This window comes from Callithrix jacchus, chromosome 22, assembly GCF_049354715.1.
Source record: "Callithrix jacchus isolate 240 chromosome 22, calJac240_pri, whole genome shotgun sequence".
NCBI classification, from domain to species: domain Eukaryota; kingdom Metazoa; phylum Chordata; class Mammalia; order Primates; family Cebidae; genus Callithrix; species Callithrix jacchus.
The window spans coordinates 22,574,211-22,635,158 of NC_133523.1; the positions used below are offsets into that span (position 1 = coordinate 22,574,211).

Here is a 60,948-nt window from a genome sequence, read left to right on the forward strand (position 1 = left end):
TTCTTAGGCTTTTCTATGCTTAAAATTATGTCACCTGCAAACAGCAATAATTTCACCTTTTCATTTTAATCTGGATGCTTTTTTGTTTTATTTGGCTGTGTCTCCACTCAAATCTCATTTTGAATTGTAGCTCCTATAATCTCCACACTTATAGAAAAGAACCCAGTGGAAGGTAATTGAATCATGGGATGGGATTTCCCATGCCGTTCTCAGGGTAAAGAATAAGCCTCAGGAGACATGATGGTCTTATAAAGGGCAGTTTACTTGCACATGCTCTCTCCATGTAAGCCAGGACTTTTCTCCTCCACCTTCCACAATGATTGTGAGGCCTTCCCAGCCATGAGCTCATTAAGCCTGTTTCCTTTATAAATTTTCCAGTTTTGGGGTTACACTTATTAGCAGCAAGAGAACAGAGTAATACACTTTGATTTATTCTCTAATTTCTTTGCCTTGGACATTTAGTACTGTCTTTAGTAAGACTGCAAAAAGTCACATTTTTGTATTATTTTAGCTCTTAGAATAAAAGCTTACAACATTACCTCATATAGTACGTTGTTAGCTGTGCATTTTTTAAGTTATATGTGGCATTTATTGGTTTAAGGTGCATTTTCAGAGATTTATCATGAAGGAATCTGACTTTTTTTTTTTTTTTTTGAGACGGAGTTTTGCTTCCAGGTTGAAGTGCAGTGGCACAATCTTGGATCACCGCAACCTCTGCTTCCTGGGTTCAAGCAATTCTCCTGCCTCAGCCTCCTGAGTAGCTGGGACTACAGGATGCACGCCACCATGCCCAACTAATTTTTGTATTTTTAGTAGAGACGGGGTTTCACCATGTTGACCAGCATGGTCTCGATCTCTTGACCTCATGATGTACTCGCCTCGGCCTCCCAAAGTGCTGGGATTATAGATGTGAGCTAATGCGCCTGGCCTATTTTTGTAATACTTTTATTTTATTTATTTTTCTGAGACAGAGTCTCGCTCTGTTGCCAGGCTGGAGTGCAGTGGCGCGATCTCAGCTCACTGCAGCCTACGCCTACCGAATTCAAGTGATTCTCCTGCCTTAGCCTCCCAAATAGCTGGGACTACAGATGCACACCACCACACCCAGCTAATATTTTTGTATTTTTAGTAAAGACGGGGTTTCACCCTGTTGGCCAGGATGGTCTCAATTTCTTAACCTCATGAAACCCTGTCTTTACTAAAAATACAAACATTAGCCTAGTGTAGTCTTGGGCACCTGTAATCCCAGCTACTTGGGAGGTTGAGACAAGAGAATCACTTGAAACTTGGGAGGTGGAGGTTGTAGTGAGCCAAGATTGCACCACTGCATCCAGCCGGGACCACCGAGTAAGACTTCTTCCCTTCACCAAAAAAAGAGTGCATTAAGCCTGTTTTTAGTAATCACTCTGAGCATGGTGATTTTTCGGTTCTTAGTAGCCACCCTGAGTCACTCAGGGGAAATTGGTGTCTGTGTAAGGAGACAGAAGCAGGTGCTGAGTGGAGGTGCACCACACTGCACATAAATGCCTTCCATGTACACCTATCGGACCTTAACTTAATCGGGTAGTTATTTTCACGGCTGGATACGCACTAAATCTAGTCATACTATTTTTTGGCAGATAATAACATCTGCTACCCATTGATTTTATACAATTATTTGCTTGGCTGAAAAATAAGTCTTTTGTTAATTTACTCTAAATTAAAAGACTAAATTTGCAATTTTTTGTCTTTCAGCATTAAAGCAAATCGGGAGTACTGTACGTAGATAGTATGCATTTTCCTACCTGTGAAAATTTTCCTTGTATTGCCTTGAATACTTTAGTAAGCTAATTACTAAAATTAAATCCTTTAGCCACAAATTTAGATTTCAAAATGTCAAAAGCATACTGATTGAGAAAAACAGAAATCTTGTTTTTGCTTCTGGTTAGTAATCTAATCATTTCAAAAAGCATGGCAAGTATTACAAGACTGAAAAAATGTGTTTTGGTTATTTATTTCACTTCAAATGTTTTCTGTTACTTCTGTCATGTTAATTTAAAAGAAACTCTCTACATAACTTCATGCATTCAGGAAATAGTTATATTCAGGTGCTTAAAGTTCAGTATTATATTATAGTAGAATGCTCTATAATTAGCAGAAATACATTTTTAATAAATTCATCATGTTTTCAAGGTTTTGAAATTGTGAAAACAAATAATTAGGTATGCTTTTTCATAATAATGTCAATTCTAGGAGAGTATACCCAATCATCTCCATGGTATATATATTTTTTAATTTATTTTTTTAAGATGGCGTTTTGGCCGGGCGCGGTGGCTCACGCCTATAATCCCAGCACTTTGGGAGGCCAAGGCGAGTGGATCACGAGGTCAAGAGATCGAGACCATCCTGGTCAACAAGGTGAAACCCCGTCTCTACTAAAAATATAAAAATTAGCTGGGCATGGTGGTGCACGCCTGTAGTCCCAGCTACTCGGGAGGCTGAGGCAGGAGAACTGCTTGAACCCAGGAGGCGGAGGTTGCGGTGAGCTGAGATCACGCCATTGCACTCCAGTCTGGGTAACAACATAGAAACTCCGTCTCTTAAAAAAAATAAAAAATAAAAGATGTGTTTTCTCTATGCTGGTAAGGCTGGTCTTGAACTCCTGACCTTAGGTGATCCACCCGCCTTGGCCTCCAACGTGCCTGGATTACAGGCATGAGCCACCACACCCGGCCGATGGTATTTTTGTAATAAATAGTGTGAAACTGGGCCACCAGAATCCTGACTTAGCCAGAATGAATTCAGGTTTGTTGGTAGACTATTGATATTCCAGAAGCTGATCATTCTCTAAAGCTTACTAAATGTTGCCTAAAAATGCCATTGATCACTTTTGCCGGGCGCGGTGGTGCGTGCCTGTAGTACCAGCTACTCGGGAGGCTGAGGTGAAAAAATAGCTTGAGTCCAGGAGTTCTTGGCTGTAGTACGCTATGCCAATTGAGTGTCTGCACAAAGTTCGTCATCAATATGGTGACCTCCCAGGAGCGTGGGACCACCAGATTTCCTAAGGAGGGGTGAACCGGCCCAGGTCGGAAACGGAGCAGGTCAAAACTCCCGTGCTGATCAGTAGTGGGATCGCGCCTGTGAATAGCCACGGCACTCCAGCCTGGGCAATGTAATGAGACCCCGTCTCTGGAAAAAAAAGCAAAAGAAAAATGCCAGTGAGCGCTTTTAACCAGGTTACCTCTTTCCTCCCATTGATGTGGTCATGTTGTGGTCTCTTCTGTTTATCAAGCTATTGTGGGTTAGAGGTGATTATTTCCTGCACAAATGAGAACTCCTTTCGTTTCTCTTCCATGGGATCCGTCTGTTCTCCCTACTTGAAGCAACATATGGACGCAGATATAATGACAATATACAAATATATTTCCTTCTATGTGGCCAGTATGAGCAGATTACAACATGGCCCAGCTGGAACTCACTTACTTCCAATGATCGTTTTTCTATGATGTGTCTATTTCTATTAAAAGCACCTCTGATGTCCCAGCTCTTTGGGAGGCCAAGGCAGGTGAATCACGAGGTCAAGAGATCGAGACATACTGGTCAACATGGTGAAACCCCGTCTCTACTAAAAATATAAACAATTAGCTGGGCATGGTGGCGGGTGCCTGTAATCCCAGCTACTCAGGAAGCTGAGACAGGAGAATTGCCTGAACCCAGAAGGTGGAGGTTGTGGTGGGCCAAGGTTGCACCATTGCACTCCAGCCTGAGTAAAGAGCGAAACTCCGTCTCAAAAATAATTAAAAAATAAATAAAAATAAAAGCACCTTTGATTTAGTTTAGCCCAATAGTGACCGAATTTCATGAATGATTTTCCCCCACAGTCACACATTTTTTTGCAAGAAAAAACGATTACACAGCAGGTGTACAAACTGAGAATCCTGAGGATAACCTTATAATTTGTTTCTTCCCACCTGACTTTTAAAATAATCTTTCAGTTGCTTTTGTTATCTCAGTAAACAAAGATATCATCTGCAAATAATAATTACCTTCCAGTTATATTTATTGCAAATATTAACTCTATAAATGAGTATTTAAAATTATTATGTCTTGGTTAAAGAAAAAAGGATTTTGTCTTTTCTTCTTGAAGAGGGTTTTTGTTGTTGTACTGAAGGGAGTTGTCTCTGAATACAAAGCTGCCTGTGTGTTTTTGTTTTGATTTTAGCTTTTTTTCTTTTTCTTCATGTGGTCTTGCTCTGTCGCCAGGCTGGAGTGCAGTGGCACAATCTTGGCTCACTGCAACCTCCACCTCTTGGGTTCAAGTGATAATTCTGCCTCAGCCTTCCCAGCAGCTGGGACTGCAGGCATCCACCACCACGCCCAGCTAATTTTTGTATTTTTAGTTAAGTCAGGATTTCACTATATTGGCCTCGAGGATGGTCTCGATCTCTGGGCCTTATGATCTGCTCACCTCAGCCTGCCAAAGTGTTGGGATTACAAACTTGAGCCACTGCACCCGGCCACTGCCTGTGTTTTAATACTGGCTCCTCTATTGTGACCAAGTCTTTTCTCTCAATGACTCTGTTTCTTTCTCTGTAAAATGAGGATAATAATTAGACCTACGTTATTAAGTTACTGTAAAAATTAAATTTGGGCCAGGCGTGGTGGCTCATGCCTGTAATCCCAGCACTTTGGAAGGCCGAGGCAGGCAAATCATGAAATCAAGAGATCAAGACAATCCTGGCCAACATGGTGAAACTCTGTCTCTACTAAAAATACAAAAATTAGCTGGGCGTTGTGGCATGTGCCTGTAGTCCCAGCTACTTGGGCAGTTGAGATAGAAGAATTGCTGCTGGAACCCCAGAGGCAGAGGTTGCAGTGAGCTGAGAACGTGCCACTACACTCCAGCCTGGTGACAGAGAAAGACTCTGTCTCAAAAAAAAAAAAAAATGAATTTAGTAACAAATATATAGTGTTATGATTTTGCTCAGTATAAATTAGCTGCTTTTAATGAGACATTTATATGCTGAAAATTACACTAACATATGCTTTAACATAAAAATATTATTTTATAACATAAGTTTTTTGAATGACAGATAAATATATATTAAAATTAATTCTTTTAAAAATGTAGTATAGACCAGGCACGGTGGATCACGCCTATAATCCCAGCACTTTGGGAAGCCGAGGCAGGTGGATCACGAGGTCAAGAGACCGAGACCATCCTGGTCAACAAGGTGAAACCCCGTCTCTACTAAAAATACAAAAATTAGCTGGGCATGGTGGTGCGTGCCTGTAGTCCCAGCTACTCGGGAGGCTGAGGCAGGAGAATTGCTTAAACCCAGAAGGCGGAGGTTGCGGTGAGCCGAGATCATACCATCGCACTCCAGTCTGGGTAACAACAGTGAAACTCCAAAAAAGTAGTATAAATAAACAATGGAACACTATTCAGCTGTAAAAAGTAGTAAATTTCAACATTTGAATTAACATAGATAAATTGAGAAGGCATTATGCTACATAAAATTAGGCAAACCTAAATAGACAAGTACTTCATGGTTTATTTATATGTAGAACCTAATAAAATTTAACTCAAAAAGGCAGAAAATGGAATAATAGTTATCAGAAGCTGAGCGTGGTAGGAAAGAAATAGAGAGTTGTTTATCAAAGGTTACAATATTTCAAATAGATAGGGTAAAAATGTTTTGAGATCTATTAAACAGCAGAGTGACTGTAGAAAATAATCATGTATTGTATATTTCAAAATAACTAAGAGTAAATTTCAAATGTCCCACCACAAAAAATGGTAGGTAAGCAAGTTGTTAGAGGTTTTATTTAACTTGACTTAATTATTTAATATTGTATACAGTGCTCACTTCAGCAGCACATAGACTAAAATTGGAATGATACAGAGAAGATTAGCAATTTGAAATAAATTTTTAAAAATATTGTATACATATATTAAAACATCACATTTTACAATATCAATACATACAACTATAATTTGCCAATCAAAAATGCTATTAACACATTATTTTTAAAAAAAGAGAAGTAAACTTTAAGAAATCAGGCCAGAGAAAACAGTGTTTTTTATCTTAACATTTCATAAAACATATAAGTATTTTTTTTTTTAAAAACGGGGTTTCACCATGTTGGTCAGGCTGGTCTTGAACTTCTGACCTCAGGTGATCCACCTGCCTTGGCCTCCAAAGTGCTTGGATTACAGGCATGAGCCACCATGCCTGACCCATAAGTATTTTTTTAAATTTTAAATGGCTTTCTGACTGAGTAATGTAGATAAGAAAACTTTTAATATTATGAATAGTATGAACCCAGAACTCAGGAATAAATTATTTTTTTTAATGTTCAAAATAATATAATAATTTAAAAGACAGACTCTTGATAGGCTTGGTGGCTCATGTTTGTAATTCCAGCACTTTGGGAGGCTGAGACGAGCAGATCACCTGAGGTTGGGAGTTCAACCTCAGTCTGACTAACACGGAGAAACCCCTTCTCTACTAAAAATAAAAACTTAGCTGGGTGTGGTGGTGCACGCCTGAAATCCTAGCTGCTTGAAAGCCCAAGGCAGAAGAATCACTTAAACCCAGGAGGTGGAGGTTGCAGTAAGCTGAGAGCACCATGGCACTCCAGCCTGGGCAACAAGAGTGAAACTATGATCGATCTATCTATCTATCTATCATCTATCTATATAAAATAAAATGAAATTAATCTACCTACCATTATAGCTCACACCTGGCTGATGAGAATAAACATGGGTGGCTGGATGTGGTGGCTCAAGCCTGTATTCCCAAGCATTTTGGGAGGCAGAGGAGGGCAGATCATGAGATCAGGAGTTCACAACCAGCCTGGCCAAGATGGTGAAACCCCTTTTCTACTAAAACTACAAAAATTAGCCAGGCACGGCAGCAGGCACTTGTAATCCCAGTTACTCAGGAAGTTGAGGCAGGAAAATCACTTGAACCTTGGAAGCGGAGGTTGCAGTGAGCCCAGATCACACCACTGTACTCCACTGGGTGACAGAGTGAGAGAGTCCTTCTTGAATAAAAAAAAAAAAAGAAGAAGAAGAAACATGGGTTACAAATCACTGATGTGGTCACTTTTTTTTTTCAGGCTTAACATTTATTATTAGGATGTAACAGAATTAACAAAAATTAACAAGTTTTCTGTACACTTGCTGTGTGCCTGGTGCACCTATGGCATCATTATCTGCCTAATGTTATTCGCATCCAATAGTACCAAATATTAAATGCCTTTAATAAAGAGATTCTTGAAACAGGCTTTGTGTGGGCAACAAGGCTGTTTTATTTCATGCATGGGTGCAAGCAGGCCGAATACAAGAAGACAGGCAAAACGAGTAGGGGTGGGAATAAGTTTTATAGTTTGGGGCGATTTTTTGGGGGTGCAGGGGTGTTACAGAGTAAGATCAGTTACAGTGGTAGGGGAGGGGCAAGGAGGATACATTACCATCAGTTTAGTTACAATGGCGGGTGGGGTAAGGCGTAAGAATAGAAAACATGGGGCTGGGTGCAGTGGCTCACACCTGTAATCTCAGCAATTGGGGAGGCTGAGGCAGGTGAATCATGAGGTCAAGAAATCAAGACCACCCTGGCCAACGTGGTGAAACCCCATCTCTAAAAAATAAAAATAAAGAAGAGATGGCAGGGTGAAGTGGAGGGATGCTCACAGAGAAAGAACAGTTAAAATGGCTGGGTGGGGTGAGGAGTATTCACATTATCTTTTTTTTTTTTCCTTTGGGCTCCATGCTTCTAGGATAGATTATCATAAAAATAGTTAAGATGGCAGGGTGGGGAGAGAAGCTCAATATCTGGAGGAGGGAGAAGCTCAGCTGGGCGATAAGGGATAATGGCAAAAGCACACAGTGTGAGGGGTGATTAGCTGAGGCGGGCAGGACTTAGGACTTTCTTTTTGTTGTTGTTGTTGTTGTTGTTTTAAAGATGGGGTTTCACCATATCTGTCAGGCTGGTCTCAAGCTTCTGACCTTAGGTGACCCGCCCGCCTAAGCCTCGCAAAATGTTGGGATTACAGGCAGGAGCCACCATGCCCAGCTTAAGACTTTCTGGGTCCAGGCTTGCACATGAAGGCCTGACACCTAACAAATGAAAACTCAAATAAACTTAAGGTAAAGTAGTGGAAACAGATATTCTATGCACATGGAAACCAAAATTAAGGAGGAGTAGCTATTCTGATGGCAGAAAAAACAGACTTTCCTTGTTTGAGAAAGAGTCTTGCTCTGTCACCAGGCACCAGGCTGGAGTACAGTGGCACAATCTCGGTTCACTGCAACCTCCACCTCTCAGGTTCAAGTAATTCTCCTGCCTCAGCCAGGACTACAGGTGCACGCCAAAATGTCCAGCTAATTTTTGTATATTTAGTAGAGATAGGGTTTCACCATGTTGGCCAGGATGGTCTCGATCTTTTGACCTGGTGATCCACCTGCTTCGGCCTCCCAAAGTGCTGGGATTACAGGCTTGAGCCACTGCACCCAACCACAAAACAGATTTTAAATTAACAATGGCAAAAAAAACAAGGAATAGCATTATATAATAATAAAAGAACTAGTCCAACAGGAAAACATCACAATTCTACATACATATGCACCTAACATGGGAGCTCCCAAATTTATAAAATAATTTATTCTAGACCTAAGAAATGACATAGAAAGCAAGGCAATAAGCAGCTGGACGTGGTGGCTCACACCTGTAATTCCAGCACTTTGGGAGGCCGAGGTGGGTGGATCACAAGGTCAGACGGTTGAGACCATCCTGGTTAACACAATGAAACCCCATCTCTACTAAAAATACAAAAAATTAGCCTGGCATGGTGGCACCTACCTGTAGTTTCAGTTATTTGGGAGGCTGAGGCAGGATAATTGTTTGAAGGTTGCAGTAAACTGAGATTGCAGCACTGCACTCCAACCTGGATAACAGAGTGAGACTCCATGGAAGGAAGGAAGGAAGGAAGGAAGGAAGGAAGGAAGGAAGGAAGGAAGGAAGGAAGGAAGGAAGGAAGGAAGCAGGGAGGGAGGAAGGGAGGGAAGGAGGAAGAAAGGAAGGAAGGATGGAAGGAAGAAAGGAAGGAAAGAAGGACAAGGAAGGAAGGACAATAATTGTGGGGTACTTGTATACCCTGCTGACAATACTAGAATGGTAATCTAGACAGAAAGTCAACAAATATACAAGGAATTTAAATTATAGCCTAGAACAAATAAACTTAACAAATATTTACAGAACATTTTACCCAACAACTGAAGAATATACATTCTATTTATCAGCTCATAAAATGTTTTCCAAAATAAACCGTATATATGCCACAAAATAAGTCTCACCAAATTTGAGAAAATGAAAATTATATCAAACACTCTTTCTGACCACATTGGAATAAAATTAGAAATCAATTCAAAAATGAATCCTCAAAACCGTGCAAATGTATGGAAATTAAATAACCTGGTCTTGAATGATTGCTGCATCAACAATGAAATTAAGATAAAAATTTAACTTTTTAAAAACTAAACAATAGTAGTTTAAAGGGTCGACAAGAGAAAGTAGAATAGACCTAAAGTCAGGCAAGAAAGTTTTATTAACCTGCCGGGCTGCTCCCCAACAGTCAGAGGAGGCAGCCCTGAGCTTACAAAACCGGGGTTTATATAGAATGAGAGCAGCATAATCTATTCACGGGCACAGAGAGAGTTTGTTAACTTGTAACAGACCTGCAATACATTATCCTGTGACTTTTGCGGCAGCAGTCTCTAAAAAAAAGTTGGAAACCAGGATTGTTTACAGATATGTGTCAAACAGGAATTTACAAGTATGGATAACAAACATATGCTTTTCCTGTCCTCCCTCGAGCTGCCTGGATGGCTATAATCAGGCTTTGCTTAATTGTCACATATCTGGCAGCCTTGGTGTGGTGCCTAGATAGGGGTTCAGGAATGCAGCTGTGGAGCAATTAGAGGGGGGGAAGGGGTCAGCCTGCAAGGAGGGGGTTTTCTGAGGCAGCACAGCTCGTCCCTAACAGTAGTGACACAACCTATCAAAACCTCTGGAATACAGCATTAAATACCTACAGCAAAAAGTCTGAAAAGGCACAAATAGAAAATCTAGGCCAGGTGCAGTGTCTCATGCCTGTCATTCCAGCACTTTGGGAAGCCAAGGCCGGTGAATCACAAGGTCGGGAGTTCAATACCAGTTTGGCCAAGATGGTGAAACCCTGTCTCCACTGAAAATACAAAAATTAGCTGGGTGTGGTGGCGAGCACCTGTAATCCCAGCTACTCGGGAGGCTGAGGCAGAGAATTGCTTGAAACTGGGAGGAAATAAATAAATTAATTAATTAAAGAAACTGGAAGGTGGAGTTTATGGTGAGCTGAGATCATATCACTCACTCTAGCCTGGACAACAGAGCGAGACAGTCTCAAAAAAAAAAAAATCAAATTTAACCTCATACCTCAGAGAACTAGAGAAACAAGAACAAACCAAACCCCAACCAAAAAAAAGGAAGAAAATATGACAATAATCATTTTGCATAAAGCAATAGGAAGAAACAAAAAGACGATAATCAGAGAATAAGGAATATTATTGAAATTTTAAATAACACAAAAGACAAATGAAACAGAAAGCTGGTTTTTTAAAAAGAAAACCAAAATTTATAGACCATTAGTGAGATTAACCAAGAAGAGAGAAGACCTAAATATGCTTGATTAGAAACAAAACAGTACTACAGAAATACAAAAGATCATTCACTGCTACTTGTGGGGGTCCGGCACATCTGCCAGGGGGCTTCCGACCAGCGGAGAGCCTCAGTTCCACTCAAGTGTTCTCAACCTGGAAGAGGGAGTGCGGGGAAGAAAAGATAGATAGAGAGTGGGGTCTGGAGGACTGCCAGGCAATACCGGAGCAGCAAGTGCCAAAGCAGCAAGTTTATTTGTGCAAACTAAAGGTTATATACCTTTCAGTGCTTGAGGAGTAACGTACATTCCATTGTATCTTGAAATAAAATCAAGAACATAAATCACAAGAAAAGGGGTACAGAAAGTATGACTCTTAATCATAGGGTGTACAGCAAAGGAACAATAAAGTTTGCAAAAAAGGGTAATAAATCTAAACATGTGTTTATCTAAATTCAGTCAAGCAAGCAGGTAAGATTATTAACAAGGTACAGCTGGAACTTTCCAAATGTCATTCTAACCTTGCCTATTCATATAGGATCATATGCAAACAATATGATTGAGTTAGCAGAGGTAAACAGAGTCATACAGTTATTGTGCAGAGAAGGAACTAGGGAGCACACAATGTCTAACCACACAATGTCTCGTTAGACCACAAAGCCTGAGCTCAGCCATCCTATTGCAAATGTCAGAGGCAAAGATAGATGTTTATAAAATCAGTGCAACCAGACTTCCTCTTTTCCCTTAGCTCAACAGCCTCCAGGAGAGGAGAAACATGTATGGGCTCAAGCTCAAGATGGAGAGGGTTTTGTCAACGGCCCTTCACAGGAGCGATCCCCACAGCTACTATAAACACTTCTTTTTTTTTTTAAACGGAGTTTCGCTCTTGTTACCCAGGCTGGAGTGCAATGGCGCGATCTCGGCTCACTGCAACCTCCGCCTCCTAGGTTCAGGCAATTCTCCTGCCTCAGCCTTCAGAGTAGCTGGGATTACAGGCACGCACCACCATGCCCAACTAATTTTTTGTATTTTTTTTTTTTTTTTAGTACAGATGGGGTTTCACCATGTTGACCAGGATGGTCTCAATCTCTTGACCTCATGATCCACCAGCCTAGGCCTCCCAATGTGTTGGGATTACAGGCTTGAGCCACCACACCCGGCCAACTATGAACACTTTTACATGCACCAACCAGAAAACCTAGAGGAGATGGAAAAATTCTTAAAAATGTACAACCCTCTTTGATTAAACCAGAAAGAAATAGAAATTCTGCATAGACCAATAAAAAGTTGTGAGACTGAAACAGTAATAAAAACATTGCAAAAAAAAAAAAAGTCCAGGACCAGATGGATTCACAGCTGAATTCTATGAGGCATTCAAGGAAAAATTAGTACCAACCCAAGTGAAACTATTTCAAAAATAGAAAAACAGGAAATCTTTCCTAAATCGTTCTTCGAAGCCAATTATCACTCTAATATGAAAACCAGCAAAGAACATAGCACAGAACAAAACTACACACTATTTCTGATGAACATAGGGCAAAAATTCATTTTTTTTTTTTGAGACGGAGTTTTGCTCTTGTTGCCCAGGCTGGAGTGCAATGGCCTGAACTCGTTTTTCCTCAACCTCCACCTTCCAGGCTCAAGCGATTCTCCTGCCTCAACTTGTAGAGTAGCTGTGATTACAGGCATGAGCCAACACGCCCAGTTATTTTATTTATTTATTTTTATTTTTTGAGACGGACTCTTGCTGTGTCTCTAGGCTGGAGTGCAGTGGTGCCATCTCGGCTCACTGCAACCTCCACTTCCTGGGTTCTTGCAATTCTCCTGACTCAACCTCCCGCATAGCTGGGACTACAGGTGCAAGCTGCCATGCCCGACTAATTTTTTGTTTTTTAATAAAGACGGGGTTTCACCGTATTGTCCAGGCTGGTCTAGAATTCCTGAGCTAAGGCAATCCGCCTGCTTTGGCGTCCCAAAATGCTGGGATTACAGGCATGAGCCACCTCACCTGGCCAATTTTTTTGTATTTTTATTAGAGGCAAAGTTTCTCCCTGTTGGTCAGCCTGGCCTCAAACTTTCAACCTCAGGTGATCCGCCCCCCTCGGCCTCCCAAAGTGCTAGAATTACAGGCATGGGCCATGGAGGCCCGCCAAAAATATTTTTCTTTCCTTTTTTTTTTTTTTTTTGTGACAGAGGTTCGCTCTTGTTGCCTAACCTGGAGTGCGCTAGCATAATCTCAGCTCACCACAGCCTCTGCTTCCCAGGTTCAAGCAATTCCCCTGCCTCAGCCTCCCTAGTATCTGGGATTACAGGTATGCACCACAATGCCCAGCTAATTTATTTGTTTATTTATTTATATTTGTGTTTTTAGTAGAGATAGGGTTTCTCCATGTTGGTCAGGCTGGTCTCCCGACCTCAAGTGATCCACTTGCCTTGGCCTCCCAAAGTGCTGGGAATACAGGCATGAGCCACTGTGCCCAACCAAATTCTTAACAAAATACTAGCTTACCAAATACAACAGCATATCAAATAATAATACACCATGATCAAGTGCATTTTATATCAGGGATGAATGGATGGTTTAACATAATATGTAAGTCAATAAATGTGATACGTCACATAAGCAGAATTAAAAAAAAAACACGCCACATGATCATATCAATAGATTCAGAATAACATTTGTTTTTTTTTTCAGATGAAATCTTTGTCACCTGGGCTACAATGCAGTGGCATGATCTTGGCTCACTACAACTTCTGCCTCCCAGGTTCAAGCAATCCTCATGCCTCAGCCCACCAAGTAGCTAAAATTACAGGTGTGCATCACTACACCAGCTAATTTTTTGTACTTTTGTAAAGAAGGTGTTTCACCATGTTGCCCAAGCCAGTATTGAACTCCTGAACTCAGGCAACCCACCAGCGTTGGCCTCCCAAACTGCTAGAATTACAGGCATGAGCCACCACATCCAGCCCAAAAAAACATTTGAAAAAATCCAGCATCTTTTAATGATTGAAACCCTTAGCAAAATCTGCACAGAAGGTACATACCTTAAGGTAATAAGAGCCATGTATGACATACCCACAGCCAACACTATACTAAATGAGGAAAAATTAAAACTTTCTTCCTGACAACTGGAACAAAATGAGAATGCTCACTTACACCACTTATATTCAACATAGTGCTGGAAGTCCTAGCCAGAGCAATTAGACCAGAAATAAAAAATAAATGGCATCCAAATCCATATAGAGGAAGTCAAGCTGTCATTGTTTACTGATTATATAATTTCATACCTAGAAAACCCTAAAGATACATTTAAAAGATTCTAGATCTAATAAATAAATTTAGTAAACTTTTATAATACAAAATCAATGTACAGAAATCATCAGCACTGCTATACACCAATAGGTACCAAGCTGAAAATTGAATTAAAAACTCAACCCTCGTTGCAAAAACCTACAAAAAAATAAAATATTTAGCAATATACCTAACCAAGGAGGTGAAATACATCTACAAAGAACATTACAAAACACTGCTTAAAGAATCTATAAATGTCACAAATGGAAACATATCCCATGCTCATAAATAGGTAGTGTCAATATTGTAAAAATGACCATACTTTCAAAAGCAATCTACAAATTTCATGCAGTTTTTAATCAAAATATCACCATCATTCTTCACAGAACTAGAAAAAAAACCCTAAACTTCATATAGAACCTAAGAAAAGCCCACACATCCAAAAAAGACTAAGCAAAATGTAGAAAACTGAAGGCATCACATTACATAACTTCAAACGATACTACAAAGCTATAGTTACCAAAACAACAAGCTAGTGGTGTAGACATAGGCACACAGAAAAACAGAACAGACTACTGAACTCAGAAATAAAGCCAAATAGTTGCAGCCAATGGATCTTTGAGAAAGTAAATCAATGTAGAAAAAGGACACACTATTCAACAAATGCTGCTGGGACAATTGGGAAACCACATGTGAAAGAATACAACTAATCTATATATATCTCTTATATAAAAATTAACTCAAAGTGGATCAAAGATTTAAATCTTTTTTTTTTTTTGAGATGGAGTTTTGCTCTTGTTACCCAGTCTAAAGTGCAATGGCGTGATCTCAACTCACCGCAACCTCCGCCTCCTGGGTTCAGGCAATTCTCCTGCTTCAGCCTCCTGAGTAGCTGAAATTACAGGCACACGCCACCATACCCAGCTAATTTTTTGTATTTTTAGTAGAGACGGGGTTTCACCATGTTGAACAGGATGGTTTCGATCTCTTGGCCTGGTGATCCACCCGCCTCGGCCTCCCAAAGTGCTGGGATTACAGGCTTGAGCCACCGCACCCAGTGATTTAAATCTAAGAACAATTTTTTTTGAGATGGAGTCTCAACTTTGTCATCCAGGCTGGAGTGCAGTGGCGCGATCTTAGCTCACTGAAAGCTCCGCCTCCCAGGTTCGAGTTATTCTCCTGCCTCAGCCTCCCAAGAAGCTGGGATTACAGGTGCCCACCACTACCCCCAGTTAAGTTTTTGTATTTTTAATAGAGACGGGGTTTCACCATGATGGCCAGGCTGGTCTCAAACTCCTGATCTGGTAACTTACCTGCCTTGGCCTCCCAAAGTGCTGAGATTACAGGCCTGAGCCACCGTGCTGGCCTTTAAATCTAAAATTTGAAACTGTAAACATTGTAGAAAATAACAACGGAAAAACTCTTATAGATGTTGACTTAGGCAAACAGTGCATGACCTAGAACCCAAAAGTAAATGAAGCAAAAACAAAGAAATATAAATAGGACTTAATTAAACTGGAAAACTTTTTCACCACAACAGACATCATCAGCAGAGTAAACTTACAACCCACTAAGTGGGAGAAAATCTTCACAATCTATATATATACAACAAAAGACAAATATTCTGAATTTACAAGGAACTCAAAAAAATCAGAAAAAAAATTCTATAAAACAGTCAGCTAAAAGTATAAATAGAGAATTCTCATAAGAAGATATACAAATGGCCAAGAAACATGTGAAAACATACTAGCTGGGTGGGGTGGCTCAAGCCTGTAATCCCAGCACTTTGGGAGGGCGAGGCGGGTGGATCACGAGGTCAAGAGATCGAGACCATCCTGGTCAATATGGTGAAACCCAGTCTCTACTAAATATACAAAAAATTAGCTAAGCATGGTGGCACGTGCCTGTAATCCCAGATATTCAGAAGGCTGAGGCAGGAGAATTTCCTAAACCCAGGAGGCGGAGGTTGAGGTGAGCTGACATCGTGCCATTGCACTCCAGCCTGGGTAACAAGAGCAAAACTCTGTCTCTAAATAAATAAATAAATAAATAAATAAATAAGAAAACATACTAAGCACCACTAATTATCAGGGAAATGCAAATCAAAACCACAATGTGATACTACCTTACTCCTGCAAGAATGGTCATAATTAAAAAATTTTTAAATGCTAGATGTTGATATAAAAGCACTGTTACACTACTAGTGGGACTGTAAACTAGTACGACCACTCCAAAATTAGACAGTATGGGCCGGCACGGTGGCTCAAGCCTGTAATTCCGCCACTTTAGGAGTCTGAGGCGGGTGAATCACGAGGTCAAGAGATCGAGACCGTCCTGGTCAACAAGGTGAAACCCCGTCTCTACTAACAGTACAAAAATTAGCTGGGCATGGTGGTGTGTGCCTCAGCTACTCGGGAGGCTGAGGCAGGAGAATTGCTTGAACCCAGGAGGCGGAGGTTGCGGTGAGCTGTGCCATTGCACTCCAGTCTGGGTAAAAACAGCAAAACTCCGTGTCAAAAATACAAAAAAATATTAGCTGGGCATGGTGGTGCGCACCTGTAGTCCTGGCTACTTGGGAGGTTGAGGCAAGAGAATCATTTGAACCTGGGAGGCTGAGGTCGCAGTGAGCTAATATTGCACCATTGCACTCCAACCTGCGTGACAGCAACACTCAGTCACCAAAAGAAAAAAAAAGAATTAATGTAATCTATATGTAATTAAATCAACTCAATGTATGAAAATCAATTCTACATAGAGCGTTGAAATGAAAGCAAAATACACTTTTGGTGAAGGAAGTTAGAAACATTAGTCTAGTTTGAAATTACTTAATGGTTGCTTCAAATTGAAAAACTGAAATAGTAAATCAAATATGAAAAGTTTAAATGATTAATTATGAGATTATAAAATATTTATGAAAATCTAGAGTGGCAAGAAATGACTAATATGAGGAATTTATTTGTAAGGTTTTATTAAAATTAGCTTTACCATAAATAATATACTAATAAAAAAGTATAGCAAATTTCTCTTGGAACACAAATTTTATGTATTGTTAGACCCCTAACTTTTTTTTTGTAATTGAGACAGAACCTCACTCTGTCACCGAGGCTGGAGTGCAATGGCATGATCTCAGCTTACTGCAACCTCTGCCTCCCAGGTTCAAGCAGTTCTCCTGCTTCAGCCTCCCAAGTTGCTGGGATTACAGGCGCCTGCCATCATGCTCAGCTAATTTTTAAAATTTTTAGTAAAGATGGGTTTTTGCCATGTTGGCCAAGCTGGTTTCAAACTTCTTACCTCAGGTGATCTACCCGCCTCAGCCTCTAAAATTGCTGAAATTACTAGGCCACACCCAACCTAGTCCCCTAAATTTGAATGCTACAGAGGGCCAATGCAACATCCAAAGGAGTAAAAAACATATATATATATATTTTTTTTTTTTTTTTTTTTTTTTTGAGACGGAGCCTTGTTCTGTCTCCCAGGCTGGAGTGCAGCAGCTTGATCTCAACTGACTGCAACCTCCACCTCCCAGGTTCAAATGATTCTCCTGCCTCAGCCTCCTGAGTAGCTGGAATTACAGGAGTGTGCCATCATGCCCAGCAGCTAATTTTTGTATTTTTAGTAGAGATGGAGGTTTCACCATGTTGGTCAGGCTGGTCTCGAACCCCTGACCTCGGGATCCACCAGCTTCAGCCTCTCAAAGTGCAGGATTACAGACATGAGGCACTGTGCCCAGACAAAAAAACATAATTATTTGATATGTTAAGTTACATGAAAAACGGCCGGGCGTGGTGGCTCACGCTTGTAATCCAAGCACTTTGGAGGGCAAGGCGGGCAGATCGCCTGAGGTCAGGAGTTCAAGACAAGCCTGAACAATATGGTGAAACCCGGTCTTGAAAAGAAAAGAAAATTACATGAAAAACATTGTTGAATTAGAGATAATGTTTGATCTTCAACTTATATTTTAATAAATATATTATTAATATTTATTCCACAATTGTATGAAATTTCTAAAAATCATATATTTCAGTATAAGTCATTAGTCATTATTATGGTTATTATAAGTTATTGTAGGCCACAGATATAATCAGTTTGTTTCACTTGTTTCTTCATAATTATTTAATGTCATTTGCTGCCGGGCACGGTGTTTCAAGCCTGTAATCCCAGCACTTTGGGAGGCCAAGGTGGGTGGATCACGAGGTCAAAAGATCGAGACCATCCTGGTCAACATGGTGAAACCCCATCTCTACTAAAAATACAGTTTTCTTAACACCATTTATTAAGCTGTATTTTTAGTAGAGACGGGGTTGGGAAAACTGGCTAGTCATGTGCAGAAAACAGAAACTGGACCCCTTCCTGACACCTTACACTAAAATTAACTCCAGATTGATTAAGGACTTAAACATAAGACCTGGCACCGTAAAAACCCTAGAAGAAAATCTAGGCAAAACCATTCAGGACATAGGAGTAGGCAAGGACTTCATGACCAAAACACCAAAAGCATTGGCAACAAAAGCCAAAATAGACAAATGGGTCCTAATCAAACTCCACAGCTTCTGCAGGGCAAAAGAAACAGTCACTAGAGTGAATCGGCAACTGTGAAGGGCTGATATCCAGAATTTACAAAGAACTCAAACAGATTTACAGGAAAAAAACAAGCCCATTCAAAAATGGTCAAAGGATATGAACAGACACTTTACAAAAGAAGACATACATGAGGCCAACAAACATGAAAGAATGCTCATCATCACTGGTCATTAGAGAGATGCAAATCAAAACCACATTGAGATACCATCTCACACCAGTTAGAATGGTGATCATTAAAAAATCTGGAGACAGCAGATGCTGGAGAGGATGTGGAGAAATAGGAACACTTTTACACTGTTGGTGGGAGTGTAAATTAGTTCAACCATTGTGGAAGACAGTGTGGCGATTCCTCAAGGCCTTAGAAATAGAAATTCCATCTGACCCAGCAATCCCATTACTTTATATATATCCAAAGGATTATTAATTGTTCTACTATAAGGACACATGCACATGAATGTTCACTGAAGCACTGTTTACAATAGCAAAGACCTGGAACCAGCCCAAATGCCCATCGATGATACACTGGACTGGGAAAATGTGACACATATGCACCATGGAATATTATGCTGCAATCAAAAGTGATGAGTTCATGTTCTTTGTAGGGACTTGGATGAATCTGGAGAACATCATTCTCAGCAAACCGACACAAGAACAGAATATGAAATACCACATATTCTCACTCATAGGCAGGTGATAAAAAATGAGAACACATGGACACAGGTAAGGGAGTAGTACATACTGGGGTCTATTGGGGGTAATAGGGGAGGGACACCTGGGGGGTGGCTGAGCTGGGGAGGAATAGCCTGGGGAGAAATGCCAAATGTGGGTGAAGGGAATGAAGGCAGCAAAACACACTGCCATGTGTGTACCTATGCAACTATCTTACATGTTCTGCACATGTACCTCAAAACCTAAAATGCTATAAAAAAAAAAAAACTTAAGAATAAAAAAGAAAAGAGCTTACTCATGTAACCAAAAAAAAAAAAAAAAAAAACAGAAAATTAGCTGGGCATGGTGGCGCCTGCCTGTAATCCCAGCTACTTTGGAGGTTGAGGCAGGAGAATTGCCTGAACCCAGGAGGCAGAGGTGCGGTGAGCGAAGATCGCGCCATTGTACTCCAGCCTGGGTAACAAGAGTGAAACTTCATCTCCAAATAAATAAATAAATAAAGTCATTTGTATAGTTAGTGGTTTAATTCTGATGTAATTTATTTTTATTTATTTATATAAGATAAAGTTTCTGCCGGGCGCAGTGGCTCAAGCCTGTAATCCCAGCACTTTGGGAGGCCGAGGCAGGTGAATCACAAGGTCAAGAGATCGAGACCATCCTGGTCAACATGGTGAAACCCTGTCTCTACTAAAAATACAGAAAATTAGATGGGCGTGGTGGCTCGTGCCTGTAATCCCAGCTACTCAGGAGGCTGAGGCAGGAGAATTGCCTGAACCCAGGAGGCGGAGGTTGCAGTGAGCCGAGATTGTGCCATTGCACTCCAGCCTTGGTAACAAGAGCGAAACTCTGTCTCAAAAAAAAAAAAAAAAAGATGGGGTTTCACCATTATGCTCAAGCTGGTCTTAAACTCCTGACCTCAGGTGATCCACCCACCTCGGCCTCCCAAAGTGCTAGGATTACAGGTGTTAACCACCGTGCCCGGCCCTTATTTTATTTATTTTTACTTTTTGAGATGGAGTCCCGCTCTGTCACTCAGGCTGAAGTGCAATGGCGTGATCTCGACCCACTGCAACCTCTGTCTCCTGGGTTTAAGCAGTTCTCTGCTTTGGATTTCCGAGTAGCTGGGATTACAGGCAAGTGCCACCATGCCTGGCTAATTTTTGTATTTATAGTAGAGACAGGGTTTCACCGTGTTGGCCAGGCTGGTCTTGAATTCCTAACCTCATGATCCACCCGTCTCGGCCTCCCAGAGTGCTGGAATTACAGGCGTGAGCCACCTCGCCCAACAATTCTGATGTACTTTCTAAACTTCAAAAGCATGCAAAATCCTAGAGTACTGTGTCTGTAAGGAGGTTCAAGAAAAAATGGAAATAGCCCGGACAACTTGAGTACAGGTTTAATATTTAAATTATATTGTTTGGACTGGATAAGGATTGTGAGAATTCTAATGATGAGACTAACTAATAAAACTGCTAATTCATGCTAAGCAAAAATTAGTTGAACATCAGAAAAATACTCTGCCACATTTATTTTTTTGAGAAAGAGTCATGCTCAGCCACCAGACTGGAGTCTCAGTCGTGTAATCTTGGCTCACTGCAACCTCCACCTCTGGAGTTCAAGCGATTCTCCTGCCTCAGCCTCTTGAGTAGCGCATGCCACCATGCCCAGCTAATTCTTGTTTGTTTGTTTTTTTGAGACAGAGATTCGCTCTTTACCCAGGCTGGAGTGCAATGGTGCGATCTAGGCTCACCACAACCTCCGCCTGCTGGGTTCAGGCAATTCTCCTGCCTCAGCCTTCTGAGTAGCTGGGATTACAGGCATGCGCCACCATGCCCAGCTAATTTTTGTATTTTTAGTAGAGACAAGGTTTCACCTTGTTGACCAGGATATTCTCGATCTCTTGACATCGTGATCCACCCGCCTCAGCTTCCGAAAGTGTGAGCCACCGCGCCCAACCTCACATTTTTTTTGAGGGCAGAGACTAGACAGACGTGTCACATCACCTGAATTCTTAGCCACAAATACGTTACAACTTACTCCTGAAAGCAGAACACAGGGAGCAAAGTCACATCACCTGGGTGCTGAGCCCAGCAATGAGTAACAGCGCTCTCTGTGGTCAAGGCCCAGGCAGGAGAGACACATCATCTGGTACCTAGGCTTAGCGATAAGTCACAATTTTTCTTGTGGGCAGAGTGCAGGCAAAAACGAAGCATCACATCTCTTAGATAATTGATGCAGAGATATGTCACAAGTCCCTCTGTAGAAGAAACCTAGGGGAGAGCCCCACATTTTATATATGTTGGGGCCAGTAATATGTCTTCTTGTGCAAAATATTCTGGGCCAAGGTAAAAGAAAAGAGTCACATAACCTGAATGCCGAACTTAGCAATATGTCACAGTACAAGACAAGAAAAAAAAAAAAAACCTCACAGCACCTTTATTCCTGATTTAAAGTCAATGTCTTGGAAGAGAATATTAAATATGAAAAAATACATGTAGACATGTCTGTGCGTGATTGGTGCTTATACTCACACCGTCCCCCACACCACAGAAGAGAACAGATAACCACAGGCTGACCATTAGGACCAAGGCCAAATCACAAAATAAGTTTCCTTTAGTCTATTTCCTCCTTATCTAAACATTGCAGGTTAAGACTGTGGACAGATCTAGAGTTTTCTTGTTCTGTGGCCCTATCATACTTTTTTTTTAGAGACAGGGTCTTTCTATGTTTCTCAGGCTGAAGTGCAGTGGCTATTCACAGGCGTGATCCCACTACTGATCAGCACGGGAGTTTTGACGCTCAGTTTCCGACCTGGGCCAATTCACCCTTCCTTAGGTAACCTGGTGGTCCCACGCTCCTGGTAGGTCACTTAGTGAGGACACCCGATTGGCATAGTGAACTACAGCCCAGAACTCCTGGGCTCATGGGATCCTCCCACCTCAGCCTCCCGAGGAGCTGAGACTACAGGCATGTGCCACCGCGCCCAGCTGTGGCCTCAGCATTCTTTCTTCACTCTCTGATGTTTGGAATTAAGGTAAGCAACAGGTTGTCAGCAGTGGTTAATAAAATAACCACAGGTAACCACAGGTTCACTTGTGGTTATTTTATTCTTTCTGTTCGCTGTTAGTTCTGTGGTCACTGTTTCTTTTTCAGAACTGAAGAGATGTTGGTAGAGAGAGGCTGTCCCCTCCCCTCTGGCAAAAAAGGAATGCTCAGGCTCTTCACCCACCAGACATCAGAGCTGCACTTTAATGTGGCAGCTATTGGCGACATGTGGCTACTGGGAGCCTGGAATATGGCTGTTCTGAATTGCAATGTGCTAGAGAGGTAAAATTCAGAGTTATTTTCAAAAATTTAGTTCCATATACGTGTGTGTATTTCATTAATAATTACATTTTGCGTCCATATTACTTTGGATATATTAGGTTAATTAGATTGTAACAATCAATTCCACTGTTTTTTCTTTTTAAAGTTTGACTACTAGAAAATTTATTTTTATTTATTTGTTTTTTTTGAGACGGAGTTTTTTTTTGCTCTTGTTACCCAGGCTGGAGTGCAATGGCGGGATCTCAGCTCACCACAACCTCCCCCACCTGGGTTCAGGCAATTCTCCTGCCTCAGCCTCCTGAGTAGCTGGGATTACAGGCACGCGCCATCATGCCCAGCTAATTTTTTGTATTATTAGTAGAGACAGGGTTTCACCGTGTTGACCAGGATGGTCTCGATCTCTTGATCTCGTGATCCACTTGCCTCGGCCTCCCAAATTGCTGGGATTACAGGCCTGAGCCATCGCTCCCAGCCTGACTACTAGAAAATTTAAAATTCACGTATGGCTCACATTTGATTTCAGATTGTCTCTTTTTTTTTTTTTTTCTTTTCACTCCTTTGGAAAAAGCCTCTTTTTTAAAATTCTCAAGCTCCCTACTCAATGGACCAGAAGCCACAAAGGTCATAAAATCTGAAATTCTAAAATAATACTTACATTATTTTTATTTGTGAGTAGCCGAATATCATTTGTAATGTATATGATCTTATACACAAGGTTAAATGCAAATACCCTCTGGGATGGGCTTGGCTCAGTTAAAAAAAGAAGCCCTGGCTGAAAAGGCTGCAGCTTAGGCTGTCACTCTTCATTCAGCCCAGAGTCTGAGAGCATCTTCTGTCACTCAGGCCCTGAAGGGTCGGGACCTTAAACGTTATCCAATCAGAAACCCTGGGCTGCGAACCGTCCAATCAGGCATGCAGCTGGAGCAGACAAGACGGCTTCCGGGATTTGGCGGCACTTTTGTGTCTCCCTGCAGCCGGAGCTCTAGGTCTCACTTTCCCTGCTGTGTCCTCTCCTCCTAGAGGCCCAGCCTCTGTGGCTTTGCGACCTGCATAAACTGGGAGATTCGCAGCTAAGACGCCGGGACTCTCTGGAAGCCTAGAGATGGTGAGAGCGCTGGGTGCGACATCCCGAGAGAGGGAGGGGCTGGTTGAAATCGGGGGGAAGGGGCTGTGACGGGACTCAGGCCTCCCGGCAGTCAGCTCCACAGTCTGCGCCCGGAGTTCTCCGGAGTTCTGCTTGCCGAGCTCGGCCTCAGCCCCGTTCAGCCGTAAGATGGCGGCTTCGCTGACTGCGGGCCTCAGGCGTCCTGTCTCTTCCCTGGGCAGTGCCTGTGCCCTGGCCTGGAGCCATCTCTGGGCGGCTCGGCATCCACAGGGCGGTGTCTCTCCCAGATTGTTCAGGGACCACGGGAGGGTCATCGGGGGAGAAACCTGATTAAGGGTGCGGGTTCATGAATGCGAAGAGCTTTGGTCCGGGGGTTCCCAGTTCCTCTTTTCACCTATTACAAATTTATGAGAGTGTCGGGCGCAGTGGCTCACGCCAGTGATGTTGCACTTTGGGAGGCCGAGGAGGGCGGATCACCTGAGATTAGGACTTCGCGATCAGCCTGATCAACATGGTGAAACCCCGTCTCTATTAAAAATACAAAATTATGAGGGCGTGGAGGCGCATGCGTGTAATCCCAGCTACTCGGCACGCTGAGGCAGGAGAATCGCTTGAACCCGGAAGGTGGAGATTGCGGTGAGGCAGGATCGCACCATTGCACTCAAGCCTGGGCAACAAGAGCGAAACTCCGTTTCAAAAAAAAAAAAAAAATTATGAGCATCACCGCAAAAATTTAGAAGAAATTTAATCAAAATGTGATTCAAAAATTGTGGACCACCCAGCTGTGGTTTGTAGTTTGTGGTTTATGGGAGCAGCTTGAAGGAAAGACTTTTAAAGGCGCACAATGAAGAAAACAAAATTAAATAATTGGTTAGGTACAGTTACATTGTTGCTTGATTTGTACGATTAAGGTATACTTTTTCTGCTTATGTGATCAGAGGTTAATTGGCAGCTTATGGTTGGTTAATCCTGAATTTTGTTTCTCTCAATCCAGTGAGTTACCAAAAGAATGCATCTGAATTAGAGTTTTTATTTATTTGTTTATTTTTTTGAGACAGAGTTTCGCTCTTACCCAGGCTGGAGTGCAATGGCGCGATCTCGGCTCACCGCAACCTCTGCCTCCTGGGTTCAGGCAATTCTTCTGCCTCAGCCTCCTGAGTAGCTGGGATTACAAGCACACGCCACCATGCCCAGCTAATTTTTTGTATTGTTAGTAGAGACGGGGTTTCACCATGTTGATCAGGATTGCCTTGATCTCTTGACCTCATAATCCACCCACCTCGGCCTCCCAAAGTGCTGGGATTACTGGCGTGAGCCACGGCGCTTGGCTATTATTGCTTTTTGAGATGGAGTCTCACTCTGTTGCCAGGCTGGAGTGCAGTGCAGTGATGCGATTTCAACTCACTGCAACCTCCAATTCCCAGGTTCAAGCGATTCTCCTGCCTCAGCCTCCTGAGGAGCTGGGACTACAGGTGCGTGCCACCACAGCCAGCTAATTTTTTTTTTTTTTTGGTATTTCTAGTAAAGACGGGGTTTCGCCATGTTGGTCAGGCTGGTGTCTAACTCCTGACCTTAGGTGATTCACCTACCTCTGCCTTCCAAAGTGCTGGGATTACAGGTGTAATCCTAGCGACCGCACCCGGCCTGAGTTGTATCTTTTATAATAAACTGGTAAAAGTAACTCCAGTGTTTCACTGAGTTCTGAGAGTTAGTCTATTACATTACTGAAATGAGGAATGTTCTGGGAGTCCTCAGTTATTAAACGGTGGCTCAGAAGCATAGATCAGCCTATGAAGTTTGTGACTGGCATCTGTAGTAGAGACAGTGTTGTGGGACTGTGCTCTGAATCAGGGTCTGTGCTGACTCTGTGTGGTGTCAGAATTCAAATGTTGGACAGTGAGTGTTGGAGAATTGCCTGGTGTTCAGTAAATGACACATTTTGTGCCAGAAAAAAGAGATCACAGAGGCCTTCCCTGGAATGGAACTCTGCGTGCCTGGGATGGGAGGCTGTGCTCTCCTGTACACAAGCTGTCACACTGCTCATTGTCCTGTGATTTCAGGTCTCCTCTAAGAGGACAGAGCTCTGATAAGAAACCCCACTTTCCCACAGCTGCCTTCACAAGATTTTCACCCACTTACAAACACACCCACAAGACATTGACGTGCCCACAGCCTTCCCTGGACTAGGCACCACTTTCAGAAAATTTACATAATTTTTGATCCCAGTGCTTCTGGCCAAAACCCTAAAAAAAAAAAAAAAAAAAATGGTTAGAAGTCTCCTGGCACATCCCCACCAGCAGACACTGAATCTGCAGCAGTAATATGATTTCTCCACCATCCTAGGGTTCTGGACCAACTGTTCATAATCCCATATTCCTGCATGGACACAAAAATAAATCAGAATGTAGCCCCACCTAATCCACTGTTTGTAGTACAAACCAGTCCTTTAGCCTACATTGCACTCTCCCCACCCATGGAGATTTTCATTTTAACTTTTATTTTTAGTTCATGGGTACATCTGTAGGTTTGTTGTATAAATAAAATTGTGTCATGAAGGTTAATGTGCAGATTTTGTCACTGAGGTACTAAGCATGGCGCCAAACCACTGTTTGTTTCTGATTCTCTCTGTCCTTTTGCCCTCACTCTCAACTAAGTCTCAGTCTTTGTTGTTTTTTTTCTTTCTTTTTTTCTTTTTTTTTTTAAGACGGGGTTTCACCATGTTGATCAGGCTGGTTTTGAACTCCCAATCTCAGGTGATCCACCCGCCTTGGCCTCCAAAGTGCTTGGATTACAGGCGTGAGCCACCACGCCCGGCCTGTTGTTCTTTTCTTTGTGTCCTTGTGTTCTTATTATTTAGCTTTTTCTTATTCTTTTCTTTCTTCTTTTTTTTTTTTTTTTTAGGCAGAGTTTTGCTCTTGTTGCCCAGGCTGGAGTGCAATGGCTCGATCTCAGCTCACTGCAACTTTCACCTCCTGGGTTCAAGTGATTCTCCTGTCTTAGCCTCTTCAGTAGCTTGGATTACCGGTACCTGCCACCATGCCTGGCTAATTTTTGTACTTTGAGTAGAGACAGGGTTTCACCATGTTAGCCATGCTGGTCTCGAACTCCTGACCTTGTGATCCACCTGCCTCGGCCTCACAAAGTGCTGGGATTACAGATGTGAGCCCTCAGCCAGCTATTTATAAATGATAACATGAATTTGCTTTTCTGTTTCTGCATTAGTTTTTTAAGGATAATGGTCTCTCTAGCTCCATCCATGTTGCTACAAAAAAAATTATCTTGATCTCTTTTTATGGCCACACAGTATTTCATGATATTTATTTACCATATTATGTTTTTATTAAATAATTTTATTTAATTTTTGGAGATAGAGTTTCACTTTGTTACCCAGGGTGGAGTGCAAGTGGCATGATCTCGGCTCACTGCAGCCTCAATTTCCCGGGCTCAAGGAATCTTTTTTTTTTTTTCTTTGAGACGGAGTCTTGTTTTGTCACCTAGGCTGGAGTGTCCTATCTTAGCCTTCCAAGTAGCTGAGATTATAGGTGCCTGCTACCGCACCCAGCTACTTTTTACTTTTTTTTTTTTTTGAGATGCAGTCTTGCACTGTCACCCAGGCTGGAGCGAAATGGCTCCATCTCAGCTCACTGCAACCTCTGGCTCCCGAGCAGCTGGGATTACAGGGGCCCACCACCACACCCAGCTAATTTTTTTTGTGTTTTTAGTAGAGATGGGATTTCACTATGTGTGCCAGACTGATCTCAAACCTCTAACCTCGTGATCTGCCTGCCTCGGCCTCTCAAAGTGCTAGGATTACAGGCATGAGCCACCACACTTGGCCTAATTTTTGCATTTTTAGTAGAGGTGTGGTCTCTCCATGTTGGCCAGACTGGTCTTGAACTCCTGACATCAGGCTGTTCACTTGCCTCGGCCTCCCAAAGCTCTGCTGGCGTACATCTGGCCGGCATCTGTTGTTTCTTTTTTTTACATTGTATAATGGCCATTTTGACTGGTGTGTAGATGGTCTCTCATTGTGATTTTCCTTTGCATTTCTCTAATTAGTATTTAGCAGTTTTTATTTTTATTTTATTATTTATTTATTTATTATTTTTTTGAGACTTAGTCTCTTTCTGTTTTCTAGGCTGGAGTGCAATAGCATGATCTCTGCTCTTTGCAACCTCCGCCTCCTGAGTTCAAGCGATTCTCCTTCATCAGCCTCCAGAGTAGTTGGGACTACAGGTGAATACTGCCATGCCTGGCTGATCTTCCTGTGTTTTAGTAGAGACAGGGTTTCACCGTGTTGCCCAGGTTGGTCTCGAACTCCTGAACTCAGGCGATCTGCCTGCCTCAGCCTTCCAAAGGGCTGGGATTACAGGTGTGAGCCACCACGCCCAGCCTAGTAATGAACATTTTTAATATGCTTTTTAGCTTCATGTATGTCTTTTGAAAAGCAGGCAAAAAAACTGCTCATGTTTTTTGCCTTCTTTTCTTTTTATTTTTTTTGAGATTGAGTTTTGCTCTTGTTGCTCAGGCCAGAATGCAATGGTGTGATCTTGGCTCACTTCAACTTCGCCTCCCAGGTTCAAGCTGTTCTCCTTCCTCAGCCTCCCAAGTAGCTAAAATTTTAGAGGCATAAGCACTACCATGCCTGGCTAATTTTGTATTTTTAGTAGAGACAAGGTTTTACCATGGTGGCTAGTCGGGTTTCGAACTTCTGACCTCAGGTTATCCACCTGCTTCAGCATCCCAAAGTGCTGGGATTACAGGCATGAACCACCATGCCCAGTCACCTACTTTTGAATGAGATTGTTTTTTTGTAGTAAACTTAATTAAGGTCATTATGGATTCTGGATATTAGAATTTTGTCAAAAGCATAGTTTGCAAATATATATATTTTTAAATTCTGTAGGTTGTTTTTACTGTTAATAGTTTTCTTTTCTGTGAAGAAACTTTTTAGTTCAATTAGGTCCCATTTGTCAGTTAGTTGCAATAGCTTTTGGTATCGTCATTATAAAATTTGCCAGTTCCCACGTCTAGAATGATATTTCCTAGGTTATCTTCTACAGTTTTATATAATTCTAAGTTTTATATTTAAGAATTTATTTATCAGGTTAATTTTTGTATATGTTGTACGGAAGGACTCACTCTGTTGCCCAAGCTGGAGTGCAGTGTTACAATGTCGGCTTGCTGCAACCTCCACCTCCCGGGTTCAAGTGATTCTCCTGCCTCAGCCTCCTAAGTAGCTGGCACTACAGGCATGTACCACCATACCCGGCTAATCTCTGACTATTTTAAGAAGTGTTTTGTGGCTGGGCGCCGTGGCTCACGCCTATAATCCCAGCACTTTGGGAGGCCAAAGCGGGTGGATCACGAGGTCGAGAGATTGAGACCATCCTGGTCAACATGGTGAAACCCCGTCTCTACTAAAATTACAAAAAATTAGCTGGGCATGGTGGTGCACGCCTGTAGTCCCAGCTACTCGGGAGGCCGAGGCAGGAGAATTGCTTGAACCCAGGAGACAGAGGTTGCGGTGAGCCGAGATTGCGCCATTGCACTGCAGCCTGGGTAACAAGAGCGAAACTCCGTCTCAAAAAAAAGAGAAGAATTTTGTAATTCTTGTCCTAGAGATCTTTGATCTCCCTATTTAGCTGTATTTCTAGATATTTTATTCTTTTTTGTGGCAATTATAAATGGGATTGTATTTTTAATTTGGCCTTTGGCTTGGATATTGTTAATGTACAAAGGTGCTTCTAATTTTTGTGTGTTTATTTTGTGTTCTGAAACTTTGTTGAAGTTGTCAGCTTACAAAACTTTTCTGCTGAGGATGTAGTATGAGTACCTCTTTTTCTGTTTGGGTGCCTTTTATTGTTTTGTCTTGCCTGATTGCTCTAGCCAGGACTTCAGATTCTATGTTGAATAGGAGTGGTGAAAGAAGGCATTCTTTTCTTATGTCAGTTAAAAAAAAAAATGCTTCCAAGTTGTGTCTGTTTGGTATGTTGGCTTTAAATGTGTCACACATCACTTGTTATTTTGAAGTATGTACCTTCAATGCCTAGCTTCTTGAAGGTTATAACATAAAGAATATTAAATTTTATTGAAAGCATTTTTTCTGCATGTATTGAGATATTTTTGTGGTTTCTGTCTTTAGTTCTGTTTATGTGATGAATGATAATTATTGATTTGTATATTTTGTTTTTTTCATTTTTATTAATTTATTTTATAAGATGGGGTTTCACCATGTCGGTCAGGATGGTCTTGAACTCCCGACCTCGGGTGATGTGCCTGCCTTTGCCTCCGAAGTGGGTGGATTACAAACGTGAGCCACCACGCCCTGACGATTTGTATATTTGGAACCAACCTTACATCCCAGGGATAAGTCCTACTTGATCATAATTGATTAATTTTCTGACGTACTGCTGGATTTGGTTTTTCAGTATTTTGTTGAAGACTTTAATATTTATTAAATATTAAAAATACTGACCTCGGCCGGGCGCGGTGGCTCACGCCTATAATCCCAGCACTTTGGTAGGCTGAGGCAGGTGGATCACAAGGTCAAGAGATCGAGAACATTCTGGTCAACATGGTGAAATTCCGTCTCTACTAAAAATACAAAAGTTAGCTGGGTATGGTGGCACGTGCCTGTAATCCCAGCTACTCGTGATGCTGAGGCAGGAGAATTGCCTGAACCCAGGAGGCGGAGGTTGCAGTGAGCCGAGATCGCTCCATTGTACTCCAGCCTGGGTAAAAATGAAACTCCGTCTCAAAAAAAAAAAAAAAAAAAAATACTGGCCTGAAGTATTTTTGTTTGTCTTTTCTCTGCCAGGTTTTTTTTTTTTCTTTTTAATCAGAATGATGCTGTTCTTATATAATAACTTGGGGAGAAGTCATTTCTCAATTATTTGGAATAGTTTTAGTAAAAATAATACCAGCTCTTGTTTGTACATCTGGTAGAATTCAGCTGTAAGTCCATCTGGTCCTGAACTTTTTTTGGTTGTAAGCTACTTGTTACTAATTCGATTTTGAAGCTTTTTATTGGTTTATTCATGGGTTCAATTTCTTTTTTGTTCAGTCTAGGGAGGAGGTATTTTTCCAGGAATGTATTGATTTCTTCTAGGTTTTTTACATAGAGGTGCTCATGGTAGACTTCAATTGTATTTTTGTCAGGTCAGTGGTAATGCCCATTTGTCATTACTAATTTTTTTTTTTTACACAGAGTTTCGCTTGTGTTACCCAGACTGGAGTGCAATGGCGCGATCTGGGCTCACGGCAACCTCTGCCTTTTGGGTTCAGGCAATTCTTCTGCCTCAGCCTCCTAAGTAGCTAGGTATACAGGCACGCGCCACCATGCCCAGCTAATTTTTAAATTTTTTTTTTTAAGTAGAGAGGGGGTTTCACCATGTTGATCAGGATGGTCTCGATCGCTTGACATCGTGATCCACCTGCCTCGGCCTCCCAAAGTACTGGGATTACAGGGTTGAACCACTGCCCCCGGCTATCTGAGTGACTTTTTTAAAGATGCTTTTAACCTTTTTATGCTCAATATAATCTTTCTCAGAATTGAGGGCTGTTTTTCTCTTCAATGCTCTGGCTGGCTGTTTCAGAGACCCTATTACTATCCTTTGGTGTCTGTGAATGAGGTGGGCTGTCACAGCAAGAACTCTTGGAGCTTTTTATTGGTTTATTCATGGGTTCAATCTAGATCTCATTTAGACTCTATCTAGACTCATGCTGGAAATCCAGCAGTATTTTCCATGTATGCTAATTGGCTATATTAAATAATAATAATTGTAAAAAGCTTTTTTTTTTTTTTTTTTTTTTTTTTTTAATAAAAACTGAGGCTGAAGCACTGCTCTCAGTTGCATTATTCTGCAAGTGAAATCTTACCCAGGATGCCTGCAGGTTCTTTTCCTGCTGCTCAGGCTTCATTCTCTGATGTGGCACTGGAGTGCTGATATGGCAATTAGTCTTCATGTAATGTGAGCTTACAATTGTGAGCCCTGTGCTGTGCTGTGGGCTGTGTTTCAGTGGCAGATGATGGGGTCTAGAGAGGACACTAGCCATCAGGAGAGGGCAAGCAGGAGTGCTGGAGCCCAGTGGTCAGGAAGTAGAGAGCCATTGCTTTAAAATGTAAGTAGATGCTGGGTGCAATGTCTCACACTTATAATTCCAGCATTTGGGAGGTCAAGGTGGGTGGATCACCTGAGGTCAGAAGTTAAGAGACCAGCCTGGCCAACATGGTGAAACCCCATTTCTACTAAAAGCACAAAAAATTAGCCAGGCATGGTGGTGTGTACCTGTAATCCCAGCTACTTGGGAGGCTGAGGCAGGAGAAGTGTTTGAACCCAGGAAGCTGAGGTCGCAGTGAGCCGAGATTGCACCACTGCACTCCATCTAGCCTGGGTGGGTGACAGTGTGAGACTCGTTCTCAAAAAAAAAAAAAAAAGTGTTTTCATTACTGAATATAGCCAATTAGCATACATGGATGGTTTCTCCAATTACCAGGTGAATTGAAGATAAACTATGTATGATGTGGTGCTGTAAATTATTTTATGTGTAGACTAATTATGATAACCATCTTTCTCATCTCTTAGGCAGATTGGCTGTGATGCATGTCACATTCTAAGTTATTTGTATAATAAAATAGTTTTCTTTCTGTTCTATCATTGTGGAGTTCCTCTGGCTCAAGAAAAAACAATTTTTTTTTTTTTTGAGACTGTGTCCTGCTGTATTGCCCAGGCTGGAGTAGAGTAGCATGATCTTGGCTCACTGCAACATCCAGTTCCTTGGTTTAAGCGAATCTCCTGCCTCAGTTTTCCAAGTAGCTGTGATTACAGACATGCACCACCATGCCCAGCTAATTTTTGTATTTTTAATAGAGACAGGGTCTCACTGTATTGGTCAGGCTGGTCTTGAACTCCTTGACCTCATGATCCACCCAGCTCGGCCTTTAAAGTGCTGGGATTAAAGGCCTGAGCCACCACACTCAGCCTAAAGTTTGTATTATTATTATTTTTTAATTTTATATAAAGTTCTGGGATACATGTGCAGAATGTGCAAGTTTGTGACACAGGTATTCATGTACCATGGTGGTTTGCTCCACCTGTCGACCTGGCATCTAATTTTCATCCCCACATGCATTAAATATTTGTCTTAATGCTGTCCCTCTTCTTGCCCCTCACCCCAAAATTTTTCTTTTAATGATATTTTCCAAACACTGTCTAGAATTACCAGATATGAAATAAACATATAAGGTGCCAAGCAGGATCTACTCTGGAGTGGCCTTACCCTCTCAGGCTTCCACTCAGATCCCAAATTCGCTGCAAAGTGCTGCTGTCACAGGCAGAATAATATCTCTGCCTATTTGGTATTTAGAATCCTCTAAGGTCACTTCTAGAGGGGCTAGACCAGATTCCTACAAACTTCACAAGGCTGCAATCAACCATTTTACCTCTTTCGTTTACCTATCTTCAGAGCTGAAACTGATTAGAGACTGCAGGGCTTACAAACCCAATTAGAGTAACATGTATGCACTGAGTATTTCCAGTTTCTTTTATTGCTGAAATGTCCACAAATGTGCAGGTAACACCTGCCGATATTCTATCTATCCAGAATCTAAATCTGCAGCTCCAAATTCTGAATCTAGGTCTAGAGATTTATAAAATTAAAAAACTCATATCTGAGAAATGCAGGTTATTTTAGTTGTTAAACTTGAAGAGACTTTAAAATGAGAGCACAGTTATTCCTTTCCCCCCTTTCAACTGTGTATTCATCCCCCCCACCTTTTTTTTAAAGATGGGGATTCACCATGATGGCCAGACTGGTCTTGAACTCCTGACCTCAGGTGATCCACCAACCTTGGCCTCCCAAAGTGCTAGGATTACAGGTGTGAGCCACTGTGCCCGGCCTGTGTACTCATCTCTTGAAACTATTTGCTATTGCTTCGAGTAGCTGTGAATGAAACTAATAATGCCACACTGGACACTCTGAACCTTAATGATGTACATGCAATCAATAATCAATGTTATTTGTGTAAATAAGAATTTCTGACAGACAACTTTGTACCAGCCCAAAGACGGGCCAGTCTCTGTCCTTTTTTTGCCTTTACAAATCCACTTGTAACATGTGGTAAACAAAGTATAGATTTCAGGCAACTTGAATCTTTGCTTTCATATTATAATCCTCAAGCTTGACCCCCATAAAAAACTGTCTACTTATATTCATGTTGCCTGAGCTTTTTTTTTTTTTTTTGGTAAAAATATCATTCCCCTTGGCCTGGCACAGTGACTCACACCTGTAATTTTAGCACTTTGGGAGGCCAAGGTCGGTGTCTCACCTGAGGTCAGAAGTTCAAGACCAGCCTGGCCAACATGGTGAATCCCCATCTTAAAAAAAAAAAAAAAGAAAAGAAATATTATTTCCCCTTTATAGGGGAGTGTTTGCTAGTTAGTAGTTCCCTTTCTTTCCAGATGGCAGCGTGAGCACGAACAATAAGGAATGCATATTTAGAATCTGTATAGACGTTAAGGTTTTTTCCTTGTCCCAATATTAGTGCTAGAGTAAGAGCACTAATTTTATCCTATTGTGCTGATGTGCGGGGGCAATGGCTGGGCTTCAATCATTGTGTTATAATTTGCTATGCATATTCAGCTTGGCATGTCCCATTTGACACAAAACTACTGCTATCTGTACACCAGTCATCCTCTCAGAATCTGGGAGAGGCTGGTCTTTTAAATCAGGCCAGCTAACATATGTGTGTGCAATGACCTGCTTGCAGGAGTGATCTGCTGCTGGGCCTGTGGGCAGCAATAAAAGTGAATTCAGTGTGTTCCAGGTTTTAAGGGTTACATCTGGATCGCCTAGGAGCATGGCCTGGTATTTGGTTAACCTTTCCCCTGTCATCCAGCTGTGTCCCCTTATCTGTAAGACTGACTTTACCTGATGGGGGTTAGAACTGCCAGTGGTTGTCCTAGGGTGATGTTAGTGGCTTCCTCCACTACCGTAACAGTGGCTGCCATAGCCTGAAGGCAACGTGGTTATCCCAAGGTCACTCTGCCCAACTTGTTTGAAAAATAGTCAGTTCGTCTGGGTTCTGATTCTAATTTCTTGGCCAGCACTTCCATAGCTATGCCCCTCTTTTCTGCTGCATATGGGGAGACGGGTTTAGTTAGGTCTGGGATGCCAGGAATGTGAACCTGGGTGAGCCTGTTTTAACTTGACAAAAGCTTCTCTAATTTGTGGGGTTTATTCCATCACCTCATTTTCAGACCCCCTTTCTGCTTCATAGTGATGCAGAAATGAGTCCCAAATTTGTATCTATATTTTGCAAAACTTGGCCATTCCCAAACAAGAACAAAGCCGCTGCTTGCTGTTGGGGACCCCCAGATTACCTATGGCTTACACTTGTTCTGGAGACATTTTCCAGGCTCTCGATGTTAACAAATACCCTAAATATTGTACCCATTGGAGAATAATTTGTGCCTTCTTTTTGGACACTTTATATCCCATCTGCCAGGAAATTCAAAGTTCTAATAGTATTTTGGTCAGAAAGCTCTTGGGTTGGGCTACACAGTAGGTCATTCACATAGTGAAGTATACTCCCATTCTCGAGTTGCAGACCCCTCAGATCCCTCTGTAAGACTTGGGCAAAATATAGGGGCTATCTCAAAAGCCCTGAGGGGGAGCACTGTCCAAGTGTATGGTGGTTTTTTTCTGGTGTTAAGATTTTCTCATTTAAAACCAAAAGGTATTGGGACTCTGAGGACAGAGGAATAGAGAAGAAAGCATTTTATAGGTCTAGGACTGAGAACAATTTTGCACCCCTGGTATCTGATCCATGAAGGTATATGAATCTGCCACCAATGGATGAATAGCAATAACAGCCTCATTACTTATTCCCAGGTCTTGTACTAACCAGTATTTCCCCAAAGTCTTTGAAACAGGTAAGATGCGGTGACTCAGGCCTATAATCCCAGCAGTTTGGGAGGCCGAGGCGGGTGGATCATGAGGTCAAGATATCGAGACCATCCTCGTCAACAAGGTGAAACCCCATCTCTACTAAAAATACAAAAATTAGCTGGGCATGGTGGCACTTGCGTATAGTCCCACTTACTCGGAAGGGTGAGGCAAGAGAATTGCTTGAACCCATGAGGCGGTGGTTTCGGTGAGCCAAGATTACACCATTACACTCCAGCCTGGGTAACAAGAGCAAAACTTTGTCTTAAAAAAAAAAAAAAAAAAAAAGGCAGGATGTGGGTATTTCAGGGAGCCTTGCAGGGAGGGTTTTAAGAGCCCATGGGTAGGTAATACCTCAAGTATGGTTGCCAGACGTTTTCTTGCTCCCTGTTTAATATGGATATTGTTTTAAATTAGGAAAATAGGCCGGGTGTGGTGGTTCACGCCTTTAATTTAAGCACTTTGGAGGCCAAGGTAGGTGGATCACCTGAGGTCGGGAGTTCAAGACCAGCCTGACCCACATGGAGAAATCCTGTCTTTAAAAAAAAAATATATATATAAAATTACAAAAATAGTGGAGGTCTTTGGTCTTTAAGCTGTATTTTGACTGGCACTGTGGTTTTAGCCTTCCCTTGTTTTCCAGTATACCATGCCATCAGGTTGAGTTGTTTATTAATGTGCCTGGGACATTGTATTTCTGACTGTTAGCAATTTAACTGGGTGATGCTGAAATTATATTAGTGCCCCTATTTGAATCATGATATCTTTTCCAAGCAAGGAGATTGGGCAGCTTGGTACTCATAGAAATTACTGTTGGAATTTTTTTTTTCTTAAATTGACAAATCAAAAGAGAAGTTTAAAATTTTGTTTGTGGCTTTCCCTTTCATAACACTCATGGAGCAGGAGGAAAGGTTTTTTGCATAAGCAGTAAGGTCAGAGTAATTTGCCCTTGTATTAAACAAAAACTGAATTTTGGTGTCCATGACATCCAGAGTTACCCAGGACTCCTCAGTTGTAATTGCAATGTTCCTGGACAGGGGCAGTGAGCAAGACCCTGGGTCCCTTCAGTCTTCATCTAATTCCACCTTTTGCACTGCTAGAGTTTTGTCTGACCTATCCCTGGTGGCACGGGTGCAGTCAGTTTTCCAGGGATAATGTCTGGTAACTTTGCGTTGATGGCGGGGGCCTGGAAGGGGCATAGTACATCCCTTTGCCCAATACCCACTTTTCTTGCATTTGAACCAAGAGCCTACGCTGGCTTTATCTTTATGGCCCTTCAGATTTCTCTTAGGTGCTCTTGGAGCATTCAGCACATCACCAGTGATGGCTGCCATATATTTGGCTTGCCATTCTTTTTCACTCTGTTTCTTTTTTCAGGTTACAAGCATTATACACCCATAAAGCTGGTATCAAGAAGGTGATTTTGATTAGTTTGTGGCTGGATCTGTAGCTTGTGGAGCTTATGTCTAATGCCTAGGGCATACTGGCCAATAAAATGCTTTGCCATTAATATTTTTCCTTCAGGAGAGGAAGAGACTAGATTAGTGTATTATTTATTTATTTATTTATTTATTTTTGAGACGGAGTTTCGCTCTTGGTACCCAGGCTGGAGTGCAATGGCGCAATCTCGGCTCACTGCAACCTCCACCTCCTGGGTTCAGGCAATTCTCTTGCCTCAGCCTCCTGAGTAGCCAGGATTACAGGTACGTGCCACCATGCCCAGCTAATTTTTTTGTATTTTTAGTAGAAACAGGGTTTCACCATGTTGACCACAATGGTCTCAATCTTTTGACCTCGTGATCCACTCGCCTCGGCCTCCTAAAGTGCTGGGATTACAGGTGTGAGCCACCGCGCAGATTAGTTTATTTTTGTAAAGGCTTCTTCCATCCTGCCATAAAACATGGCTGGATTTTTCTCCTTTCTTTGTGTAACTTTCCACGCTTTATCATAATTTTCTGCCTTATTTATTCCCTTCATTATTTCTCCAAGGAGAGCCTCAAGAAATTTGGCCTGGTTGTTTATTACCACAGTGGCGTTATAGTTCCAATTAGGATCAATAGTGGGAACTGTTTCTGGGCCTGAGTGATTGCCCTGAAGGTTTCAGGTGAATAATTTGTACACTTTCTAGTGGGTGGCCTCAAAAGATAATGTCCCTTTTCTGAAGGGATGCAACAGGTTGCTAGAATAAATTGAACATCTCTCCATGAGAGATCAGTTTGAAACACATCTGCAAATTTTCTAAGGTTCTCAGAATAGCTTCCTAGCTTCTCCTCACAGTGTTGTGTGTCAGTTACAGAGAAGGGGACCTGCATTGGGACTGGCCCCGCAGCTTCTGCTACCCTGTGGGGTAGCAAGGCTGGAGAGAGAGTTCAGTACAGTGTTCCCTCTGAGTATGAGGTTAGCTAAGTAGTGCCTCTGGTGTTTGCTCCTGGGTTTTAGCCTCAGGAGCACTTGTTAAGGGGCTATGTAAGGATGGTCACTGCTCACCCTGAAAACCATGTAGGCCTGTGAAAGAAGTTCATCTATAATATCTACTTCTGCCTTAGAACTTGCCTTTAGTGCATGGGTTTTATGAGTTTCACAGATTGTTGGGTTTTGGTATAGGGTCATGAAGGGCTGTACATATGAGATTTCTGACCATTTGCCCTGCCTCTTGCAAAATAGGCCTAATTGCAGGATAGTGTCATAATTAATGCTACCATTGATTGCCCATTGTTCTAAACTGGGCAGCTCATAATAGGGCCAGGCAGTATTGCAGAAAAAATATTATACACTTTATTCCACTTAAAGCAACTCTTTAACTTTCTTAGGCAATAATACATTTCCTTTCTTAAGTCGCTTCACCCTCCACCATGCACCTCAAAGGCCACCTGCAACATGCCTGGACCCTCTGACTTACATAATCTTTTTGCATAGCTTGGTAGGTTTTATTGCCCATAGCCAGTTGAGTGGGGAAAGGGAAGACTTTAGCATAAGAAGAAGGTTTAAGTCTCCCAAAATGTGTGGGTTCACCCAGGTAGAGCTGTCACTGCCAACTGTGTAACATGTAGGGATCAGGGAGTATAACTGGAAAGTTGAGAAAGTCTTTCTCCCTTCTGGACAGGACAGCCATCCCTGTGTGCTCCTTGGCCTTCAGAGAACACCAGAGAGTGGCTCTGGCCAGTTTCACTCGCTACTAGAAAATGGCTGCTGGAAGGCTGAAAAAGGAGAAAAGGAAAAGGACTCAGAAAAATGACAAAAGCAGTAGGACTCAGAAAAACAAAAACAAAAGGACTCAGGTCCCTCACCCAAACTGAGGTTGCAGTCAGACACTTCCACATGGAAACTTTTTAGTTCCATCAAAAAGTAACCATGGCCAGAATCTTGCAGTTGTCTTTGTTCTTACGCACTGTCCATCCTAAGTTAGAAAGGGAAAGAGAGAGAGAAAGACTTCCCTGTATGTAAAAGTGGAAAGGCAAAAAATAAGTTCCAAACTTTGGACCTACCTTCTTCTCTGCCTAAGTGACCAAAATGTTACCAGTAGAGGGTCTTGACTGCAAGTTGTCCAAGTTCTTCGCCTTTTGAACAAAGAATTGGACAAAACAGACAGGAAAGCAAAGAAAGAATGAAGCAACAAAAGAAAAAAACAGGGATTTATTGAAAATGAAATTACACTCCACAGTGTGAAAGTGGGCCCGAACAATTGTTTAAGGGCCACACACAGAATCTTCATGGGTTCAAATACCCCCTAGAGGTTTCTCATTGGCCACTTGATACTATGCTCTGATTGGTTCCAGAAAGCAACCAATTAGAGGCTGAAGTTACACAGGTCACACTCTTATGCAAATATCCGATTGGTTGTGAAAGCAACCAATCAGAAGCTAAGGTGAAGTTACAAAGTTGCACTTTTATGCAAATGGTGACTCAGCCCACAATTAGTCTGACTGGTTTGGGACAGCCAATTTCCTGTATGCCTAACAGAAAAGGTGGGGATTTGCAAAGCGAATAGCCTCTGGTCTTTTTGTTACTTAGGTGTGAAAAGTTAGTTTTCCTTTCCATTTAGGTATATAAATTCGGTGTGAAATGGTCTTAGGTTTCCTTCCTCCAGACCCTATTCCTCTGCCTTATTCGTACCTATGTGCAGGTTGGTTTTCAAATGCAGACTTATTTAGACGTTGCTGCCTTCTGTTTATCCTGTAAACTTTAAAGAGTCAGCAAAGAATATGAAAAATGGTAGTCTTCATTTGACCTAGAAGTTTTTGTATTGTGACAAGAGTGCTGAGTGTAAGGGACTCCATGCTATGCCTGCTTTCTCTAAGCTAATCATGAGCCCAAGAAGAGCAAGGTCAGCATTGATAGGGAACTTGTTTACGCATTCATGGTTGGGCACAGCGGCTTATGCCTGTAATCCCAGCACTGTGGGAGGCTGAGGTGCGTGGTCACTAGAGGTCGGGAGTTTGAGACAAGCCCGGTCAACATGGTGAAACTCTGTCTCTACTAAAAATACACACACACACACACACATACAATTAGCCAGGGGTGGTTAAAGATGCCTGTATAATCCCAGCAACTCAGAAAGCTGAGGCAAGAGAATCGCCTGAACCCAGAAGGTGGAGGTTGCAGGGAGCTGAGATCATGCCACTGGACACCAGCCTGCACGACAGAGTGAGACTCCATCTGAGAACAACAAGCAAACAAACCATTCATGACCCCTTCCTAAGTTTGAAGAATTACATTACAGAAAGTGGGGCCACAGTTTCCAAGTATGTTTTAAGCTCATTAAAGCTTTAGAGTCAATACTTAGCTAAGTGATTATCAGCCCAGGTTTCTTTTTTATTTTATTTATTTATTTATTTTTCAGGTGGGATCTTGCTCTATGTCCAGGCTGGAGTGGTGTAGTGGTGCAATTTTGGCTCACTGCCACCTCTGCCTCCTCGGTTCAAGTGATTCTCGTGCCTCAGCCTCCCGAGTAGCTGGGAGTACGGTCATGTGCCACCATGCTGGGCTAATTTTTGTATATTTAATATAGATGGGGTTTCACCATGTGGGCCAGGTTGGTCTTGAACTCCTGACCTCAAGTGATCTACCTGCCTCAGCCTCCCAAAGTGTTAGGATTACAGGTGTGAGTCATGATTCCCAGCCCAGCCCAGGTTTCCAGTTAAGATTACATGATCAATTTGCAGAAATATCTACTTACATACACAGGTCTGTTTATTGTCCTAGGTGAAGGATGCATTATTTTTTTTTTTTTTTTTTTTTTTTTTTTCTGAGACAGTCTTGCTCTGTTGCCCAGGCTGGAGTGCAGTGGTGTGATCTCGGCTCACTGCAACATTCGCCTGCTAGTTTTAAGTGATTCTTGTGCCTCGACCTTCCCTAGTAGCTGAGATTACAGGCCCACATCATTATGCCCAGCTAATTTATATATTTTTAGTAGAGTTGGGGTTTTACCATGTTGGCCAGGTTTGTCTCAAACTCCTGACCTCAAGTCATCTGCCCACTTTGGCCTCCCAAAGTGCTGGGATTACAGGGTTGAGCCACTGTGTCCAGCCCGGCCAAGGTTTTTAATCTTTTTGTGATGGTATCTTGCTATGTCACCAGGCTGGAGTGCAGTGGCATGATCTCAGCTCACTGCAGCTTCTACATCCTGGGTTCAAGCAATTCTCATGCCTCAGCCTCCTAAATAGCTGGGATTACAGGCATGTACCACCACACCCAGCTAATTACTTTTTTGTATTTAAAAAAAAAATTTTTTTTTTTTTTAAGACAGGGTTTCACCATGTTTGTCAGGCTGATCTTGAACTCCCGACCTCAGATGATCCATTTGCCTTGGCCTCCCAGAGTGCTAGGATTACAGGCGTAAGCCACCGCACCTGGCCACTTTTTTTGTATGTTTTAAGTAGAGATGGGGTTTCCCCATGTTGGCCAGGATGGTCTCGAATTCCTGACCTCGTGATTTACCCGCCTTGGCCTCCCAAAGTGTTGGAATTACAATAGTGAGCCACTGCACCCAGTCCATGTTGTTTTAATTAAGTGCCTCATGTGACTCTAAGGTGAGGCCAGAATCAAGTATGTGGGGTTCAAGATACATTCATGAGAATTAAACTTTACGTCTGCACTAAAGAGTGGTCAGAGGGCTGGTTCTGTTTGGTTTAGTAGTGACAGGAAAGTGTGACCCATATTTTCATTACTGTAGAAGAAATTGCTTGTGTCCATGGCAGAAGACGGCACATGAGGACAGAAAAATACTTTCGGGCTGGGCGCAGTGGCTCATGCCTGTAATCGCAGCATTTTGAAAGGCCGAGGTGGGTGGATCACGAGGTCATGAGTTCGAGACCATCCTGGTGAACATGGTGAAACTCCGTCTCTACTAAAAATATAAAAAATTAACGGGGCATGGTGGCGCGTACCTGTAATCCCAGGTACTCAGGAGGCTGAGGCAGGAGAATTGCCTGAACCCAGGAGGCAGAGGTTGCAGCAAGCCGAGATTGCGCTATTGCACTCCAGACTGGGTAACAAGAGCGAAACTTCGTCTCAAACACACACACACACACACACACACACACACACACACACACACGAAACCTTTACTTTTATCTCCGTGAAGCAGCTCAGTGTTCCTGAATCTGAATCTCTTCTGGTATAAAGAACAGAAATGGGCGGACTTTTTCAGCGAGTCTTGGTCCATCTGCCTGTGGGTGTGGTGGTAGCAGGTAAACATGTGGTGCTGACACCTTTAAAGGCATATTCTCCAGATGCACCTGTGATTTGTTCAGAGAATTGCATCTGAAAAGAATTTTTAAGCAAAGAGGAAAAAACTGACTTATTTTCAGTTAAACATGTCTCAGATCAAGAGCTGTGTTTTCCTCCTTAAATGCCATACATGTGGTACTTGCAAACTTTGACTTCTAAAAATTCCAATGATAGGAATCTCAGAAAAATATTTCTTTTCTTTTTCTTTTTTTTCTTTTATTTTTTAAGATGGAGTTTTGCTGTTGTTACCCAGACTGGAGTGCAACGGCACGATCTCGGCTCACTGCAACCTCCGCCTTCTGGCTTCAAGCAATTCTCCTGAATCAGCCTCCCGAGTAGCTGGGACTACAGGCACGCATTACCATGCCCAGCTAATTTTTGTATTTTTAGTAGAGACCGGGTTTCGCCTTGTTGACCGGGATGGTCTCGATCTCTTGACCTGGTGATCCACCCGCCTCGGCCTCCCAAAGTGCTGGGATTATAGGCGAGAGCCACTGTGCCCGGCCCAAAATATTTCTTTTATTTCAGTCTTCTCTACATCAAAGCTTCTTATATGCCATGCAGAATTCTCACTATTATTTTATAATCTGCAATATTAAAAATTTTCCAGGTGGCTGTTGGACATGGGAAGGCGTAGAAACTCATGGTTTCTGTTGGGAAAAGCTGGGGTTTTTAGTAAAGATGGAGAACATGTAATGTTGAGGTTCCATCTGCGTTCATTAGCTTTATGCAAAACACTATTAACAAAATGCTTATTTAAACAAGATAGTGTTTATTATACGGTAACTTCTGAAGCACTCAAAAAGGTACATATTTGTGTTTATGCCCTTAATTTGTTTTTTCGTTTTGTTTTGTTTTTGAGACGGAGTTTTGCTGTTGTTACCCAGACTGGGCAATGGCACGATCTCAGCTCACTGCCACCTCTGCCTCCTGGGTTCAAGCAATTCTCCTGTTTCAGCCTCCTGAGTAGCTGGGACTACAGGCACGCACCACCATGCCCAGCTAATTTTTGTATTTTTTTAGTAGAGTCGGGGTTTCATCTTGTTTGACCAGGATAGTCTCGATCTCGACCTCGTGATCCACCCGCCTCAGCCTTCCAAAGTGCTGGGATTATAGGCGTGAGCCACCGCGCCCGGCTATGCCCTTAATTATATATGTTATTTATTTCTTTGTTTTGTTTTGTTTGGTCTTTGAGATGGCATCTTAGTCTTTGCTGCCCAGGCTGAAATACAATGCAGCGATCTCGGCTCACGATAACCTCTACCTTTTGTGTTGAAGCAATTCTTTTGTCTCAGCCTCCTGAGTAGCTGGTATTAGAGGCATGTGCAACCACGCCTGGCTAATTTTGTATTTTTAGTAGAGATGGGGTTCCTTTTTGTTGATCAGGCTGGTCTCCTTACCTCAGGTTATCTGCCCACCTCGGCCTCCCAAAGTGCTGGGATTACAGGCATGGGCCACCTTACTTGGTCTATTACGTATGTTATTATCTAGAAAATTATTATATATACACTGATGTTGTGCCTCTTGTGCCACTGTTTTCTAAGGTTAGAGAACACATTAGAAAATATTTCTGTGTACAAATTTATTTTATTGGATAATTTCTGTCACTCTTATAAATCAGAACCTGTTCTTATTACTGTCTTATTTTACCTTGATTCAAATTATAAATTCTGTTGGCTACCTGGTATATATGTTTGTGTGTTTGTGTTTTTCAGGGACTGTTGACATTTAGGGATGTGGCCATAGAATTTTCTCTGGGAGAATGGCAATGCCTGGACACTGCACAGCGGAATTTGTATAAAAATGTGATTTTAGAAAACTACAGGAACCTTGTCTTCCTGGGTAAGGATAATTTCAACACACAGTTTCTAATATACCCTAAAGGCTTTATTTCTCTTTTTAGAAAACTGTACTTTGGTAACGTATGGTTTGCATAAATGAGTTTAAGATCCCTGTTTTTGAGAAACTCTTAAGGAAATTAATAGAAAAAAATTTCTCTAATATGTTTCATCCTGACCTGAATTTACCACATTTCTGACCTGATCTGTGTCATTCACTCTAGATTAGTGGTAATTTGAGAAATTTAGTGACATATTGTTGCCCACACCTTAAAATCTAATTGCCAACACCAAGTTTTGACTCAGTATTACTGGATAATGAAATTAAGAACTTAAAAATGTAGAATGTTTTTCTGAATATTTAAAAATTTCTGTTACACGTTAGACTATTCTATTACATCGTCTTTACTGAGCACATTACTAGGTTGGTAATTGGAGAATATGAGCAAGTTTCATGTTAGTTATTTTTAATCAAACAGGTATTGCTATCTCTAAACCAGACCTGATCGCCTGTCTGGAGCAAGAAAAGGAGCCTTTGATTATGAAGAGAGATGAGATGGCAGATGAACCCCCAGGTAAGTAAGAGTAAAAGTGAATACAACACATGACACAGATGAGGGTCCAAAGGTCAAAGAGAAAGCCAGTTCTTAGAATAGCAATTTGGGAATCTGTGTTTTAAAGGAAATAGTTTCTGGAAAAGCTGAGTTTTTTTATTTGTTCTGACATTTGAGCATTTTCTGTCGTATGCTCTTAAATTCTCTAAGGTTTCTATTTACTTTTTTGGTGATCTTCCTTCAAGTTCTCAGTGAGAACCAATGTCCTCTTCATGGCGTATAAGAGACTCTGCAATCTGAATGCTTTTTCTGTTTTCTTGGAGACACAGAAATATCTGCATAATTTTGAGCAACTTGATTTTAAATAATTTTTTAAATTATTTTTTTGCATCATATCTGAAATGTATGAGAAGTGGAGAAGTGGTTTGTTTTCCTTTCCTTTTTTTTTTTTTGGAAGGGAGGAAGGCAGGAAAGGAGGAAGGGAGGCAGGGAGAGAGGGAGGGAATGAGGGAGGGAGAGAAGGGAAGGCAGGAAATCGAGCAATGAGAGAGACATTGCCGACCTGGATCTAGAGGTCTACAAGTTGATTTCTTTTTTTTTCTTTTTTTGAGAGAAGAAAAGAAAAAAAAGGAGTGAAGGAGAGGAAGAATGAGGAAGAAAAAGAGGGAGAGAGAAGGGAAATGTTGCTTTATTCTAAAAAAAATGGGTTTTGATAATGGCCAATCAATGTTTGATTTAAAACTATGAGTAGGTGTGATGTGGTATTGACAAGAATATATATTTTGTATATTTAAAGTGGAGAGCTCTATAAATATTTATTAAGTTTACTTGTTCTGGATCTGAGTTCGAGTCCTTGATATTCTTATTAATTTCCTGTCTCATTGCGTCTAAGTCTCTTTATAGGTCTTATGTATCTGGGTATTAGGATCATTAGCTCTTCTTGTTGCATTGATCCTTTTACCACTATATCTTTGTTGCTTTAAGATCTATTTTATCAGATATGAGAGTTGCAACTCCTGCTTATTTATTCATTTATTTTTGCTCTTCGTTTGGTTGGTAAATCTTTCTCCATCCCTTTCTTTTGAGTCTTTGTGTATCCTTGTATGTGAAATGGGTCTCGATGTAACATGCCATTGGGTTTTGGCTGTATCTTTTGATTGGGGGATTTAGTCGATTTAAATTTAGGATTACTGCCATTTGATGTTAACTGGCTGTTTTATCCATTCATTGATGTAAATTCTTCATGTTGATGCTCTTTACTTTTTGGTATATTTTTAGAAAGGCTAATACTGGTCGTTTCTTTCTATGTGTAATGCTTCTTTCAGAAGCTCTTGTAAAGCAGGCCTGGTGGTAACAAAATCTCTGAGTACTTGCTTGTTCATAAAAGATTTTATTTTTCCTTCAGTTGTGAAGCTTAGTTTGGCTGGATATGAAATTGTGGGCTGAAAGTTCTGTTCTTTAAGGATGTTGAATATTGGCCCCCACTCTCTTCTGGCTTGTAGAGTTTCTGCTGAGAGATCTGCTGTAAGTCTGATAGGCTTCCTTTTGTAATTAACCTGACCTTTCTCTCTGGCTGCCCTTAGTATTTTCTCCTTCGTTTCAACCCTGGTGAATCTAACGATTATGTGCCTTGGGGTTGCTCTTCTTAAGGAATATCTTTGTGGTGTTCTCTGTATTACCCAGGGTTGAATATTGTCCTGCTTTGCTAGTTTAGTAAAATTTTCCTGAATAATATCCTGAAAAATATTTTCCAGCTTGGATTCATTCTCTCCGTCGCATTCAGGTACACTTATCAAACGTAAATTTGGTCTTTTCACATAGTCCCACATTTCTTGGAGACTTTGCTCATTTCTTTTTATCTTTTTTCTCTAATTTTGTCTTCTCATTTTATTTCATTAAGTTGGATTTCGACCTCTGATATCCTTTCTTCTGCTTGAACAATTCGAGTGTTTAAACCTGTGCATACTTCTCGAAGCTCCTGCATTGTATTCTTCAGTTTTATTAATTCACTCATACTCCTCTCTAAGTTGTCTATTCTCATTAGGATTTCATCAAACCTTATTTCAAAGTTCTTAGTTTCTTTACATTGGGCTGCAACATGTTCTTTTAACTCACAGAAGTTTCTTATTTTTCATGTTTGGAAGCCTGATTTTGTTAATGGGATGCGCTCATTCTCCATCAAGTCTTGTTCCCTTGTTGATGAGGAACTGTGATCTTCTTTCTGATTTTGAGTATTCTCAGCCTTTTTACGCTGGTTTATTCTTATCAGTGTAAATTATTCACCTGTCGTCTTTGTAATTACCAACTTTCAAATTAGGTCTCTGAGTGGATGTCCAAGTTAATTCCCAGGGCTGAAATATGAGCAACCCACTCTGCCAGCCAAAACAGCGGCGTTAAGACTGATGGTGCTTTTCTGCCCAGGAATCTCCAGTCTGCCTTCCTTTTTGAGTCTGTAATAGGTGACTCTGCCTTCCCAGAGCTTCAAACTCTGTCAGAAGAAGAACCAGTCCCGTTTACTCTGCACCGAGAGCTGGCGCGCAGAGGTGCCAACGAAACCTCTGCGCGGCCACAAGCGTCGCGCTGGCGACCTGTGTGGCTCCTCCAAACCTCAGTCAGAAGGGGAACCAGTCCCATTTACTCTGCAATGAGAGCTGCCATGCAGAGGTGCCTGCGAAACCACTGCGCCGGCCACAAGAGTCGCGCTGGGGACCCGTGTGGCTCCTCCAAACCTCGGTCAGAAGGGGAACCAGTCCCGTTTACTCTGCACCGAGAGCTGCCACGCCGAGGTGCCGGCGAAACCGCTGCGCCAGCCACAAGCACGCTGGCGACCCGTGGAGCTCCTCCACTGGGAATCTTCTGCTTCATGAGCAACCAAAATTTGTCTGAAAGTGTGGCGTCCTCTTGTTGTCTGAGCTTTCACTGGGAGCTGCAATCCCGAGATGTTAGAGATCGGCCATCTTGGATGGTTCCCTTTTTTTTTTTGAGACAGAGCATCACTCTGTTGCCCAGGCTAGATTGCAGTGGCACAATCTCGTTTTACTGCGACTCTCCCTGCTGGGTTTATGCATTTCTGCTGCCTCAGCCTTCCAAATAGCTGGGATTACAGGTGTGTGCCACTAGACCAGGCTAATTTTGTATTTTTAGTAGAGATGGGGTTTCACCATGTTGGCCAGGCCAGTCTTGAACTCCTGCCCTCAAGTAATTTGTCTGCCTCAGCTTCCCAAAGTGCTGGGATTACAGGTGTGAGCCACTGTTCCCAGCCTTTTTTTATTTTCTGCACATTTTATCTTGTTTGTATTTCTATAATCTTCACATGTAGTCTTGAAATTTTAAAGTATGCTATTTTTGGACCAGGCATGGTGGCTCACGCCTATAATCTCAGCATTTTCGGAGGCCGAGGTGGTGAATCACAAGGTCAAGAAATCAAGATCATCCTGATCAACAAGGTAAAACCCTGTCTCTACTAAAATACAAAAAAAATTAGCTGGGCATGGTGGTGCACTCCTGTAGTTCCAGCTACTCGGGAGGCTGAGGTAGGAAAAATGCTTGAACCCAGGAGGCTAAAGTTGTGAGCCGAGATCATGCCATTGCACTCCAGTGCAACAACAGCAAAACTCTGTCTCAAAAAAATAAAAAAATAAAAAATAAAATAAAGTATGCTATATATCTGCTTTTTTTCTCATGCTTCCTTTGACTATTTAAAGTGTATTTCATAGTTTTATGTATATTTGAGAATTATGTTTTTTATTACTGTTTAAAACAAATGCCGCTGGAATTTTGATAGGGAGTTTATTGAGTCTATAGGTTATTTAGAATAACATGACACTTTAATAGTATTTATTCTTTTAATTTATAGACATAACGTATCTTCAAATTTATTTACGTCTTCTTTTTTTTTTTTTTTTTGAGACGAAGTTTCGCTAGTCACCCAGCCTGGAGTGTAATGGCACGATCTTGGCTCACTGCAACCTCTGTCTTCTGGGTTCAAGCAATTCTCTTGCGTCAGCCTCCTGAGTAGCAGACACTGCAGTCGTGCACCACCATGCCCAGCTAATTTTTGTATTTTTAGTAGAGACAGGGTTTCACCTCGTTGACCAGGATGGTCTCGATCTCTAGACCTCGTGATTCACCCGCCTCTGCCTCCCAAAGTTCTGGGATTATAGGCGTCAGCCAACAGGCCTGGCCTATTTATTTCTTTTCTAATTACTTTCATTTATATATTTCTTATTGTAAAAATTTTGTACCTTTTTGGTTAAATTTGTTCTCAGAAATTTATTATTTTAATGATGTTCTAAATAAGATTTTTTTCCTCTACTTTATCAGATAGTTTAAGTTTATGGAACCTTAACTTGTATGTTAATTTTATATTTTTCTAATTTACTGAGTATATTTCGTAGTTTAAACATGTTTTCATTGTACTGTTTGTATTTAGATATGTGATTATGAGCTACAGCCAGCAACTTTTAACTTACTTGTTTTTAATTTCAATTGCTCTTTTCCATTTTTTGACTAATCTGCTACATACTTTCAGTGTTATGTTAAACTAGCAGCATTGGCAATGGGCACAATATAGTTTTGCATTGGCATCTGTGTATAGAAGGAGAAAACACCTCAAGTTGATCGTTGTTTTTGTTGATTTTTTTTGTTGTTGTTCTTTTTTATTTGAGAAGAAGTTTTGCTCGTTACGCAGGCTGCAGTGCAATGGCGTGATCTCGGCTCACCGCAACCTGTGCCTCCTGAGTTCAGGCAATTCTCCTGCCTCAGCCTCTGGAACAGCTGGGATTACAGGCACGCGCCACCATGGCCAGCTAATTTTTGTATTTTTAGTAGAGACAGGGTTTCGTCATGTTGACCAGGATGGTCTCGATCTCTTGACCTCGTGATCCACCCGCCTCGGCCTCCTGAAGTGCTGGGATTAGAGACTTGAGCCACCGTTCTTGGCCAATTGTTTTTTTGTTTTTGTTTTTGTTTTTTTGAGGTGATATCTCACTCTGTCAACCAGGCTGGAGTGCAGTGGCATGATCTCAGCTCACTACAACCTCCATTTCCTGGGTTCAAGTGATTCTCCTGCCTAAGTCTTCTGTATAGGTGAGATTACAGGTGTATGCGACCACACCTGTCTTATTTTTTATATTTTTAGTAGAGAGGGGGTTTCACTATGTTAGCCACGATGGTCTCGATCTCCTGACCTCGTGATCCACCTGCCTTGGTTTCCCAAAGTGCTAGTATTGTAGGTGTGAGCCACTGCACCGAGCTCAAGTTTTTATAAACTGGTTTCAGAAGGTTTTTTTTTTTTTTTAATGATAATTTGTATTTTATTAAGGTCAAAATATTTCAGTTTGTGACAGATACTATTAAAAAATGAAGACTGTGTGTGGTGGCTCATGCCTGTAATTTCAGCACTTTGGCAGGCTGAATGGGGTAGATCATGAGGTCAGGAGATGGAGACCATCCTGGCCAACATGGTAAAACCCTGTCTCTACTTTCAAAAGCCAAAATTAGGTGGCATGTGCCCGTAATGCCAGCTACTTGAGAGGCCAAGGCAGGAGAATCACCTGAACCCAGGAGGCAGAGGTTGCAGTGAGCCAAAATCATGCCAGTGTACTGCATCCTGGGCAACAGAGGGAGACTCCATATAAGAGTGAGAACATGCAGTGTTTGGTTTTCTGTTCTTGTGTTAGTTTGCTGAGAATGATGGTTTCCAGCTTCATTCATGTCCCTGCAAAAGACATGAACTTATTATTTTTTTTTTTTTGGCTGCATAGTATTCCATGGCGTACATGTGCCATTATTTTCTTTACATAAACAAAAATTCTTAGAGATCCCAGGGAAGTTCGAAGAGGATAACTGGTTCTGGGACCACTTCTTTTGTTTGACCCTAAGGGTGATGGGATGCCCTGCGGGTTTTTAGTAGAGAGGGTTGTTGCTTTGTCATAAGGCTGCTTGGTCTAGGGTCTACCTTTAATTGGCTTGTTATAAGAAACTTGGATAGTTTAAATTCCCATTATATTTTTCAGACAGACTGAATTTTGTGGGGGTACTTTGTTCTGTAGGGCAGACACTAGACCAGGTTTCTGCAGTTTGGTCTGCATATCATGGGCCTTATATCAAAATGTGGATGATTATAGCTTTCAGCGAGTACCAGAAAGAATCTTTCCAGGTCACTGGGTGGGTTTCTGTGTCAGCAGAACTGCCCAGAAACTGTGGCTCAGGGAGCTGGAACTGAGTCATTGAACTGCTTCAGAGACCACAGTAAAGGCAAGGGTCTGCAGGCCTGCCCACGTGGCTATAAATAGGTATCTTCCCACCAGCCTCTGAAAAAGCAGGATCTTTCCCAGACTTTGGCTGGGAGGAGTTTGGGATGGTTACATACTCAGTTCAGATTTCTAAGTGGGACCAAGTTGGGTGGGCCATGTCCTAGTCTGTAGTTAGGAACGGGATCCTGTAGTTTGCACCTAGGGCCTGAATGAGGTCGCGCCTTCTGAAAAGACTTTTCAATCTTGGGCTGTATGAGAGTTCCACAAGTCTCTCTCTGGATCTCAAAGCTATCAAAGGCACTTATTTTGAGATGGAGTCTTGCTACAGAATTCAGGCTGGTTTTGAAATCCTAACCTGAAGCAGTTCTCTAAACTCAATGTACCGTGTATCTTTCATTGCAGGTGTGAGCCATGATACCTGGCTGTCTCATAAAGGCATTTTTGTCAGGGATGGCTGACAAATTGTCTTGCTGTGCAGGAGATAACAAATTAGGGCATCTTTTATTCTCCCATCTTACTGACTTCATTCTCCCTATATATTTTTATTCTCCATTTTCTATTTCAAATTTGTCTGGAATTTTAGATTCAGAAATTTAGAACAGTATGCTAGAATTTACATGTAATACCCGGAGTAAATTAGATACTTAGTAGGTGCTCCATATTTACTAAAACAGTTACTTACAAATTTGAGCTCGCTGTAGGAAAAAATAACTCTGATTAGCACCCACTTTTTCCAGTCTAATAATATATACCTAAATCATATAATTTATTCCCAAATATTTGTTTTGTATATCAGACACTTTAACCATATTCTACAATATATATATTTATACATTTAACACTTATATATCTATAGCATTATATATATATTTAGCAATGTAAGGCTAATTTTTGCTTCTAATGTTGGATTACAGCAGTTTCATTTTGTGTAAGAAAAGCATGTATTTAAAACAAAATTATCTCTGGTTTTTGTTTTTGTTTTTATTGAGATGGAGTCTTGTTCTGGTGGCCAGCCTGTAGTGCAGTGGTGCAATCTTGGCTCACTGAAACTTCTGCCTCCCAGGTTCAAGTAATTTTCCTGCCTCAGCCTCCTGACTAGCTGGGACTATGGGCCCTCACCACCATGCCCGGCTAATTTTTTTATTTTTAGTAGAGACCAGGTTATACCATGTTGACTAGGCTGATCTTGAACTCCTGACCTTAGGTGATCCACCTGCCTCGACCTCCCCAAAGTTCTGGGATTACAGGTGTGAGCCACCACACTCAGCCCAAAATTATTTTGTTTTGTTTTTGAGATGAAGTTTTGCTCCTGTTGCCTAGGCTGAAGTGCAATGGTGTGATCTCAGCTTACTGCCACCTCTGCCTTCTCGGATAAGTGATTCTTCTGCCTCAGCCTTCCAAGTAGCTGGAATTACAGGTGCTCACCACCACATCTGGCTAATTTGTGTATTTTTAGTAGAGATGGGGCTTCACCACATTGGCCAGGCTGGTCTTGAAGTCTTGACCTCAGGTGATCCATCCGCCTGAGTCTCCCAAAGTGCTGGGATTAGAGGTGTAACCCACCACGCCCAGCCTTTTAGTTTTTTTAGATAATTATTTATTAAAAGATTTTCAGAGGCAGGGTGCGGTGGCTCGAGCCTGTAATCCCAGCACTTTGGGAGGCCGAGGCAGGTGGATCATGAGATCAAGATATGAGACCATCCTGGTCAACATGGTGAAACCCCATCTCTACTCAAAATACAAAAAATTAGCTGGGCCTGGTGGCCCGTGCCTCTAATCCTAGCTACTCAAAAGGTTGAGGCAAAAGAATTGCCTGAACCAAGGAGGTGGAGGTCGTGGTGAGCCGAGATCACACCATTGCACTCCAGCCTGGGTAAGAAGAGCAAAACTTTGTCTCAAAAAAAAAAAAAAAGTTTCTTCGAGTCTTTCAATTATTATAATACTGCATTATTTTCTGGAATTATACTGACATAGTGTATGCTAAGGATTCAGAATACCTGCCTTCCATGAGTACAGTTACAGTCAAATATTACAGTTTTCTGGACACATTATTTTTAATGCTACATCAATGTTGCCTGCAAGATTATATGAGTAAACATTTCTCTCTTATCAAAGAGTTTTGTCATTTCTTATTGGTGTGCTTTTTCAGTTTAAAATCTGTTCATTGATGCAGGAGAGGATGTGGAGAAATAATACTTTTACACTGTTGGTGGGAGTGAAAATTAGTTCAACCATTGTGGAACACAGTGTGGTGCTTCCTCAAGGACCTAGAAATAGAAATTCCATTTGACCCAGCAATCCCATTGCTGGGTATATACCCTAAAAATTATAAATCATTCTGTTATAAAGACACATACACACATATGTTTATAGCGGCCCTGTTTATAATAGCAAAGACCTGGAACCAACCCAAATGCTTATCAATGATAGACTGGACAAAGACGTGGCACAGATATACCATGGAACACTATGCAGCCATAAAAAATGATGAGTTTGTGTCCTTTGTTAGGGAAATAAATGAATCTGTAAACCATCATTCTCAGCAAACTGACACAAGAACAGAAAATCAAACACCACATGTTCTCACTCATAGGCAGGTGTTGAACAGTGAGAACACACGGACACAGGTAGGAGAGCATCACACACTGGGGTCTGTTGGCGGAGGCTAGGAGAGGGACAGCAGGAAGTGAAGAGGATCAGGAGAAATAACATGGGGACAAATGGCAGATATAGTATGGGTGATGGGGAGATGGAAGTAGAAAACCACATTGGCGGATGGCCGATCGCTAACATCCCGGGATTGCAGCTCTCAGGGAAGGCGCGGAGAACTAGAGGACACCACACTTTCAGACAAAGTCTGGTCGCTCACGGAGCAGAAGATCCCCCAGTGGTGGAAACACACGAGTCGCCAGCGCGACTCTCGTGGTCGGCACAACGGTTCCGCCAGCACCTCGACGTGGCAGCACTCAGCGCAGAGTAAACGAGACCGGTTCCCCTTCTGACTGAGGTTTGGAGCCCCGGGAAGGCAGAGTCGCCTACTACAGAAACAAGAAGGAAGCCCGACAGGAGAATCCTGGGCAGAAAAGCACCATCAGTTTTAACGCTGCTGCTCTGGCCCTGGGAACTAACAACCTGGACGTCCACTCAAGAGACCTAATCTGAAAGTTGGTAATTTCAAAGACGACAGGAGGATAAACTTACAATGATGGGAAGAAACCAGCATTAAAAAGCTGAGAATACTCAAAGTCAGAACGCCTCTCCCTCTAAAGATGATCACAGTTCCACATCAACAATGGAACAAGGCTTGATGGAGAACGAGCGCCTCCTGATGACAGAATCACTCTTCAAGGAATGGATAATAACAAACTTCGGTGAGTTAAAAGAACATGTTGTAGCCCAACGTAAAGAAACTAGGAACTTTGAAAAAAGGTTTGATGAAATCCTATTGAGAATAGACAACTTAGAGAGGAGTATGAGTGAATTAATGGAACTGAAGAATACAATACAGGAACTCCGAGAAGTATGCACAGGTTTAAACACTCGAATTGTTCAAGCAGAAGAAGGGATATCAGAGGTCAAAGTCCAACTTAATGAAATAAAACGTGAAGAAAAGATTAGAGAAAAAAGGATAAAAAGGAATGAGCAAAGTCTCCAAGAAATGTGGGACTATGTGAAAAGACCAAATTTACGTTTGATAGGTGTACCTGAATGCGACGGAGAGAATGAATCCAAGCTGGAAAATACCCTTCAGGATATTATTCAGGAAAATTTTCCTAAACTAGCAAAGCAGGTCAACATTCAACCCCAGGTAATACAGAGAACACCACAAAGATATTCCTCAAGAAGAGCAACCCCAAGGCACATAATCATTAGATTCACCAGGATTGAAACGAAGGAGAGGATACTAAGGGCAGCCAGAGAGAAAGGTCAGATTACCCACAAAGGCAAGCCTATCAGACTTACAGCATATCTCTCGGCAGAAACTCTACAGGCCAGAAGAGAGTGGGGGCCAATATTCAACATCCTCAAAGAACAGAACCTTCAGCCCAGAATTTCATATCCAGCCAAACTAAGCTTCACAACTGAAGGAAAAATAAAATCTTTTATGAACAAGCAAGAACTCAGAGATTTTATTACCACCAGGCCTGCTTTACAAGAGCTTCTGAAAGAAGCATTACACACAGAAAGAAACAACCAGTATTAGCCTTTCTAAAAGTACACCAAAAAGTAAAGAGCACCAACATAAAGAAGAATTTACACCAACAAATGGATAAAACAGCCAGTCAACATCAAATGGCAGTAACCCTAAATTTAAATTGACTAAATTCCCAATCAAAAGACACAGCCAAAACCCAACGGCATGTTACATCCAGACCTGTTTCACATGCAAGGATACACAAAGACTCAAAACAAAGGGATGGAGAAAGATTTACCAACCAAATGGAGCGCAAAAATAAATAAAAAGCAGGAGTTGCAATTCTCGTATCGGATAAAATAGATTTTAAAGCAACAAAGATATAGTGGTAAAAGGATCAATGCAACAACAAGAGCTAACGATCCTAACACCCAGATAATTATCTGGTGTTTAAATGAGACAGAAATTTAATAAGGATATCAAGGACTCAAACTCAGATCCAGAACAAGTAAACTTAATAAATATTTATAGAGCTCTCCACTTCAAATACACGAAATATACATCCTTGTCAATACCACATCACACCTCCCCATAAGTTTGAATGAAACATTGATTGGCCATTATTAATACCCAATTTTTTTTTCAAAATAAAGCAATATTTCCATTTACTCTCCCTCTTTCTTCCTATCCTTTACTTATAATTTTTTTTTTCTTTCCTTCTCTCAAAAAAAAGAAATCAACTTGTAAACCTCTAGATCCAGGTCTGCAATGTCTCTTTCATTGCTTGATTTCCTTTCTTCCCTTCCCTCCCTTTCTCCCTCCCTCCCCACTTCCTCCCTTCCTTCCTTTCTTCTTTCATCCCTTCCTTCCTCCCTACCATCCTTATTCCCTTCCTTCCTGCCTTCCTTCCCCCCCCAAAAAAAAAAAGAAAACCACATTGGCATGTATGTACCTAGGCAGCAATCCTGCATCATCTGCACATGTACCTTAGCACCTAAAGTACAATAAAAAAGATCTGTATATTTCGGTTTTTGTTTTACCATTTTAGATAATTTGCAAAATTCTCTTGTATACTTTAAGTCAATGTGGGGTTTAATTAAGAGATAAGGAAGCCGTATGTTTCTCCCAGTCATATTATATATATGTATTTGTCTATAAATATGACCCCAATTTTGATTATGCCTTATCTTGCATGTATTTTTAGCTGATTTTCAATGGTGGTTTTATCTCGTTTAAGTGATTCGTCATGGAGATAGTCTCACTTGAATTTTGTGTTCAATTATAAATGTATATTTCTTTCATGTGAGAGATACAATTCTGTGATTTGAAGGTAAAGATTTATGATTCTGTATTTTTAAAATTTATCTTTAAAACAAAATGTTGTAAACCCACATACAGTACATTTTACCATCTAAAATCTATTTCAGTTTATATTTCATGGCCAGGCATGGTAGTGACTCACATCTTTGATCCCAGGATTTTGGGAGGCTAAGACAGGAGAATCACTTGAACCCAAAAGTATGACACTAACCTGGGAAGTGTACAAAGATTCTCTTTCTGGAAAAAAAAAAACAAAAAAAACTTAAAAATAGCCAGGCATGGTGGTGTGCACTTGTGGTCCCAGCTTCTTGGGAGATTGGTGGTGCATGATTTCTTTAACCTGAGAGTTCGAGGCTACAGTGAGCCATAATTGTGCCACTTTACTCAAACTTGGGTGACAGAATGAGAACCTGTCTCAAAGAATCGACACTTCAGGGAAGTTTAGCATATTTATATCGTTATGCAAACGACTTTTATAAACTTTTCATCTTGTGAAACTACAACTCGATACCCATTAAGTAATAACTGCCCATTTTATTGTCTCTCCAGCCCTTTTGTTTCAATGAATGTGACTAATTAAGATACCTCATATAAGTGGAATCATATAGTATCCATCATTTTATTACTGGCTTCATGTGGCATAATATTCTCCAAGTTGATCTTAAAATGTAACAAGATTTATTTAAAGGTAGATAATATTCCAGTGTGTGTCTATGTGTGTATAGCTTTTCTTTTTTTGGTGGCCTAGGCTGGAGTGCAGTGGCACAATCTCACTCACTGCAGCCTTCACCTTCTGGGTTCAAATAATTCTCCTACCTCATTCCCTTGTGTAGCTGGGATTACAAGCACGTGCCACCACACAGCTAATTTTTGTATATTTATTAGAGAAAAGGTTTCACCATGTTAGCTGGGCTTGTCTCAAACTCCTGACCTCAGGTGATCTGCCCAACTCAGCCTCCCAAAGTGATAGGATTATACACATGAGTCATCGCTAATGGGATTTTTGTAGAGATTATGTTGAATCAGTTCACCTCGTTTGGCTGCATTGACATCTTTGAAAAATTAAGTGCTGCTGGGCGCGGTGGCTCATGCCTGTAATCCCAGCACTTCGGGAGGCTGAGGCGGGTGGATCACAAAGTCAAGAGATTGAGACCATCCTGGTCAACATGGTGAAACCCTGTCTTCAATAAAAATACAAAAAATCAGCTGGCATAGTGGCACATGCTTGTAATCCCAGGTACTCGGGAGGCTGGGGCAGAAGAATTGCTTGAACCCAGGAGGCGGAGGTTGCCATGAGCCGAGATTGTGCCATTGCACTGTAGCCTGGGTAAGAAGAGTAAAACTCCATCTCTAAATAAAATAATTGTAAGAAATAAGGTTGGCAATTTACTTCTAAAATCGTTATGTTATGTTGGGAAGTAGAAAAAGCTGTATTGGATAAATGTGACAGAATTTCTTTTCTTCTGTGTGGCTCTTTGCGTTGTACCCTTCTGGGGCAATGCACTCACTTAATTACGTCCTGTGGTGTCATCTTGCTTGTGTCGTTTGTGTAATTTTATAAATTATATTTGGAAAGTCTGTTTATCTGAGTCTGTAAAGTAATGTGTTATTTTTATTTCTTTCAGTAATGTGTTCTCATTTTGCCCAAGAGTTTTGGCCAGAGCAGAACATAAAAGAGTCTTCTCAAAACATGACACTGAGAAGATATGAAAAATGTGGAAATGAAAATTTTCAATTTAACGGCTGTAAATGTGTGGTTGAGTGTAAGGTCCACAAAGGCGGTTTTAATGAACTTAACCAATGTTTACCAACTACCCAGAGCAAGATGTTTCCGTGTGATAAATATGTGCGAGTCTTTCATAAATATTCACATTCAGATAGAGATAAGATCAAACATATGGAAAATAAACATTTCAAATATAAAGAATGTGGCAAATCATTTTGCATGCTTTTACGCCTAACTCAATGTAAAAGAGTTTATACTAGAGTGAATTTTGGCAAATATGAAGAATGTGAAAAAGCTTTTAACCAGTCTTCAAAGCATACTACACATAAGAGAATTTATACTTGTGAGAAACTCTACAAATGTCAAGAATGTGACAAAGCTTTTAACCAGCTCTCAAATCTCACTGCATATAAAAAAAATTATACTTGAGAGAAATCATACAAATGTGAAGAATGTGGCAAAGCCTTTAAGCGATCCTCAACTCTTACTACACATAAGAGAATTCATACAGGAGAGAAACCCTACAAATGTGAAGAATGTGGAAAAGCTTTTAAACACTCCTCAACGCTTACTACACATAAAAGAATTCATACTGGTGAGAAACCCTACAAGTGTGAAGAATGTGGAAAAGCTTTTAACCGATTTTCAAAACTTACTCAACATAAAAACATTCATACTGGAGAGCAACACTACAAATGTGAGGAATGTGGCAAAGCTTTTTCCCGATCCTCAAATCTTACTGCACATAAGAGAATTCATACAGGTGAGAAACCCTACAAATGTAAAGAATGTGGAAAAGCTTTTAACCGATCCTCAAACCTTACTGAACATAAAAACATTCATACTGGAGAGCAACCCTACAAATGTGAAGAATGTGGCAAAGCCTTTAATCATTTCTCAAATCTTACTACACATAGGAGAATTCATACCAGAGAGCAACTCTACATTTGTGAAGGATGTGGCAAAGCTTTTACCCAATCCTCAAGTCTTACTACACATAAGAGAATTCATACCGGAGAGAAACCCTACAAATGTGAGGAATGTGGCAAAACTTTTAAACGATCCTCAAATCTTAGTGAACATAAGAAAATTCATACTGAAGAGAAACCCTACAAATGTGAAGAATGTGGCAAAGCTTTTAGACTCTCCTCAGCGCTTACTAAACATAAAAGAATTCATACTGGTGAGAAACCCTACAAATGTGAAGAATGTGGAAAAGCTTTTAACCGATTTTCAAAACTTACTCAACATAAAAACATTCATACTGGAGAGCAACGCTACAAATGTGAGGAATGTGGCAAAGCTTTTTCCCGATCCTCAACTCTTACTGCACATAAAAGAATTCATACTGGTGAGAAACTGTACAAACGTCAAGAATGTGGAAAAGCTTTTAACCGATCCTCAAAACTTACTCAACATAAAAACATTCATATTGGAGAGCAACCCTACAAATGTGAGGAATGTGGCAAAGCTTTTACCTGATCCTCAGCTCTTACTGCACATAAGAGAATTCATACCAGGGAGAAACCCTACAAATGTAAAGAATATGGCAAAGCTTTTAAACTCTTCTCAGCCCTTAGTATACATAAAAGAAATCACACTGGTGAGAAACCCTACAAATGTGAAGAATGTGGAAAAGCTTTTAAGAAATCCTTAATACTTACCGAACATAAAAACATTCATACTGAAGAGAAACCCTACGAATGTAAAGAATGTGGCAAAGCTTTCAAAAAATCCTCAGCCCTTACTACACATAAAAGAATTCATACTGGTGAGAAACTCTACAAATGTGAAGAATATGGAAAAGCTTTTAAACACTCCCACTCCCTTACTACACATAAGAGGATTCATACCAGAGAGAAACCCTACAAATGTGAAGAATATGGCAAAGCTTTTAAACACTCCTCAGCGCTTACTACACAAAAAGAATTCATACTGGCGAGAAACCCTACAAATGTAAAGAATGTGGAAAAGCTTTTTACCAATCCTCAAAACTTTCTGAACATAAGAAACTTCATACTGGAAAGAAACCCTGCAAATGTGAGGAATGTGGCAAAGCTTTTAACTGATCCTCAAGTCTTACTGTACATAAGAAAATTCATACTGAAGAGAAACCCTACAAATGTGAAGAATATGGCAAAGCTTTTAAACACTCCTCAGCGCTTACTACACAAAAAGAATTCATACTGGTGAGAAACCCTACAAATGTGAAGAATGTGGAAAACTTTTTACCAATCCTCAAAACTTTCTGAACATAAGAAACTTCATACTGGAAAGAAACCCTGCAAATGTGAGGAATGTGGCAAAGCTTTTAACTGATCCTCAAAACTTACTGAACATAAAATAATTCAACTGGAGAGAAACCCTATAAATGTGAGGATGTGACAAAGCTTTTAACCAATCTGCGAACCTTGCTAGACATAAAAAAATTTATATTGGAGAGAAAAATCTACAAAACTGAAAGATGTGACAATGATTTTGACAACAGCTTAAACTTTTCTAAATATAAAGAAAGTCATACTGGTGAGAAATACTAGAAATGTAAAGAATGTGTCAAAGACTTTAAATAGTTTTCACACTTGATTGTATATAAGATAATTCATACTGGAGAAAACTAAGTGTGAAGTATTTGGCAATACTGTTAATGCCCAAATCTTATTGCACAGGAAAGCATTTATACTTGAGAGAAATTGTACAAATACAACGGAGATGGAATAGCCATTAATCTCTGCTCACATCTTAATATCAGAATGTTTGCACTTAATAAAACCATAATAAATGGAATTACT

General features: G+C 41.2%; 1 protein-coding gene and 1 pseudogene across 1 annotated transcript; both read left to right on the top strand.

Annotated features, from left to right (window-relative positions):
• The first annotated feature begins 5,841 nt into the window (after nt 1–5,841).
• Nucleotides 5,842–5,935, top strand: LOC118150355 (U6 spliceosomal RNA; annotated as a pseudogene).
• A 17,552-nt stretch (nt 5,936–23,487) lies between these two features.
• On the top strand, nt 23,488–60,642 carry LOC100402749 (uncharacterized). The gene is given in 6 exon segments (XM_078359822.1): nt 23,488–23,651; nt 44,045–44,171; nt 44,647–44,742; nt 58,059–60,083; nt 60,086–60,328; nt 60,331–60,642. Coding segments are annotated over 6 exon segments (2,670 nt in total). The 5' UTR covers nt 23,488–23,648; the 3' UTR covers nt 60,507–60,642.
• The last annotated feature ends 306 nt before the right edge of the window (nt 60,643–60,948 follow it).